This window comes from Bolinopsis microptera, chromosome 8 (assembly GCF_026151205.1).
Source record: "Bolinopsis microptera isolate Bmic1 chromosome 8, MBARI_Bmic_1.0, whole genome shotgun sequence".
In the NCBI taxonomy this organism is placed as follows: Eukaryota; Metazoa; Ctenophora; class Tentaculata; order Lobata; family Bolinopsidae; genus Bolinopsis; species Bolinopsis microptera.
In genome coordinates, this window is record NC_087079.1 from 6,769,153 (window position 1) to 6,840,963 (window position 71,811).

At 37.9% G+C, this 71,811-nt stretch overlaps 5 protein-coding genes, 1 long non-coding RNA gene and 1 other non-coding gene across 10 annotated transcripts; 2 read left to right on the forward strand and 5 right to left on the reverse strand.

The window, feature by feature from the left end:
- Positions 1-5,708: 5,708 nt before the first annotated feature.
- Positions 5,709-27,833, reverse strand: LOC134819935 (protein phosphatase inhibitor 2-like). Of its 4 annotated transcripts, XR_010160819.1 has the most exons (10): positions 27,736-27,833; positions 25,545-25,663; positions 10,209-10,299; positions 9,583-9,668; positions 9,015-9,118; positions 8,532-8,584; positions 8,252-8,340; positions 8,023-8,100; positions 6,053-6,700; positions 5,709-5,976 (listed from the first exon to the last, which is right to left on the reverse strand). XR_010160819.1 is itself a non-coding variant. In XM_063830091.1 (9 exons), exons 1-9 carry the CDS (start codon positions 27,792-27,794, stop codon positions 6,555-6,557), a joined length of 825 nt encoding a protein of 274 aa, XP_063686161.1. In that variant the 5' UTR covers positions 27,795-27,833; the 3' UTR covers positions 5,709-6,554. The 4 variants fall into 4 exon arrangements, 3 of the variants coding, with proteins under 3 accessions (XP_063686161.1, XP_063686162.1, XP_063686163.1); XM_063830091.1 differs by having other exon boundaries at positions 5,709-6,700; XM_063830092.1 differs by lacking the exon at positions 5,709-5,976 and having other exon boundaries at positions 6,551-6,689.
- Positions 27,834-28,085: 252 nt separating this feature from the next.
- On the reverse strand, positions 28,086-46,474 carry LOC134819110 (2-oxoisovalerate dehydrogenase subunit alpha, mitochondrial-like). Its single transcript, XM_063828882.1, has 8 exons — positions 46,315-46,474; positions 46,008-46,167; positions 45,193-45,378; positions 44,881-44,954; positions 43,534-43,744; positions 42,709-42,898; positions 41,490-41,673; positions 28,086-29,354 (listed from the first exon to the last, which is right to left on the reverse strand). The coding sequence occupies exons 1-8, from the start codon at positions 46,465-46,467 to the stop codon at positions 29,232-29,234; spliced, it is 1,281 nt and encodes a 426-aa protein (XP_063684952.1). The 5' UTR covers positions 46,468-46,474; the 3' UTR covers positions 28,086-29,231.
- Trnay-gua (transfer RNA tyrosine (anticodon GUA)) lies at positions 29,947-30,036 on the forward strand. The gene is given in 2 exon segments: positions 29,947-29,983; positions 30,001-30,036. It is a non-coding gene; the product is annotated as a tRNA-Tyr (tRNA).
- A 4,036-nt stretch (positions 46,475-50,510) lies between the features above and the next one.
- Positions 50,511-54,626, forward strand: LOC134819756 (uncharacterized). Its single transcript, XR_010160797.1, has 4 exons — positions 50,511-50,668; positions 51,445-51,572; positions 53,378-53,529; positions 54,097-54,626. It is a non-coding gene; the product is annotated as an uncharacterized LOC134819756 (long non-coding RNA).
- A 3,741-nt stretch (positions 54,627-58,367) lies between these two features.
- On the reverse strand, positions 58,368-60,510 carry LOC134819988 (uncharacterized). Its single transcript, XM_063830148.1, has 3 exons — positions 60,258-60,510; positions 58,970-59,179; positions 58,368-58,775 (listed from the first exon to the last, which is right to left on the reverse strand). Exons 1-3 carry the CDS (start codon positions 60,486-60,488, stop codon positions 58,539-58,541), a joined length of 678 nt encoding a protein of 225 aa, XP_063686218.1. The 5' UTR covers positions 60,489-60,510; the 3' UTR covers positions 58,368-58,538.
- Positions 60,511-63,967: 3,457 nt separating this feature from the next.
- LOC134820120 (protrudin-like) lies at positions 63,968-64,939 on the reverse strand. Its single transcript, XM_063830341.1, has one exon. The coding sequence runs from the start codon at positions 64,937-64,939 to the stop codon at positions 63,968-63,970; it is 972 nt and encodes a 323-aa protein (XP_063686411.1).
- An 863-nt stretch (positions 64,940-65,802) lies between these two features.
- Positions 65,803-69,117, reverse strand: LOC134819202 (protein FAM72B-like). The gene is made up of 4 exons (XM_063829008.1): positions 68,962-69,117; positions 68,646-68,723; positions 68,286-68,410; positions 65,803-68,003 (listed from the first exon to the last, which is right to left on the reverse strand). The coding sequence occupies exons 1-4, from the start codon at positions 69,114-69,116 to the stop codon at positions 67,885-67,887; spliced, it is 477 nt and encodes a 158-aa protein (XP_063685078.1). The 5' UTR covers position 69,117; the 3' UTR covers positions 65,803-67,884.
- Between the last annotated feature and the right edge of the window lie 2,694 nt (positions 69,118-71,811).

Consider the following 71,811-nt stretch of genomic DNA (forward strand, 5'->3'; position numbering starts at 1 on the left):
CTATTCCCCGATGTCTGCCCACACTGCGCCATGTTTTGACGGGCCACATGGCGTGGGTCAAAAAAACCGGATTCACCCCATGAGGCACGTAGTGTTGGCAGAGCTCCCGCCAGTTGGCGTGGAAACTCTCGGGGAATTCTGGCACGGAGTTAAAGACTGCTATTTGGTAACATCCACGATTTTGATCATAAATGATACTACTTAAAATGTGCACGTTCGAGAACTTATAATTCAAACATATTATGGCTAGCAAGAACTACTGTCTTGAACAGGGGTGTAGGAAGCGGGGGGGCAGGGGGCCATCCCCCCCCCCCCCCCCCCATGAAATCTGGTCAAAGGGCCAAAAAGGGCCAACTTTTAAATTTAGGTTTCTAAAAAATTTTTTCCCCGAAAATTTTAAGTTAAAGTTAAGTTTAAGTCAAAAATGTTCAAAGTTCTCTTAGGAACTACTTTTGTTCATGTTTCATGCTACCCTGATCATTATGAGCCAAAAATATTTTTCGGTTTTCGAAGGTCGATAAACGATTTTGGACTCGAGTGTTCCCTTTTCATTTTTTCACAATACCAAATTTGTTATACCTTTTTGGAAAGATCAGTGAGTTTCGCCTAGGTGCCATATTTGATACTGCGCGGCTTTTGAAGCAAAAATAGCAGTAAAAGTCGCGTATCTTGACCAAATTCGTTGATTTTTGTCGTATTATTCTGATATATCTTCGGTTCCTTGAATGAAATCATTCTGAAAATTGGTGACGACCTTCCAATAGGGTTTTCACAACTGTCCGAAAAATTTGGTGGATATCGGAGTTGATATATAGCTCCCGCTTCCGAGATCGTAAATTTTGTTTTGACCATTGTTAATGGTTTGGCCCGGCGCGCGCTACTTCGTAGCACTTGCCATCGAGGATCGAGAAAAAAGCGGCACCACAGGACGACTATTATAGTGCAAAGAAACTGCTGCTCGAACTGCTAACTGCTGCTCACTGTTGCTGTCGCGCGCGCCCATAGCAGCAGTGAGCAGTTGTAGCGCCCGCCGATTTCTTCTCGAAATGGCAAGTGCTACGATGACTTTGTGGATGGCCGCTCATTTTCCTGTTCCGTGATGGCGTATTGTATCAATATCATATTCCATACAACCTTCGAAAAAACTCATAGTTTGGTTCCGACCGGGATTCCAAAAATAACAGATTCTGACCAAGGCCTGGATTCTGTCCGAACCTACTAGTTGAATTGCTCAATCTTTATTGTTAAGATTATGTACTGGATCTGAATGAGTCATTCTTACCTGGGGACCCCATGCTATTATGTTCATTAACATAGAGATTAGGCGGAATAACAGGCTGAGCGCGGCCCAGTAAGAGTCATTCTAGGGCCTACGAATTATAATTTCCATAGTAGTGTAGTCAGTGTAGCTTACGTTGCAATTATCGAGCTCTCTTTATATCTTTTGTAAATTGCGATAAGTTCAGTTTGCTGCTACCGCGTAGTTAGCCTTTGCGTGTGTACTTGTACATTCCTATACAAGTACACTATGGAGGATGATCGTAAGGTGACCCAATCTCTGGACCAAATTCAAGGATTCAAGTATGATGAACAGACAAAATTGAAGGACAGTGTTACTAAGTGATTCATTGCGCTGGGAAAAGAACTGAAAATCGACGACAGAGACATTTGTGGAGATATGGACAGAGAAATATTTATGGCTCCAACTGTCTATAAAAAGCATCTGGCACTTCGGCTTGTGGAAGCAATAGACCTCGTTCAACGGCATGAATGCCAGATGGCTGAAATGGAGGAGATCATATATTTCTTGAAGACGGAAGCGTTAGAAGACAAGGATAAGTTGATCAGGCTGCAGGGCCAGCTGCTTGTGCAGAAGGACAAAGAACTACAGTTGTTTAAGACGTCGGTTAAGGAGACAGTGCAAACAACGGTGGAGTCAGGGGTTAAGAGCTACAGTGCAGCTGTACAACAGAACAGTGCAAGTGGTACGGTCTGCACCAGTAACATCCTGAAGAAGGTGATGAAGAGTGTGGCTGAAGAGGAGGACAGGAGCAAGAACCTGATTGTGTTTGGGTTGAAAGAAGAAGAGGGAGAACAGCTTCCAGCGCTAGTAACCGCAGTTCTGGAGGATATTGGGGAGAAACCTCACTTCGAAGCGACTAGAGTCGGCAGGAAGAGGCCAGGTAGTACGACTATCCGACCAGTAAAGATCACTGTCCCAAGCTCAACAGCGGTTCAACAGATTCTGATGAAAACAGGAAGACTGAGGCTAGTTGAGACCCACAAAAATGTATGGATCTGTCCAGATAGATCTAGCGAAGAACGAGCAACGAAGAAACATCTGGTTACCGACCTGAAGAAGAAGAGGGCTGAACAGACTCATCTCGACCACTATATCCGGTACGGGAAAGTCTGTAGCCGTGATAAGAAACCACCATGAAGCAATTCATGTCTCTCGGACACTGATCAGTATTTGAATGAGTATTGTGTATCTTAATAGTTTTCGGACGTTATCTGTATTTGAGAGACAATTTTATAATTTATATACGAGCTATTTCTTGATTGTTTCACACTTCATATTTCATAATTTGTTTCACACTTCATATTTCATAATTTTATTACTAGGTGGAGGTGACGTTATTGAGACTTTGGGCGGCCATAAACCTCGTGTTTTAAAAGTTGTCCTCTGTACTTGTTTCACTGACCCACGCTTTATAGCATTTATACATTTCGGCCCATTTTATATGTTTGTTCGATTTACTGTACATTTGTATATTTGCTATTTTGTAAAAGTTCCAAATCAAATCATTGGTGTTTTGTAGCGCTGAACCTCCTGCACAAAATACCAATGTGCAATGGAAATTATTTCGTAGGCCCTGAAATTACTCCTTCGAATCAAGTCTTAAAGTTAAAGTGTTAACCTTAAATTTGAGTTATATCAAATTTAAGGTTAGGACAACAGGGGAACAGATTGTTACATCTTAAAACCAGTTACTCGGGGAACAGATTGTTACATCTTAAAACCAGTTACTCGGGGAACAGGTTGTTACATCTTAAAACCAGTTACAGATTGACTTATAACTGCAATACCCTAAGTTGTATTGACATGAAAGTTTTTGTGCGTGATGCTGGGTTGATTATCTTTATGTTTCGAAAGAAAGACATCTCCAGGACATTGAAAGAAATGTCAACCTCCCATCTACCAGACCCCGCTACTTCTGCCTACTGTCACCTGGCTTTGCACTTGAGTTCAATAAAATTCGTGAGTAGCGAGTTCACAGATTTGCGAGAATATCATCATATGGTCAGACAGTCTCTCCTCTATTCAAGCTATACCCTCACCCTCAACGAGGAGTAGAACTACTAGAGACTGTTACGACACCCTCAATACACTCGGATCCACTAACACCTTAGACATCAGATGGATAGCAGCACACATCGGATTGTGGGGTAATGAAAAAGCAGACGAGCTGGCCAAAAATGGCACAACCAGTGAATCCACTTTGAATTGCCCAATTCCACAATCTTACATCAAACGCCTGATCAACGACAAAGTCACCAAACTTAATCAAGAATCATGAATTACTGATGGTCCCAGACACACTAAACTGACACTTGGACACAAAAACATCATCAAAAATCTCAACACTACACTCAGTAACAACAGACAAAATTACAGAACTGCAGTGCACCTCATCACGGGACATTGTGGTCTCAACAAACACCTACACACCATTCGCAAATCAGACACTAGTGCTTGTCCTAAATGCGGCGACGAAGAGGAGACTGTCTCACACTTTCTCGGTCAGTGCCCGGCTATTGCCCAAATAAGAGTCGATATTTCCGGGACTACTACCTCTCTGTCAATGACATATTCGACAACCAACACATCTCCACTATTGTCAACTTTGCAAACCACAATAAACGCTTAAGCTTAGTGGTGCCAGAGGAGTTGGACCAGACAGGTGTAACATAGCGACTACTTTAACGCCGTCTTATTTCGCCTCTCTCTTCCACACTCAACCACCACTTAGTCTTAAGCGTTCATCTATGACACACCCCACAACACTTACCATCATCCTTGATTACACATCTTGATTCCACTGGCATCCTCCCACAGGACTGCCATACCCCAGAGGTAGGCAAAGCATTCATATGCTTTCCTCTCGTGGGCCTACCGGGCCCAGCCTCTCTAAAAATAATTATACGCCTTTTATGAGATGATCATACCACGCGCTATAGGCAACCACAAACCAATACATCGCGGTGAATCGCTATCTCGTGACCGATCAAAGAAAATTCTCTGTAAATGGCGCGCCCCTGGTAAAATAGGAAAATGCCGTGTTAAGGAACAAATAGGCAAGCGACCACTCATTCTGTAGTCTAATTATATTTAGACCTTCACCAAATTACTTGAAGATCAACCTGTATGTGCTTTCTCCTACGAGAAGAGCACACCCCACGTGCTTTCTCCTACGAGAAGAGCACACCCCCATGCTTTCTCCTACGAGAAGAGCACACCCCACATGCTTTCTCCTACGAGAAGAGCACACCCCACATGATGCTTTCTCCTACGAGAAGAGCACACCCCACATGATGCTTTCTCCTACGAGAAGAGCACACCCCACATGTTCTCTCCTACGAGAAGAGCACACCCACATGCTTTCTCCTACGAGAAGAGCACACCCACATGCTTTCTCCTACGAGAAGAGCACACCCACATGCTTTCTCCTACGAGAAGAGCACACCCCACATGCTTTCTCCTACGAGAAGAGCACACCCCACATGCTTTCTCCTACGAGAAGAGCACACCCCACATGATGCTTTCCCCTACGAGAAGAGCACACCCCACATGATGCTTTCTCCTACGAGAAGAGCACACCCCACATGATGCTTTCTCCTACGAAAAGAGCACACCCCACATGCTTTCTCCTACGAGAAGAGCACACCCACATGCTTTCTCCTACGAGAAGAGCACACCCACATGTTCTGGCAAGCATTCCTTTATAGGAGGATTCTAATGAAAGACTCTTATATTAGACTTATTCTTCTCAAAATAGCTCAAAATAGCTGTCCGCTATTCTGTACTTCGGTTGACTCTCAATTTCGTCACAAAACAAATTATAACTCTATTTGCTCCTTGTTGGCAAAACAACTAGTTTATTGACATAGGTATGATGATAAGGTAACATTATCAATTATATTCTAATCGAGGTATGATTCTGCAATGAATGTGTCTGTCCAAATATTATGCTTTATATCTAGGTCATCTGAGAAGCTAGAACTCTTATCCGATTCAATTCAAACTATCATAAAAATGCGGAAATAAACCTTCATTCGAAAAACATTAACTTTCATATTCTTTAATTTGATATACTCCTCGAATGAGAGGTGATAGTAAGTCATACCAGAAAGAATTACCTCAATCAGGCACTCAGTGTCTGAGCTATAAAGGCTAATGTATGTTACATCTATTCCGGACGAACCTCCTGTTACTGGATATTGTTGCCAGAACGGGAATTCGTCATTGAACTGGAGCGCAGAAAAGACAGCAACTTCGCTGCACGGGTGGTCAGCCGTTCTGATGACCCGATAGAGGATCTATGAAGCAACCCCAAGTAACCCCATGTAAGTAAACTTACTTTTGGCCTCCGCCCCCTCTCCCCTGTATAATGTATACCTAGTGTATACATCAGTCATGATTTGACAGTGACTTAATAATAAATAAAGACACGAAATATACCAGAGGTCAAAAGTTAATCGATTTTAAAAACATAAAGGACAAATATAATAACATTTAGAAAGAATTTATTTTTCTAGAAAAATAATATTATAAGTTCAGTCATTTTAATTAGGTAAGACTGCCCTTCAATTTTTATGTTATCGTATATTATGAACATTTAACTTTATCATATTGACAACGTTTAAAGCGCCAATATCAGCTACAAAAGTATCTTAACACTTAATACGTGACATCTAGGGAGCTACTGAGCTAGGGCTAGTATATAATATAATCTGAGCGGAAGTATCTTAACACTTAATACGTGACAACTAGGGAGCTACTGAGCTAGGGCTAGTATATAATATAATCTGAGCGGAAGTCCACACTTTAAAGGGACTTATAAGAGTAAAATGCACAAATTTCTGAATCTCCAAATCACACATTTTGTAGTTGATCAAGATAAAGTATTGGGGCTAATCTCCAGAGAATTACTGATGAGGGCAATAAAGATCACCTAGTTCCAAATTCAGATCTTAATTAATTAATTAATTAATTAATAAATACAATAGACTGAGTCCTAGTATGTAAGTAACAACACACACCTGCAAAACATAGTCTACTTTCCAGTAAAACATTAAACAATACACCATGATTACAAATAACTTTAAAAGAGTTACAATATTATAAAGTTTGGAGAGGAGAGAACCATTTGTTTGTTTGATAAAGCCCACGCAATAAAATAAATTCAAGTAGTGGGCGAACAATGAACACACTTGTCTCCTCTGCTGCTACATTATCCAAATACCTCACCTTACCTTTAAGGTTATATATATTAAATAAAGCAAATATTGCTCGCTGGAGACCGCGGTCCTGGCAAGGGGAAAGCTGTGCGCTGCTGGCTGATTTGCGTTTTAGTTTCGGTTGTTTCGGTTCCGTCTGTTTCTCCGGCCTCTCTTCCTGTGGTAGTCTGTAAACCCGCTAGTTTTTGGAAATTTGACAAATAAAAGTTTTTTTTTCTTTATAGTTTATAATAATCAAATGGATATGATAGATGATAAACTATAATCGTCATGTACTAAGAACTGAGCGATCAGTTCTTTACTCTGTAACAGAGAAATCAGCGGTTAAGGTGTAGTCACAGTAACGGTAAAAGTTGTAGTCACAGTCACGGTAAAAGTTATAGTCACAGTCACGGCAAAAGTTGTAGTCACAGTCACGGTTAAGGTGTAATCACAGTAACGGTAAAAGTTATAATCACAGTCAAAGTCACAATTTCAAAGCACACATAGGTCAAAGTGTCGCAAGATAGTCTTAGGACACGTTGACAGCAATACCTAAAGTAAGACCTCCAAAATGATAGTCAGTCAGAAATAAGTCATAGAGTTTTGTCATTGTGAGTTACTTTTACAGAGGTTGTCTCGTCATCTTCCTTCACTAGGAGTAGGGGTCGTTAGAACAAGAAGGTTAGACTGTCCGACTTTAAACCTACACAAACTAAAAACAATACCATAGTAACACTACTAGTTACCATAGTTAGTATGTACAAACAATCAAACACAGGTCCAGGAATATCCACTGTAGCTTAGGAGGACATTGCAAGGTATACATCAACATGTAAGTCCCTATCAATTTTTGATTTCTCACAATTGCTTAAGCTTGCTGTAATTAAGGGCCCTGAAGAGAAAAATTTCGAAATCAATATTTTAGTTGTTTTTGATAGAAAAGAGTAATTTCTATTAGTTACTTTTGGTCCTATCAATTTTTTTTGTTCCTAGCCGAATTTATCGTCGATCAAAGGTCAGCCCTTTTTTATAAGATTTTGAAAATCTTGGACCTCAGCCGTAAATAATGTCAATTTCAGACTACAATATATTTAATGTTTGGAAAGGGTGGCATTTTTTGAGAAGATGCTTAACTATTAACCATATTTATTAAAAAAATCAATTCAACTATATTTCTGACAAAATGTAGTTAAAAATAACCGTGAAGTTTAATTTGGTCAAAAACTATTGAAGCGTAAGATAGTCACAGTCACACTTTATGCGGTACAGCCTTTAACACATGATAGCATTTAAACAGGACTGAATATTTATCATCGACAGCTCACAAATCTGATAAAACCCCCTTTGCTTGAACAAAGAAGATTCCATGTGACCATTCAGGCAACTCCCCAAGTACTATGACCGCCTAACTAGGGCCCAACCAACTTCAAGAAGGAAAGAAATAATTGATAAATTGCGCGGCGTGCCCAGATTTGGCGACGTGCCCAGATTTGAATCACAGATCATGTGACCACTAACATTTCTCAGAGGGAGCAGCTTTGTTGAATTCGCCCGAATAATGTGCTCTCCGTTTCTTCTCAAACGCTGATAACTTCTCTGAAATAGTGTGCGGTAACACCAAACCAACGAGAGGTTTTAAGTATGTATACTGGGGAGTGTGGGGACACAAACCATTTAACATTTCCTAACTATTCCTAGTTATCGTACTCTCGTAAAGTAAGTACGATAAAACACGGGATTCTCTCACCTGGGTCTTTATCGACTGTTACTTCAGATGATATGCTGACCCTTCTTCTTTGTTTTGGTTCTTTTATTTCCAATCTACTGCTACCACCACTGTGGAATAGCATTTTGTGATGGGGTATTCATAGAGATTCCGCCACAGTGACCGGTTCCCATAGAGATGTACAGAATGGTCAAGTATACAAGTTTTCCATTGGAGGAAACGTCGATATGATTTTAAGAATTTCTTAAATGAAAGGGTTACTGTTAGTTCTGATCAAATGGAAGCAGCAACAGTACACTACCTCAAATCAACGGGATTTTCTTCTGTTTCCATCTTTTCAACTTCTTCAACGCCCTATAGTAACGTTATCTATCCGTTATTTAACAAATGAAAGTTACAAAATAACGTTCATTAACAGAATAATTCAAAATTAAAAACTTCAAGACTATTGCGCAGCTGTATTCGTCTAAAGAATTAAACACTACAGAGTGCTTGAATCGAAGTACAATTAAGGACTAACGATTCAAGTAACCAAATTTAAATTTTCTAGTCTTCGCGTTTCATTTGTCAACATTTTTATACAATTTTTCACAGGGAAACCTGGCAAGTGGTTAATTTCAAGTAAAGTAAGGTTGAATTTAAATCACTCTCACGATACTATTTCTTACTATCGGAATTAGTTATGAAACACGAATAACTAATAAATCAAAGAAAAAAGAAAACTGAGAAGAAAAAATAAAGGGGAAACTGAAAGGGCACACGAAAGGGGGTGGGGGGTACATACGTTTTCCTCGTCGTCATCGGAGTCGTCTAGAAGTCCCGCTGCGCGCGCCTCCTTCATTGCTTGGAACTCGTTGTAGTGAACTGAGCGCTTGTCCTTGAAATCCTCTGAAGCGGGAGACAGGATTTTTATATGGTTTAAATCATGTATATTGTTATGAATTTATTTATTTATTAAGAGAAAGAAGGATTTAATATATTGTAATCTGGAGAATTTAATTTAGAGTAGAACTAGAGTTGCACATCAACCGCATTGTCGCAAGATAGATGCTTCTAGTTTGAAGTCTCATTGAAGTTGATAAGGTCTCATGCATCTCTGCACTCAACATGTGTAGTCTACATTACACGTTAGTAGAAATGAGTTAAGTTGTTCTGTAGAATCGATTTTACACGGATAAAACGGATAAACTATGGTTACTGGTACTGGTACTGGTACTGGTACTGGTACTGGCACTGGTACTGGTACTGACACTGGTACTGGCACTGGCACTGGTACTTGTACTGGTACTGGTACTGGTACTGGTACTGGTACTGGTACTGGTACTGGTACTGGTACTGGTACTGGCACTTACTGTTGGCTTTGCTTTCTTCTAAAGACATTTTTTCCGCTTGTTCTTCAAACTTGAGTTGCCGTGAGGACCAGTCTATATTATTCAACCTGGAAGCAAGAGTTATTTATAGACACTACTAACAAGAGTAGTGTACCATTATAGACACTACTAACAAGAGTAGTGTACCATTATAGACACTACTAACAAGAGTAGTGTACCATTATAGACACTACTAACAAGAGTAGTGTACCATTATAGACACTACTAACAAGAGTAGTGTACCATTATAGACACTACTAACAAGAGTAGTGTACCATTATTATAGACACTACTAACAAGAGTAGTGTACCATTATAGACACTACTAACAAGAGTAGTGTACCATTTCGCTTGACGGTGTTAACATGACGCGGACGGTAGCTTAAAACTGTAAACTGCACAACTAAAGGTTGTCAACTCACATTACCATAGTTACACTACTAGTTACCATAGTTACACTACTAGTTACCATAGTTACACTACTAGTTACCATAGTTACACTACTAGTTACCATAGTTAAACTACTAGTTACCATAGTTACACTACTAGTTACCATAGTTACACTACTAGTTACCATAGTTACACTACTAGTTACCATAGTAAACTTACGTTGATTGCAGCTGGTCAGTGTCTAGTTTAGCTTGTTTGGGTGGACTCCAAGGTTCGTCAGCTAGATTGTCAGGTAGCTCATCGTCACTACCTATGTAAGGGAAGTAAGTAAGTAAGTAAGTAAGTAAGTAAGTAAGTAAGTAAGTAAGTAAGTAAGTAAGTAAGTAAGTAAGTAAGTAAGTAAGTAAGTAAGTAAGTAAGTAAGTAAGTAAGTAAGTAAGTAAGTAAGTAAGTAAATAAGTAAGTAAGTAAGTAAGTAAGATGTTCAGATATCTGCGACAGAATCAACATCATAGCTAATAAGCCGAACTAAAAAATTTCTAGTCAGAGGCAAACATTAAATCGAACAGCATTATAGATAGATCGCATTAATGAAGGTGACATTTATCTATAATGAAATTTGGTCGCATTAAATCACAATTAAAATCTTATACCGTTAACTAACTCCCCCTCTCACTCTCTCTCTCTCTTTCTAATTTATATCGGTACGTTTAATTATAAATTACTTCGACGAACGAGCTGTAATATTTAAAACTTCCATTCAACAAAGGAACCGTACTTTACTGTATCTGCCATTTCTCATTTTATATAATTCTATGCAACTATCCAATGATAATGATATATTATGTATAAAGGTATAAGGGATTATATCGTGGAATACAGATTTCAGGATGGTTTATAGAATGAATAAGGAAATTACGAACAGCAACAAGAATAATCTAATAACCTTTATCTCCACTACCACTACACAGTTCACGGTGATCAAATTGCATCGAGAATCGAGATACATCAAAATGCAGTCAAGAAAAAAGCGATGGTGGAAAGTTAAGCACGATTCCAGGCTAGTAAATGAAAGTTAAGCACGATTCCAGGCTAGTAAATGACAGTTGAATTTCACTGCAATGTGATTCGGTGGAATGTCACAGCGGAGTAACGGGGCTGTGTTGGGTTTTCTGTCGAAAGTAAAACAATCGTTATTCATTTCTGAAATTTCTCTCTCTCTGAAAATTTCTTTCTCTCTCTCTCTCTCTCTCTCTCTCTCTCTTTCTCTCTCTCTCTCTCTCCCTCTCTCTCTCTCCCGGAAAACAGAAACTGAGAAACAACTCCACAGAAAATGGTTACTGAAACACAGAGAAGTAACCAAACAAGTGTAACACAACACGAGCAAAACCCATCACTGTGTGTACGATTTGTAAGAAGTGACGTGGTACTGATGTCCACGTGACATGGCAACCACCTGAATATACCACGTGGTCAGACAATGGCGTCTTGAACCAATGGGATCATCCAGACGAAGCAGATTTAAAAACGGAGCTCGATCTTCAATTAGAGATAATAAAGTGGAGGATATGACTGGACCGGTGGCTGAGCCATCATAATTACTCATAATCATGAGACATATGACACACGTGACAGCCATTAACCAATCAGCTTTCAGCATTGACCAATTAAAACCTAAAGTCACTGTCACGTGTCAAAACAAATATGGTTCACCTCCCCACCAGTGGCCCGCTCTATAACTGGCTGTGTATATAACATTAACTGGCAATATAATACTGAGCATACAAGCTGGAACAGCCGGTCAGATGTAACAACTTAACAAGCCTTTGTACTATCGTGTGTCACGTGATCAGAGAATCTGGATATAATTGTGTAAAACTATGCTATTATATTCAAATACCATGTTAGACATATGGGGAATATGTTACAATATTAAAATCTGTGACTTACACTGTACATTACAGTACATCACAGTACACTACAGTACATGACAGTACATGACAGTATGCAGGGCAATTCCACGGTAAGGTTCCACTTGGTGAAAATGAAAAATGTTAAGATAGGCACCTAATTTTGGTTAAAATATGTTCATTAGACTCTTAACCTTACAGGTCAACAAAAGTTTTTTGTTTCATATTGCATTAACTTTTGATTTTTCTCATTCAAAGGAACACCACTCGGAAATGAAAAAAATCATTCAAATTTTCAAAGGGCCATAGTTTGGGTATGCAGCAATATTTCTCTATGAAATTCCATACACTTAAGCATAGGCATAAGAATGAGAGCCATGCAAAGTTTCAAAACCGTTACTCAAATACTTTTTCTAAAAAATTTCCACAAAGATGGTGTCGCGTCTGTCACAAAATTAAGCAAAAAAGTTTTTTCAGAGCCACATAGTGCTATTTATATTCAAAAAACCACTGTAACCTATCTCTTCTGAAGGTAAGGGAGTACCGTAGAAATTATCAGGTTTGTGTCTTTTAAGAAAAAAATTTTGGAAGGGGGGTCCCAACTTGTCGCGTCCGTCACATTTTTTTGAAAATGCTCCAAAAAATCTTTTAACAGACTTTAAATGCATTTTTGTTAAAGCTGAGACCGTTCTTAACAAAACGATGTTGTCAAATCGAAAATTGGACAGAAAATGACTGAGTTATGTATAATTTTGTATATGCCCATATATGGGCGTACGGCTCACTTTTAGCCATTTTTATCCATATTTCCATTATTTTGACTAAAACCAAGACAAATTGAAGTCAAATAAGGTTTGGCTATGTTGACTAGACTATCAAATAACATCATATACAATTCAATAATTAAATTTACTGAGTTTTGCCATTTTATTTGCCTTAACCTTTTTCAGGGGTAAAAAGCACAAAAAATGGACTTAACCCTATTTTCGCATATTTTTGAAGTAAAAATTCAGTATCTTCCACATTTTAAACACTAAAGTAATGAAACTTTTGGGAGATGGTCTCAACAGTGTGATGTGTTGAACAGAGATAAATGTTTTACCAGAGTTATAAATTTGTTCAAGTAGAGAAATAATTGCTGCCCCTAGATTGATACCCTAGCGTATGCCCAAAATGGACGATTTTGGCTATTGCAGACCTCGTGGAAGTACTAGCGGCCTAAAAATTGGCATAAATATAGAATGAAGGTCACTGAACAAGATAAAAGTGTCAAATAGAAGATTTGGAGAAATTGAAAAAAAACGTGTGTCCGTCACAGTCACGTCTGTCACAATTTGAAAATGGCGCCACGCAAACAAAAACTGAGCATTCTCCAAAAAAATGGTATCTCAGAAATCCCTAAACCTTTTTCTATCACTGCATGTCCAAATTAGAGATAATAGATAACGTTTTGAGATAGATTTGGGTACCTTCTGAGTAGACACCCAAAAAAAGTGTCATATTTAAGTCGCGTCCGTCACAGGGGTGCTATCTCAGAAAGTAATAATGGTAGGGGTCTGAAATTTTCACACAACCTATAGAAAGGTTAAATGTGGACTAATAAATAGTTTAAGCTGATATAGAAGCAACATCCTGAGCACAACATTCGTTTGAACTTTAAAAAATGGCATAATCGTGGTGTCCGTCACGGTGGAATTGCCCTACAGTACAGTTCATAACAGTACATTACAGTACACCACAGTACGCTACAGTACATCACAGTACATTACAGTACATCACAGTACACTACAGTACACAACAGTACATTACAGTACACACTAGTACATTACAGTACATCACAGTAAATTACAGTACATCACAGTACAGTACATCACAGTACATTACAGTACATTACAGTACATCACAGTACAGTACATCACAGTACATTACAGTACATTACAGTACATTACAGTACATCACAGTACACCACAGTACGCTACAGTACATCACAGTACATTACAGTACATAACAGTACATTACAGTACATTACAGTACACAATAGTACATTACAGTACATCATAGTGCATCACAGTACACTACAGTACATTACAGTACATTACAGTACATCACAGTACACAACAGTACATCACAGTACATTACAGTACATTACAGTACATTACAGTACATTACAGTACATTACAGTACATTACAGTACATCACAGTACATTACAGTACATCACAGTACATTACAGTACATTACAGTACATCACAGTACATTACAGTACATTACAGTACATTACAGTACATTACAGTACATTACAGTACATTACAGTACATTACAGTACATTACAGTACATTACAGTACATTACAGTACATTACAGTACATTACAGTACATTACAGTACAACAGCACTATTACACGACGTAATACTCATTAACCTTCATTATATCACTCTATATCACTATAATATTATGTCGTAATTGGTTTCCTCCTCCTCCTGAAGCTTGAGGACGAATAGCCGCTGGGTTACACACACACACACACAAAGCGATTATTAGTTGAATAATGTATGTAGCATTGTTAGATAAGTTATATATACCTCCTATAGCTACGTAGGGTTGTTATTTAGGCTGCTGTCTCTGAGTCTCTGCAGTATTGTTAAGTTGTTATTTAGGCTGATGTCTCTGAGTCTCTGCAGTATTGTTATTTTGTTCGCTCTCACATCACACTTAACACACAGTTTTCTTTTAAATCCGTCTAATACTTCAGAAAAAACGTGATATTAACTAATAACATAGTGGATCACTTACAGGGGGGGGGGGGCTTGATATTAACTAATAACATAGTGGATCACTAACAGGGGGCATGATCCCCCACTCTAACAGTCCCCTCATTATATTATGCATTATATTATTATACATAATTATTGTGCGGTTTCTTAGCTTTAAACATAGCACTGTAGAAAGAAAATACTACAATATAATCAAGGTACGATGTTGGATACCTGAGTTCTATATCTTTCGATAGCAACTCCATCTATGTATCTGCTTAGCTTCCATCACTGATCCTGGTACTTGAGATTCCAGGTGTGGCTTTAAACAATGTTTTAAGGGCCCAACACTCAGCTCACTCAGTTGATGGTAGAACAGTGGGTCGAGGTCTTTGTGCGATGTTGTAGCAGGGACTCCACTTCTTGTTTTCTCTTGCTAACCAGATTGCATAGGAACATCTGAGAGCAACCAAAGCCGCTTCTTGGAACACTGCTTTCTTTACTCTCTTTGTAACACCAAAGTAGTTTAGTAGGGCTGGTAAGGTATGATGCCAGAAGCCTCTACACCCAACCTCTACCGTAAAAAGCTGAGCTTTCCACCCACTGCCATGCAGCCCAGGAATAAGCTCTCTGTTGTAACGTGCTTGTTTACGTTCTACTTGGTCACTAAAGTTACTCTCGTCACCAACTGTCAACTCTACTAATATGACCACCTTTCCTTTATCAGACCAGACTACAATATCGGGACGTTCTGCAGTTCCGTAGATGTGCTGGGGGAACTGTGCTGGGAGGTCATCTTCGTCCCAGATAATCTGCCAATCTTGGTCTTTCTCAAAAGGGCTCTCTCTTTTCATCTTCGTCTTCGGTTTTTGGTAACAGCTGCTAGATGACTTGAAGCCTGTCCAGTCCTGAACTTCAAGTTTAAAATCTTTGTTGTTGAACTTCTCGATTTGATCCAGTAGGGATTTCGCAATGACCCGCAGCACGTTGTCATGCCTCCAATTGTATCGTTTGTTGTTCAGCGAGAAGTTGCAAGCTACCAAAATGTGCTTAATGTTGCAGTGTCTCCATCCGCAAAGTGGACAGTGTCCTGTGTCAGCATAGTTCCACAGGCTCATGTTTGCTGGAGTATTTGCAACGTCATGGGTTGCATTGAGGTGGAACTTAAGAAGAGCAGGACTCATCTTGTAGTTGTAAATAAGGTTGTTCCAACCTAGGTCTAGCTGCATGGTGTTTTCCCATGTTAAGAATTGTCCTTGAACTCCCTTGTCTACCAGTGTCAACAGGATATCCTGCTCTGAGATGTGGGATACCAGTTCTTTCAGTTTTTCCTTTTCACTGGCTACACTCCTCTTGGATCCCAAGCCCATCCTGCCTTGCACTGTTACCCCTACTAACTCTCTGAAGTAGAGATCTCTTTCTCTAGCACTCAGCTCATTAGTGTAACCCCACCGACTGCTCCCTTCTTGTTTCTTGGCCCTGTGCTCGTAGACCTCCTTAACTTTAGGATCCTTGCTGTTCTTTAGAGAGTAACCTTTGGACACCTGAAGGAACTTGTATAAGTCCGATAGTCTTTTAAGATTCAATCCAAAGCAATCCTTATTTCTGTAAAGCACACTGACAGTAATTGTCTTTGTTACACCTAGCCATTTCTTCAGATACTTCGTACATATTGCTTCAAGATCTTTGACAAAACTAACCGGGAGATTGTAGATCATCAGGTCCCAGGAGAGCTTGCTGGTTAGGAGGTTGTTGTAAATCCAGCATTTCATCACTCCATTAAGGCCTGATCCGTCCACTGCCTGAAACAGTGTAATCAGTTTGTCTTCTATCAGCTTCTTGGTATCTTTGAGGCCCAGATCCACATATATCCAATGGCCAAGAAACTTCATCGGTGTATTTCCAATAAACTGGATTTGAGCTCCATCTATGAAAATTTCAGGGTCATAGGACACATACCTTCCATCTATAACCTTCATCCCCAGGGATACGCATTTACTCGGCTTGGCTTTCATTTTCCTTGACCAAGTAAGAAATCTTTCCATCACATCTATTAGCTTCTTCATCTTTTCCAGCCTGGGAGACATCAGAGTTAGGTCGTCAGCAAAAGCACGACTTGACGTGCTGCTAGAACTAAAAGACGGCTTGTAACCCAAGTCGCTTTGATTTTTCAGGAGATCCAATAGTAGGTTGAAAACTATTAAGAACAGTACAACCGATAGAGGGTCGCCCTGAAAAAGACCTAACATATAAAAGAACCAGTTTGTTTTCCAGTCCTTTGTCACCACTCTCACAATCAGCTCATCATAGTACTTAAACATATATTCTATGAGCCAGTTTGGGAACTTATAATGTCTTAGAGCATATATTATCAAGTTGTGGGGAACCCGGCCGTAGGCGTTCATTAGGTCCACCCAAACTGCAAAGATCTGTCGTCTATTAGATTTGGCATCCTTCAACTCTTCCATCAGAGCCTGAGTATGCTCGAGGCAACCTGGTGTCTTACGCAGGAATCCTTTCTGGATAGACGAGTCTATGTAGCTATTACTGACCATATACTCTAGCATTCTGTCCGCTAGTAATCCCATCTGCAACTTCCCACTAGTGTTTGTTTTAGTGATGTTTCTGAACTTACTAGGGTCATCTAAATCCTCAGTTTTTGCTATCAGAATGGCTTCACCTACTCGCCATTGCAGCGGGACTCTCTGGCTTTCCCATAGAGAATCCAGCAGTTTGAATACTGCTTTCGCCATTCTGGGACATCTCTTATATACCAGATATGGGACTCCATTCGGACCAGGTGATGATTTATTTCTACGGCTTTTCAGCTTCGTTTGAAACTCATCCCAGTCCAATCTCTCCATCTCAAATGCAGTCTTTGGTACTGGGGCATCGGGCAGTCCTTTAAGCTTTACATATAAAGCACTTCTCTCCTTATCACAGTACTCATTCTTAAAGAATCTGTCAGCCACTTCCTTGGAGAAATTAGGGGGTTTGTTCTTCTTATCCCCGTCCAGCAGTTTCCTTCCAAATTGAAATGGGTTTTGTTTAAACTGTGACTGTTCCTTTTTGCTCTCCTTATTCTTCTTCTTAATACACGATTAAGCGTGTAAAGTATAACTCAGAAATATGTTCTGTAACAATCCCATGAGTATAACTATTCCCTGTATTATGAATGACTAACCAGATTTAATGGTTAAAAATGAGTGATTTAGTTTTACATAATAATAAACAAATATTTATGACTTGTAAGTCCAGTGTGGTTCATAGAAAGATAGAATATTGGGAGGAGGGACTGGGGGAGGACTGAGGAGGAGGATGGAGGACTGAGGAGAAGGATGAGGAGGAGGACTGAGGAGGACTGAGGACCCAGGAGGAAGAGGAGGAGGATGAAGAGGAGGAGGAGGACCCAGGAGGAGGACCCAGGAGGAGGACTCAGGAGGAGGAGGAGGACTGGGGAGGAGGAGGACTGTTGAGGACTTCAATGAGGAGGACTGAGGACGAGGAGGAGGAGTAGGAGTAGGACTGAGGAGGGGAGGAGGAAGAGGACTGAGGAAGATCAGGAAGACCCAGGGGGAGGAGGAGGAAGAGTAGGAGGAGGAAGCATCTGAATGTTATTTCCATTTTTGTCCGTTTTTGTCCATTTTTGTCCGCTCTATTTTTTGTCCGTTTTGAAAATATAGGGTACCGAACGGACAAAAAACATGATCCCCCTATAACAGCAAAAATTGAACATTTTATTTAGCAATTTAGGTGTCCATTAATGTCCGCCTATGTCCGTCTATGTCCGCCTATGTCCGCCTATGTCCGTCTATGTCCGCCTATGTCCGCCTATGTCCGTCTATGTCCGCCTATGTCCGCCTATGTCCTGTCCTTTTTGGATTCTATGAGACAAGCGGACATAGACGGACGTGACACCCCCCCCAATATTGCACAAATATAAAAATAATTGGATTATTTATAAAATCTTTCGAGTGATACACAAGCTTAGACAACTAGGAAATGAGCCCCGACTGATATCTGAGCCCCGACTGATATCTGACCGATTCCAGTCTTGCAGCCAAATCCCTAGACAAGTACTCGGTTCCTGAGTTCCTAGTTGTATGTGATTATATCAAATGTGATCAATATACAGTTAAGCGTATGCTATAATATAGATCTATAAAACGGAGTACAGGTTACTGGGGCACCATGAAAGCCCGGCCCTCGTTTCTCCGCAAAGTCTCTTTTATTGTGCTAACTGTGTACAAGATAGAGTGACTCGATTTCAATCTGCATGTATTTACTCCAGTAGCAGGGTGTAGTTGAGTGTGCACTACGATGTACATAGTTGGGTGTACAGAATTGGGTTAAATAGATCATTGTAATGGTAACTCAAATACAGTGACTTTTACTTAATGCTGCACTATATATTTGTCTGACGTAAAAATTGTCTTCACAAAAGTTTTTCCTCCTGATAAGATGAACACCCTCGATTAATCCGCAAGCTTTTATGATGTTCAAAACTAAACCCCAAAGAAAACATCTAAAAAAACCCATTACCACAATGGAAATTGGAGGTAAAATGGGTTTTTTGGGGGTTGGACACCCCTCTTAAGTCTTAGTAGTTAGTACCAGGCCATGTACTAACTGTTTTTCTGGGAAATGAGCAGCAGACCCACCACTTGCACTTAGTACAAAAGTACTAACTTTGTTTTGGAAGAAAATATGACCCACCACCCCAACCGCCCAACATCACGTACAGCACTAAGCGTGCGATCCCCCTCCCCCTGGTTGTTATTGTATGTGTCACGTACAGCACTAAGCGTGCGATCCCCCTCCCCCTGGTTGTTATTGTATGTGACACGTACAGCACTAAGCGTGCGATCCCCCTCCCCCTGGTTGTTATTGTATGTGACACGTACAGCACTAAGCGTGCGATCCCCCCTCCCCCTGGTTGTTATTGTATGTGTCACGTACAGCACTAAGCGTGCGATCCCCCCTCCCCCTGGTTGTTATTGTATGTGACACGTACAGCACTAAGCGTGCGATCCCCCTCCCCCTGGTTGTTATTGTATGTGACACGTACAGTACTAAGCGTGCAATATCCCCTCCCCCTGGTTGTTATTGTATGTGTCACGTACAGCACTAAGCGTGCGATCCCCCCGCCCCTGGTTGTTATTGTATGTGACACGTATAGCACTAAGCGTGCGATCCCCCTCCCCCTGGTTGTTATTGTATGTGACACGTACAGCACTAAGCGTGCGATCCCCCTCCCCCTGGTTGTTATTGTATGTGTCACGTACAGCACTAAGCGTGCGATCCCCCTCCCCCTGGTTGTTATTGTATGGGACACGTACAGCACTAAGCGTACGATCCCCCTCCCCCTGGTTGTTATTGTATGTGACACGTACAGCACTAAGCGTGCAAATCCCCCTCCCCCTGGTTGTTATTGTATGTGACACGTACAGCACTAAGCGTGCGATACCCCTCCCCCTGGTTGTTATTGTATGTGACACGTACAGTACTAAGCGTGCAATATCCCCTCCCCCTGGTTGTTATTGTATGTGACACGTACAGCACTAAGCGTGCGATCCCCCTCCCCCTGGTTGTTATTGTATGTGACACGTACAGCACTAAGCGTGCGATCCCCCTCCCCCTGGTTGTTATTGTATGTGTCACGTACAGCACTAAGCGTGCGATCCCCCTCCCCCTGGTTATTATTGTATGTGACACGTACAGCACTAAGCGTACGATCCCCCTCCCCCTGGTTATTATTGTATGTGACACGTACAGTACTAAGCGTGCGATCTCCCTCCCCCTGGTTATTATTGTATGTGACTTGAATGTAACCCAAGCCTCACCTTACATAAGGGCATATGTTATATCTAGATATTTCTAACGTATTTGATTATCGTCGTCCTAATTTCTATGTACACATTATCTGGATAATAAAGTAATAATAACATTAAGGTCATAAAACTCGTACACCTTGTCTTGGACCAAATTTTTTTTGGTAAGCAGCCAAAAATAAATAACCTTTCGGTGCTTCACATACGAGACTATCAGATCAGTGAATATTTCAATAGTTCCAGAAACCGTTCTGCTCAGTTAGTAATATTTCTGTAGAACTCGTTGATTTCCTTAAACCGCCAAGTAAAACAGTTATAATTTGTGAGATAAGATTAAATATTACAGTTTTAAGCAGCAGATTTCCCGGAAGCTGAGCTGATCATTGATAGACTAATTATAGAAGTGTTATTCCGTACAAAAATTTGTATTTCATGATTGATTTAGACTATTTCCGTTACTATGGCCATACTTCATAAAATAATATTTTGATTTTGAAATCTTTTCTGCCCTTTTTTGGTTAATTATTCGTTTGTCAGGCCTAAAAAGATGAATGCCTCATTGCTGTCATTTATGTATTATAAAACAAGATTTGTTATTCATAGTATTTTCTGTCCCTCTTGTTTAATTATTTTTCAACCGTTATGAAACTATAAGTCGTGTTGTGTATTTGGGTCTAGAAAATATTGTCGATCTAGATAAAAGACATCAGCCATGGAGTGGTGGGCCGCGGGAGGGGAGGGGAGGGAAGGGGGGGGGGGGGGAGCATGGAGTCCTCAACAAATTAGTTTACTTACGTAAGCCAGCACCTGTGCATCCTAACGAAATTGTAGTTACGGAAGAATATCGCTATCTTGAAAAAAAAGAAAGAAGAAAGTTGCCAAAAATGAGATCATACATAGGATCAAACTCGAAATGCAGTAATCAGGCAAAAAAATATAGTCATTGTACGTACAAGGACTAAAGATGACGTCACAACCCTGACTTATTAAGCAAATCAGTAAAATGTTACAAGAGGTAATCATAAAATTTTAGAAATCAGCAAAAAGCGAACAAACACAAATTACGTGAGCAACAAAAATTTACTTTCAATACCGCAATGTAGTGACTATAACAGTACTAGAGATAAAGCTTGTCGTGAAAACCCATTTCTTTGCAATTCACAAGCGGAAACTTTGGCTCATTTTAAAAGTTCTCCCGAAAACTTTCCGCTCCTCTGTCTGTCAACAGTGGAGTGGCACGTGAAGTGTGGTTACCATAGTTACACTACTAGTGGAGTGACACGTGAACAACACAGACAATAGCACTGGACAAACAGGAGCATTAACTGTTAAACGCTTCTAAAAATAAAATCTTGTGATTACTGGTGCTGATGAAGAACTCCTGAAACAGTATATAGCAATGAACTCTGTCAATAACACGGCGAAGACAGAGGCAACTGTTATCAGGCGAGGTAACCGCGTGTTACTATGGTATTCAGTAAGGTTGCCATGACAACTCACCGCGTCTACCATTCTTCCAGTTTCACGTTACACTTCCGCGTTTCCATGGCAACGGAAGTGTTCCTCCTTTTCAACACGGAGCGATTGAGTGTAACTAAGGATCTAATACAGCTAGAGAGAGAGAGAGAGAGAGAGAGAGAGAGAGAGAGAGAGAGAGAGAGAGAGAGAGAGGGAGAGAGAGAGAGAGAGAGAGTGTGTTTCTATTGTCACGGAGATGTAAACTATCTACCAGACAAGATGAAGCTTATCAGTGTAATGTAATATGTGGTGTAAGATGTCTCAAATTACTGATTACAGTGAGGAGACTTGTGATTTAAGTTGGATCACCTGGCTTTCATGACAATGTAACACAATGTAACACTCATATTACTAAATCTGTTATTTCCGTTTTCGCTTTGAGTACGCCGTTCTAACTAGTACAGGCTTCTAGAACGCGGTGGTTTAAAAGATTTGTATAGTGAAAATGTTTATTTTTGGACTGGTGATAGACGCCAATACTTTGTATGGATTGCAAATCCATGTCTTTTCGTTTTATTCAGGCTTCAAGACTAATATCAACAGGCTATAATATAGTTTAAACTTAACTGTACAGTGCTGTCAAATGTATTAAGTAAAAACGATACGTTACCATATAGTAACGTGTAGTGTGCCACGGAACTCGGAAGTAACATGTCCAATGTCAGAAATATTACGAAAAACAATCATTAACAGAGGACAGAAAATGAGCACAGAGCGATGTTTAACATTAAACAAACAAATGTTCTTCCTTGTTGTGCATTTTTTGAATTTTTTGAAGCTTCGGTCAGTTTAAATGTCAGTTTTGAGATTTTGACCGGTTACTAATATAAACTTCATCATTAATTTCATGTAATAGGGGGGGGGGGGGGGGGGGGGGGTCATGAGTATTTTAACAACATTTAAAATTAAGAACAGGATATTAGATATCTTTGTAATGGTTTGCTCTTTCCGCCGTTGTAATCCTTCGCCGATTTGACGACTAACTTTGATATCTTTAGATTTTAGTCCCCAGATATCATTTCGAGACAAAAATAATACGCTTCTTAGCTTTTACTTCCTTTGTTAGTTCTGCCGAGCAGTTTAAATGTCGGTTAATAAGCGATTTCAACCAGGCTGTCTCCCTAAATGCATCCTATATTTCAACAAAAAAGACATGCATTTATATAATCTCTCTACATTGTTTTAACACACCGAATTTTAATTCATACACAGTAAACAAACACAATTATTTCAGGATGTAACACTAAGGCACATAACACTGAGGAGTGAAGAACAACACTAAAAACTGGATCCAATCTAAACTAAACAACTCAAGCAGCCCTGCTAAGCAACTATATTAACCACAGATTACCCCTAGTAACCTCTAGTAACCACTAAGCAACTCAAGAAGCCCCTGCTGTGAAATGAGATCTCCAACAATAGAAGCCGCCCAGAACAACAGAAAACCAAGTCCGTCCACACAAATGGGCACCGAGCACGCCAGCATAATGTTTATAGTTGCGATTATATCAGTGCTAACAATAATAACAATAATAGTGCTGTGGATAACGTGTCACTTAGCCAGGAAGAAGTATGAGAAGGGCCATCTTAATGGTGCTATTTGGTGGTTGAAAATAGCGTATTTTGGGAAAATCCCCGTTTTGAAAAAGAACCAAGACTCAGTAAAACTAGTTGCAGACGGACTGATTGGAGATGAAACCCCTTGTTAATGCTACCAACCGGTCCCCTAGCCATCTACTCACAGTCAGAATAGGATCAGTTCGGTTTCTAAATCCTACAACCAAGTGTACACCGTGATAAAGGGGTTAATGTTAGTAACCTAATCTGCATATTTACTGTACAGTACACAGTGTGCCCGCGAGCCCAATTTTCTGCAAAAAGTCAGTTTTTTTCTTCAACCAGCCTATTTTCAATTTAAAACCACCCTATCCACCCTAAAATTGCATGAGAAATCGTTTAAAGGGGTTTTCAAGATGATTAGAAGGATTTTTGACCTCATATATTGATTTAACCTGATTTTTTGTGTAAAATTACATTTTTTTGCCGTTTTTTGCCATATTTTTGAACAAATTACAAAAATAAGTGACAAATTCACTTTGGTGAGCATCCATAATTTACGCTATTATTATATCTGTTAGTATAGGATATTTAGAGTAATCTCAGAAAAATTTACAGTGTGATATTGTGGCATGATTTTTTTATGGGCCATCAAAGGTTTAAGATTATACAGAAATTTTGTGAATTTTAGGACTTTTTGATTCCATTTTTAGACCATTTTATCACTTATATCAATTATAAACTACTTCTTTGTGTTTTAAATGGAAAGAGGTTATCAAGAGCTTTCATTTGATACCTCCATACATAGCTTTTGATCAAAATTCGAATTTTCTGGGACAAAAACAATGTTATTTTGAGCTAAATTGAGTTACGCGCTTACAAAATAAGGTAATTTAGCCCCAAATTGCTGATATTTTATTTTTTGAAGCCTTTAAATCACCTCAACAAGTGTTTCCGGACCTTACAATGACCAAAAACACTTAAAAAGCAATCTTGATGCTCTCAAACAGTTCAGAAATCATTATTTTTGCAATTTAAGGTCTAAAAATGGTACATTTAGCCCTTTTTTAACTTTAAAGGACCCTAATTTCAATAAAATTACCAAAATTTTAGGGCAGTAGCTGAAAATAGTTCCCAAATAGTCATTCTTAGGCATAACCATACCTAAAGGTTACTTTAAAACACATGTGGAGACTCTAAAACTGCCCCCAAGATTAGTTAAGGGTAAAATAGTGATATCCCCATATTTTGGCAGTCAAATTTTTTGAGGGAAGCTGGGGGTACTTATGGCCATGGGAAGGTGTCAGATGACAAATTTGGGTTCCCCATTATGTTTTTTCTGTCAATGTAAGGTATCAGGCATAACAAATAACTTAGTTAATAGTTCCCAAAACTGCGATCTGGAAGTTGATTCTGAACTTTGGTACCATGCGAACGAAATTTTGTCCTTCAAAAATGATGAAAACATCGAATTTTGCCTGCAAAAATCGAAATTTCGTATTTTTAACCCAATTTTTATTGGATCTGGCCCCTAACTCCATATAATAATGATGAAAAACAATGTTTATGGTTTTAGACATGTTTAGAGATTATTATTCTAGTTTATATGCGACCAATTCATCCATTAATTCTTATCCTATTGAATTTTATTCATAAATTTCATACCAATTTGGTGTATATGATTCAAAATATCTCAAAAACTAAAAATGATAGCCCCTTAATTCTTTTTTTGTTAGAAAATTCAGATTATTTCTGATCAGATCAGGCTAAACTTATCTGGAAAGCAAATATCACCCAAAATACTTTTTGCAGCCTCTGGGCACACTGTGCAGTATACACTATACATGTATTATATATGTTTTCATGCAGTCCTCGCATGAAAAACATTTTCTCACCGAATCATATCGTTTTAACAGAAATAGCAAGAAAATATCATGGTAAGTAACCATGGTAACGAGTAACCATGGCCCCCTGCAATTAATTAATTACCATTATAATACTCGTAGGGGGTCGGAGGTTCGTCTATCTTCATGTGACCATAGTCCTTATCGGCCGGGTGGAGCGTCAATGTTATATTTTCTTCATCCCAAGTGACCGGTGGTGGTACTCTGAGGAACATTTTAATAATTGTTTTATATTTATCTGACAGAGATTTATTGTTAAAAGATTTGATTGCAAAAATATTTTTAATTTTCTTGCACCCTTCAATAGGTTCAATAATCAATAGGCAGGTTCCTTCGCGTTGAACAGTAAAAAGTAAAAACCCGACGTAGCTTTGACACACCACCAACATACCAATAGTAATTAGGGTATGTAAATAAGAAAATATAAGACCCTTCCTTCCGGCACACTATCCTATGAGTATTAGTCCGTTATCGATAGTTACATTAGCTGTGGGGAACATCATTGATGTGCGAGTCTGCGACTGAGATGTCTATATTTCTCAAACGCTATCGATTAATGACAAAATGTTCCGTCTTCATGAACAATGAATATCTCAAATAGTGAATAATTTTGCCCTATTCGATCGCTGAAATATAATCTGTTAAATAAACGGCCGATGTCACATCCGATCGAATCTAAGCGCGCGCGCGTTAGCGCGCTAGTTATCTGCGCCATATTGTATACTACTGAATCGTGTGTCGTTCGCGTTCCTGGAACTTTATTTATGATTCGTTGCCAAACGGGCATGTCCCCGATAGGCGATATGTCCTTACAAGGTTAGATAACAAAATTTGAATAGATTTTGATTGACTGCTTAAGAGAGAGATATTAATTTGGAATAACTAACACAAAATACGGATCCATAAAAGGCTCAAAAGCTAGTGACTGTCACAATAAATAACCACAACAAATTAAGTACATTACGTAAATGTACTGAGACCAGAGTCCAGATAGTTCATTATATAGCTCACTTAGACTGCATTAAATATACTGCTTGTTGTTCAGAAGGTGCAGGTTCTGGGAACTAATGAAGCTGGCGATATTATCATGGTATAAACTGGTACAGCTTTGGAATGATCCCCTTTTATATAGCTACAAATCATCGGCCCGACACAGTCTGTATAATTACTGCACTTAGTGCACTAAGTGGTACCTTGGTTAGGGCACCTTGGTTAGGGTACCTTGGTTAGGGTACCTTGGTTAGGGTACCTTGGTTAGGGTACCTTGGTTATGGTACCTTGGTTAGGGTACCTTGGCCTGGTTAGGGTACCTTGGTTAGGGTACCTTGGTTAGGGTACCTTGGTTAGGGTACCTTGGTAAGGGTACCTTGGTTAGGGTACCTTGGTTAGGGTACCTTGGTTAGGGTACCTTGGTTAGGGTACCTTGGTTAGGGTACCTTGGTTAGGGTACCTTGGTTAGGGTACCTTGGTTAGGGTACCTTGGTTAGGGTACCTTGGTTAGGGTACCTTGGTTAGGGTAACTTGGTTAGGGTACCTTGGTTAGGGTACCTTGGTTAGGGTACCTTGGTTAGGGTACCTTGGTTAGGGTACCTTGGTTAGGGTACCTTGGTTAGGGTACCTTGGTTATGGTACCTTGGTTAGGGTACCTTGGCCTGGTTAGGGTACCTTGGTTAGGGTACCTTGGTTAGGGTACCTTGGTTAGGGTACCTTGGCCTTGGTTAGGGTACCTTGGTTAGGGTACCTTGGTTAGGGTACCTGGCCTTGGTTAGGGTACCTTGGTTAGGGTACCTTGGTTAGGGTACCTTGGTTAGGGTAACTTGGTTAGGGTACCTTGGTTAGGGTACCTTGGTTAGGGTACCTTGGTTAGGGTACCTTGGCCTGGTTAGGGTACCTTGGTTACGGTACCTTGGTTACGGTACCTTGGTTACGGTACCTTGGTTACGGTACCTTGGTTACGGTACCTTGGTTACGGTACCTTGGTTACGGTACCTTGGTTACGGTACCTTGGTTACGGTACCTTGGTTACGGTACCTTGGTTACGGTACCTTGGTTACGGTACCTTGGTTACGGTACCTTGGTTACGGTACCTTGAATACGGTACATTGAATACGGTACATTGGTTAAGGTTACAGAATAGGAGAGAAGCGATCCCTCCTGGTTAAACAGACCTTTGTAACTAAATTAGTGCCATCAAATTTATAATTACCTCGCTGAGGCTTAGAACGAGACGAATCAAATACAGACCTTTAACATTGAACAAATAAAAAATAACTTACTTAGGTTGAGTTTCTATCTCCACTACAGATCGCAGTATTCCCTTTGGTGTGTCGCCCATTTATATCTTGTCTCCCTAACACATTTGCTAGATTGAGAGTGAAGGTATAATGAGAAACATCTTTAAATGAGTAAGATAATATTAAATACATATTCTGCCACGATGACGACGATCTATAATTGCTTAAAACAGTGACAATTTCTCGGGAAGTCACTTCAAGTAACGCTGCGAATGAAGAATATTCGGAAGATATTTAACTTTAGTGTCAAATAACGTCAAAGGTTGAACTCATTTGTGCGTTTAAATGTCTACGATAATGCTTCATTGGGTAAAACAGAAATCACAATATCATATATATGGCACCCTATAAGGTCTTCACTCTTCATTTGGCGAGAAGCATTTACCGAGGATTATTTGTTCAATACAATGAAATATAATTATTTATTAGTAGAGGTACTTTTATGCGTGATAATTACAAATTGTGGTTACAGCCGAATATGACAGATTAAAGATGTTAATGAATTAAATGCAATCAATATCTAAATCTATTTATAATAATAATATATATATTTTTATTAATTGTATTAAAACTTAATAACTTTTGTACGTCTATTTTACTTATCCTACGTAATGTGGCACAGTTAGTGATAACTTTTCTGAAGTCTATTTTGTTAAATTAACTACGACTCTCGAGTGAAACTATAAAAATGTTCTTTTTCACAAGCACAGGTAAAAAAACCTTTGAAAACATGCAATATAAATATTTTAAATACCTTCAAAAAAGCTATCTGATAAAAAATCTTAAAATTAACTAGCAAATATTTACGATGACACCAAACTGGATGATTAATATTTAAGGCATACCTTTGATTTAAAACGGGGTAGTAATCGTCAAAAAATAAAGTATAATTTATTAAGCAACCAAAACTAAAGGATGTAATAAAACAACTTCTCAAAAAAGCACATCTACAATAACTTAACTAAATTGAGTAAATAACGATAATAAATCACCTAAGAAAAAACACTACAAACGTCCTTAAACTTCCTTAAATGTCATGCGAAGCTCTCGACAAAGTTCTTTGACAACTATAATATTAAAAATATGAAAATGCGGTCTTTAGATACCAAGTCAGTTAAACATGATCATTAAAGGATATATAAGCTATTTTTAACCCAAACAAAAGACGACAGTAAGTGAGTAAGTGACCATATAGGGAGCGTTTCCCCTAGTCTTCTACAGCCTTTCAAGTTCCAATCTCAAATATTTGGACAATAACTTGGTTTCGGTTTGGTTTCTGCCATTAAAACTATATAAGGAAATTAAGCCGAAGTTGTAACATGCCCGTATTGCGTAGTTATTCATTTAAAGATCCTACTCTAAAATCCTGTTACATGCGGTAAAGCATGCGTAATGCCAGCTAGCTGCGAAGTTCAGCTATGAAGTTCAGTGGTTAAGTTCAACTGTGAAGTTAGGCGATATCCCGTCAAATCAACAAGTTATTTCATATCCTCGAAACTCTCTAGCGGGTAGTTTTCTCCGTACTTAGCGCAGTGTTCGATAAACTCATCTTTCTGCTCCTGAAGCTGAGTTGGAAGCTCGTCCCAGACCTCGTCAAATATCTGCGGTACAATTAATTAAATAACCGACTACGCGACTATCATATTGATTAGCTAATTGACTATTATAAGGCCTATCATGTCACGGTTATTAGTCAAATATTCGATTGGTAGATTCGTAATGCGTAGATATTAGATAAAAGAGAATGGCTGAAATATTCCCCATTTTTACAGCTAATTATTTTTACAGCTAATAGCCAACGTTTACGTGGTATTTGAACATGTTTATCTAGAGATTAGAGATTAGAGATATAATCGTTTATCACACCTAGGATTCTGTAGGCAAGTTTATAATTTATGTAACATAACATGTAACACATTTCTTATCTATTTGTGAGCGAGCACTTATAAATATCAATAACAATCTCGCCATCTAATTAGATGAATTATATAAATATAGAATATCTGATTATAACACTTTTTTGCGATGTCTCACTACAATGTAATTGTCTTGTTGGAATTGCTGGCCCTGTGGTTGCCAGGTGGTGTATAGTAAAGGTCTACACAGAATTTCAAACAACAGGGCTTATCTGTTCGAATCCGACTGAGAGCAACTTACCGCAAATTACCAGAGATATACATCTGGAGATGCATACCCTTGGTAGCTCAGTTGGCAGAGCGGAGGACTGTAATGGTTTCAACCCTAGTAATCCTTAGGTCACCAGTTCAAATCTGGTTCGAGGGAACTTTTTAAGTTTTTATATGCAGTGTATTTTTGCTAAAATTTGAATGCAAGATAATGGTGATAAATTTTACTGTGAACAATCTGTCATGATACTGCCACCATAATCACGAAGATGTCATCATTTAAAGGGAATATTAGGGTTCTACCGTTCTTCTGAAAAGTGAAACGTCAGGCCCCCCCCCCCCCCCCCCCCCCCCAAAACGTCATCTTCAATCTTTCCAGTATAACTAAATAAATTCTCTTCCTGAAGCCTCTCTATTTCTAACACCCCATTAAATTCATTTGGAGCATTTGCCACTCCAAATGATCAGACGAGATGATGACGAGATGTGTCAAAAATGTGGGTGATATTCTTCAACCCATATATTTCAAGATGATGATTCCATTGGACCCAAGATCTGTTTTATTCTCTTATTCATTGATTTGCGATAACGATATAATTTGCATTAATATTGTTTTTAACTCAGCAAAACAATTATATGTTTCTAGAATTATAAAATAATACATAACACCTTTATCTGTTAACATTTGTATTCTGTTAATGAAAACCCCACATTTTTGTTTTCAATTCAATTCAATTTAATATCAAACATTAATTCATACTGCAATAAATAACCCTAGTTAAATCAATAACCTATAATATTAATAAATAGCCTTCTGTGAAAAAATAACCATGTAATTAGAAAACACGAGAACCTGGAGTGTTTAAAGAATTAAAGAAGTAAATGTTACATTTTTTGTTTGGTTATCAAAGAATCCGATTCACTCAAATTAGTCTGAATACTAAAGATAAATAGAATGATAGCGAGTGGTTGACTCGGCTGAGTTGACTAAAATGTTAATTGTTAAATAACACGATACAGCTGATTGATTTATCAATTAAAAAGAACACATTTAAAAAAATTATTCAATCAGTATCTCTAAACATTTTCAAGCAGCTTTGTGTAGTACTACAAAGCTTAAAGTCGAAAGTTAAGCTAAAGTCCGAAACTTTACAAACAAAACCGGACCTGGCTATCAGAAAATGCTGAAATACTATCTCGAAAAATAGTGAAATTCGTAAAATATTTTATTCTCAAATAAGGTCATGCTCATCAGTTTCCTAAGAAGTTTGTTATATAATTAAAAAACAGTTTCCCACAAATACCGTTATCTTCTTCCGCTGCTACTGCTGCTTCCACTGCCGCTACCATTCTTACCCCCGCCTGGATTCTTCTTCTTCTCCATCTGGATTACACATTCCAATAAACTGTTAACAGAAGCATGAGCTCCCATCTTTCTGATGGCCTCCTGAGCAAGCTGTCTGTAGTTAGCGTAGCCTAGCCTCTGCACGTACTGTTCGAACCTGTCTGCTTTGTGACGCCTGAAAACATACACGTTGTTCTTGAGTTCTGAGTATTTTTACATTGCTGAAATATAAGGTTAATCCTTATTTACGATAATTTTTAATATAGTAAATAATAATAAACTAATCCCAGTATCACATAGGAAGTAGTAAGAGAGTCTAAAAACATATTACGTTGTCACATATAAAAACTCAATTATTACAGATTATTATTATTATGCGAAATATTTTAAACCTACTGTATTCCAGATTTAAATGCAGTTCCATAAACGCTGCAACTATATAAACAGCCTTAATATATTATTATAGAATTTGAAAAATATTTGAAAAATATTTGAAAAAAGTTTAAAAACTTACTCTGACTGACATTTTTTATCGTGCTCCTTTTTCTCAGCGTCAGTCCGGAATTGCTTCCTACAGAATCGGCACTCCTGTACCATAGTAGTGTAAAATAGCACGTGCAAATCACAAATGCGCGTCCACGTTCGGTAGGCTCCTGTGTGTACCTTGTTGTGTCCTGAACTTGCGATGCGGCGAATACCGGGAAAAATGTATATATATAAATATACCGGGGAAAATGAGTCCGAGCAAAGATAATACCGAGAAAAATGATTCCTAAATTTAGAGCTCTCAATGGAGTGATTGACCAGGAAATGAAAATTAAGACTGCTGACCCAATTATTTATAACCGAGCTTATCAGGGCAAGCAATTAAGGTTAAAGGGCTGGCGAGTTCGTTAGATCTTGTGCGAATTGGACGGTTATTGGAACTGTGCTAGAACTCAATCATTCATGGAGAATGATTTTAAGAGGGTTAGCGGGAGAAAATTTCGAGATGTAAATGTTTTGAAAGTTTATCGTGTTTGAAAAATAACACTGAAAATTGTACAGAATATTGATTTTTTATATTTTTGATGAATCTAATTTTGATCAACCCTGACACTATGTAGACAGTGTCTAGTATTAAAATTCATAATTGAACCCATAGTTATAGAATTAAAATTTTAATGGGATAAGATTTTAATAGGATCTCTAAGATTAGCTGTGAGTTTCCCATAATAGGATAATCTACAAATCATCTGCCGGTCATTGCATTGGTACGTTTGACGTTATAATCATAATTTTCAATTAGTATTAATGAGAGAGGGCTATTGGGGGGAAGTCAATACAACTTTAACACGGTACCATGGTAACTACGTTAAAAGCATTAAGGCATCTTTTGGCTTGTCTTTGAGCCCGTCAATGGATGCTTAATATAGGGCATTCTTCTGCCTAGATTAATTAGATTTTTAATTTATTAATATGAACAATTCTGGTAGAACAATTATTTTCAAGTATTCTACAGAACTCGTTTGAGTCGTGATTCCAAGAGAAGACTTTTCCTCGAATAATTGGCAATAAGTGGTAATGCTGGAGTGTCTTACGTTTCTTGGAAAGGGGCCCCTGACCCTTTCGAAGAAAAGTAAGACCCTCAAGTGAGACCCTTACTTTAGTCTTTACCCCTAGATCACCGTAAGATAAGCATTTGAGCCATTAATTTATGCACATTTCGTAGTAGAGGGCTCAAAATTTGTGGGGCCTCCCCAAGGTTTTTATACGACCAAAAAATCAGACTAAAAAATTTACCGTCCTGGCCACGCCCATTTGTGAAATAAAATTTCACAAATGGGTGGCTAAAATTAACCGCAATGGCCACATTTATATGCAACAAGAATGACTGATTTAAAAATTTTGGAATTATTGGCCAAATACTGATTTTTGACAACGCAGTCACGCTGACCCACATCCAGAAAGTTAAAAATTTCCTCGAAGATACAAATTTTCTGCTTTTTGTGGCCCGCTCGCTTCGCTCGCGAATTTTCCACTTTCGCAATGTCGGCAAGTAAAGCAGGACAATTCTTAAGCATTTGGAGCTAGGCCCCAGAAAATGTTTTGCGTTTTTGCTTGGCCACATTAAAATCTACAATAAAGCCCTTCAAAATAGTGTGTTACAAAATGGCTTTCTCCTACAACCCAGTTACAAAATGACCCACAAGTAAAACATGGCCAGCTTGCACCATCTGTCTTAGTTATCACAAATTATTATATGTGCCTTGCAGAGTTGAGGCAACCATACCTGAGAAATGTAGAGTGCATACAACTTAAACTTTCGCACAGACAGAAATTGAAGATATGTTTGCCGCAGCCAAAATTCTTGATGATTTTGCCCACACAGAAGGCCTAGAAGCAATTTGGCAATAGAGATCATTTTCAAACACAGTTTCAAAAACGATTCAAAGAACTGTTAGTTTTTTCCTATTTCATCAAGGACAAAAGAAAATCGCGATTATTTAGGCCAAAAATCGCGGCGCCGCGACAATTCAAATTAGGCAAAATCGCGGCGAAAGATAATGTATTTGCAGGGCTTTTAGATGTCAGAAATTCGTTAACTAGCTTGATAGTATAGTTTAAGATTAGGGAGCGACAGGCTCGTCAGACAAAACAATAGCATCTATTATATTAATAATCTTTAGTGTGTTAGCCAAGGAATAGTGCTAAGATCTAAACAGACTCTTCTTCATGATGCCTACGATCGATACATTGTTAAGTTACTTTTGCATTTCAACTCCGATAGTGAAGTCCCGGACGTAGGCCTTGGTTACACTAGTATAACATAATCTCGAATATGTTATCGCTATCAAACAGCATACTGGAAGCTATATTGGTCAATTATGTGTTGTACAATTTGTATAGCAACTTAGACAAATAAACACCAGCGATTCAAGCTGTAACTTACTCGTTGTTACACGAATTATGAATTAGGGATACACTGGTTCATAGGATTAGATAATTAATGACAATTGCTAGTTGGTTTGTGTGTAGATAGAAGGTCTGTGCGGCTTCTAGTGATAATAGAAAATCAATAATAATAATAACAAATAATTTATATCCCGCTCATATTAGCAACTAGTAACCAAGAATGGCACTAGCTACTTATGTCAGAGCGGCTCTCCTAACAAAGAGAAAACTATAATAATTTAGAAATCTCCAACAAAAAATTCTCATTATTATATTATAATTATTACGTACAAATTATTGTAAAAGTTATGTTTATATAGAAACAAGGAGAGTAACTTACATATCGAGGCACTCTCCTTATACCTAGCTATCGAGAATGACTCGGACCGAAAATTTTCTAAATCGAAATTATTTTCAAAGTTTTTCTGGAAACTACTTTTGTTCATGTTTCATGCTACCCTGATCATTATGAGCAGAAAATACTTTTTCGGTCCGTACCTACATTAGGAAGGCTGTGGATGTGATTAGTTCCATATAATTATAAAGAACGTGATATTTGGCCCTCAGATTTAAAGGAGAATGCGCAAATTTGGTCCTCAGAAATTCTGCACGTGCCGCGATTTCCTTTTGACCTTGTCTTTCATTTGTCAACAATTTTGGATTGTTTTTAGAAAATTCCCTCTTTACCCCAGAAAATTCATGGTAAAATGTTTCAAAATTCAGATCGTAGACTTTATAAAGTCTACGATCTGAATTTTGAAACATTTTACCATGAATTTTCTCTATAAATAAATTTCCTCTTAGGCACCAAAAATTTTCTCCGAAATCGAAAATTTCCTTGCAGATTATCTGCTAGTCTGCTATGGTTTCTGGCAGTGGGGTCACGCAATTTGGCCCAATTTCGTCATTTTGATAGAAACATGTTAGAGACTTCTTGTAAACTAGCCTAAGAGCCGGGGATAAGTGGTTAAGCCTTACCGAAGCTCAATTAAAAGCAGGGACCGATCAGAATATCAGTTTGTAAATTCCTACTCTTTTCAAAAAATTATCCGGATAATTTCAACAGAGAAGGCAGAAGCTGGAATGTCATCTTATTGTAATAATAAGTTCTAACCATGAATCTAAATTGCGATGACTGATGTCTCTCGATCAGTGACAATTTTATTTATCATGTGAACAATTACGTGAACGGAAAATTCATTAAAGCAAATAAAACAAGCGAATAGAAAACGAATAGAACGGACCAATCACTATTAACAACATTTACACTGATAATCAATTATGATCAGCTGAACAGGGTAGTTTGTAAAAGGACGAATTCTCAGAATTAGCAACTTTCCAGCAATTGGACCACGAAAGCTTTTGTTAACTGAAGTATCAGTATATATGTGTATAACTGAATAACTTGATGTGGTATGCCCCGCCCCGTCTAGTATTTCACTCCCGTCAATGGATGCATATTATTTCTAAATAGACGGTTCACAAAAAATAAGCATTTTTGACATATTACGTTGCTTCATAAATTGTAAAGGCGGTTCTCCCATTCTGAATTTTTGGTCTTGAAAAAATTGTTCAGCCCTCTACTCTTCTACTATGATGCAGGTAAACACATCTCCTTCATACCTGACCAGACTACAATCGTGCTTACCAAGAATTAGAGCGGTGCTTTTGTTGTTCATTTTGTATAGCTATCTTTCCGTTGTTTTGTGGCATTTGTGAGGTCAATAATTTCTCAGAAGTGAAGATGTGTCCACAGCAGAGGAAGACTGGAGGTTCACAGTGTTTTCATCAACCTCAGCTAGAAACATAAACTGGCTTAAATTTCGGTCATGTAGGCATCACGCTATCAAAGCAAGTGTTCAACTACAAAGAAAGACTTGAACAAATGGTTGTAGACGATCGTGACTGCTTTGCTAGACACGCTTTCGAAGAGCAGGCGACCCTAAACCTGAGCTGGTTCTCCACTCTCGAGCAGATGCAAGAAACCATCGAGGCATCAGAGAGAAACCAAGGATTAAGACCAAGCCAGATTAGAAAGAGTTTGCAAAAGTGGTTTATAAACTCATGGGAAACAGAAAGGACATCTAACAGAAAACTATCATTCTACAACTTAGTGAAGAGAAAGTTTGCTCAAGAGATGTACCTAGCCCTTGATCTTAAACCTAACTGCTCAAAGAAAATCGCGCAATTCAGAAGCAGCTCCCACCGCTTTAACGTTGAAACTGGTCGCTACGGCAAAAAGCGGTTTAACATAAAACATCGGGCCTGCAGACATTGCTGCTCAAGCGACGATGACTTGTTAGATCTTCTCTATGAGCTACCAGGGGCATATCCAGTGATAGAAGATGAGCAACACATCCTCTACGAATGCCCCCTATACGAAGACCTACACAAAAACCTGCATCAACGAACGAGGGACCTGTTAGTAATGAGAGAAGAACCGGGAGAAATCTTCGACGACTCAACATCAATTAGAGACATTGGACGTTTTTAAATAAGGTCGATGAACGGAGGTTCCCGAAGAAAAATACTGAATGAATGTCGTGTTTTGTATTTGATAAGTGAGTGGACATTGTATATGATACTTTCTTTGTCATTGTTGAGTGCTCTTGGCTGAGATTTTTCTGCATACGTCTGTGCCATCTGTGCTAATTCTTTTGCATGGCTATCTACTTTTACCACCTTGTTTGGTTATTCTTTACATAGGAGTAGTTTTGAAAATTAAACCTTCTATTCCTGTAAATTTGGTCGGACACGGCATCTGCCGTTTGACCCAATTTTGTTTAATTCCTGTTTAATTCCTGTTTAATTCCTGTGGTGGTGTCACGTGGTTCTAAGCTGTACGTGACAAGACGAGAATACCTGTTTTCATGACAGCTGCTTTCTTTTCTTTGCAGGACAGATAGTACAAACTAAAAATGTGATCACTTAACAGCTGACACCTTTCCCACAGATATTCGAACAATTTCCAAGGCCAAGGTTTTATAAACAGTTTTGGAAAGATAGGCGGCAGGAAAGTGTCTTTATGAAGGCTCTAGAAATATTACGGTATCGATACGGTAATATTTTGCTTTAAAAGCTTTTAAGATTTATTAAATTTATTATTCGCTAACAATTTGCATACTGGTAATAACTTACATTAGTAACTTAAGTAAGTGTACGTGAAGTTCGGCATAAAAAGCATAAAGCTAATTTTTTAATGGGTTTTTGTAGTTATACAGTTACTGTATATTAGGCAAATTATAGATTTCTTCAAAAATATTTATTTATGATGACGTACTGATGAAGTTTGCGTTATTATTACTTGATTGGATTTGGGCTCTCATCGATCTTAGTGTCAGTGATGGGTGACAGCTTTCTAAAACCTGACATCACGTGATATCACGTGAGGTCCCAGACGTCAAGAAGGAAGTGACAGAAATTGGCGGGAAACAAAACCATCTCTCACCCCAGGGATGGCAAAACACTCCTTATACGGGCATCACGTGACTCCGAACCAAAGAGACCCTTACGTGTGGTATGCCTGGGACCACGGCGTTTCAGGAATGATCTTCTAATATGGATCGGGAAAATAAATTGTTCTTAAAATCACGGCGAGACTTATTTAATGGAAGATATTTAAACGCAGAATAAAATTAAAGCATCTGGCAATTAAAGGTCGATTTAATCCTTTCACCTTTTTAATTTTTAGTCATCTTACTTTCAATTCAAACTTTCTGGTTAAACAAAAAAGATATAAGAAAAAGAAAGATAAGAATTTCGGATACTACAAAGAATCAGAAATTACAAGCACAATTAATTTGTATCAAATCAATCAGCGAAATAAAGCTACGTAACTAGGTGCATTACTTCCCGGTATGAAATATTCCCAACTCCCAGCTTGAGCAACAAAAGTAAACGGCAACGTTTTAAGCTGACTGACTGAGTCATTCCAGAAATATTTCCAGATAGTATTTAATTTATAAAGGCTGCATGAAGCGAACACGAATTACTAATAATGAAACATTGTATTTCAGAAAACCGTACTTCAACATTGATCCAACAATTTGACGTAAAACATTAATAGAAATATTAGAAATTATCGTACTTCAAACTTAAGAAAGTGTTAATAACAAAACTCAAATTCCATCAGTTATACGACGTGCAAGTACGTGATGAACGCCAGCTTTTCCAACTACATCGAGTACTTCACAACATATCATACAATACATGACATATTCTACATACTTCACAACATATTCTACATACTTTATCACATATTCCACTGCCATGACCACGTCAAACAGCTAACAGGCTGACTGGAGCCAGTATTTTAATCAGAAGGACTGGTACCCCCCCCCCCCCCCCCCCCCCGGAAATATCCGTACTATTCTAAAAAGTTGCATGCAACTCCCCGGACAGTGCCAAGTATGTCCACCTTATACACATTATGTGTATACACATTACACATGTGTTATTATATACATTTCACAGGTAATCTATGCTTCACATTAAACTGTGAGCACTTCCAGCATATTACGTAGTTTTAAGGGAATAGAAATTGCGTTTATGAAGGAGTATGAACTATAAATGTAGTATGATGAAGAGCTGGCTAAGAAAAGGGAGATTGAACGGCTGAAACTAATCAGCTTTTTTTTTTCTTTCCGTTTTTATCAGTCATCCTCAGACACTTTTACCATTACATTTGGCGACACTCAAATAACTCAATGACTATTAAGACTAATAAGCGATAATTTTGTACAGTCAGAATAAGTCATTGTGTCCCCCTTTTAAACAAATTCTCATCTCATATATGGTATTTATAGTTTAAACTCATTCATAAACCCTTTTTTTTCTATTCAAGTTGCGTTCCCGTCTTTTACAATTTGAGCCAGAGATGAAGCTTCCATTATACCAAAAGAAATGGTCTGTGTTACAATAAAAGAGTAAATAAAAAGCGGAACTTCCAGTAAACAACTTACAACAGTTCTTATAGCCGAGACTCGAGATCCAGCGTAATCATGCCAAAGTAGATTAATTGTGCGATGTACACAAAGTTACGATTCAGCGACCATCAACGGATTACCATGTTGCCGCAGTTACCGCGCTAATGCGCTATATATTATGATATTATATCATTATCTTATGCCGACCGTCTATTAACCGGCTATTAACCCGGCTATTAGCCGGCTAAGAGTTTGTCGGCACTGTACCTATAAATACCCACGGCTTACCTTTTAACACCACAATTCTAGTCACAAACCTGCTGGACGATTATAAACTGCTAGTAGAGACCATTATAACCAGAACTTCTATAACCAATATATAATTATATATTATATATATATATATGACGCAGTGATTCTAGACACAACTTTATAATACGAGCAGCAAAACTGTCAAAAGTCTAGAGTTATTTAAATACAACTTTACAATACTAGCAAGCTAACACTGTCACAACATTCAAGTCATAAAGAGCTAATCTAAATTTAATAACGTGTTAATACACGAATAATCTGCCCCTATTATATATTACGCCCCTGCTTATATACAGCTCTACCAACAGACTGCTGACAATTTCACTGCTATCCAATTATCATTAAACGAGTCAAGGACAAGAGTTAGCGAACGAGGTTTTTTGTTGTATATGGTAGCTTTGCGACCGTCGTACGAGCGAACGTGCCCAATAAGCTACCAATGAGTTGTTGCTTGGTTTCCCAAACAGTTCTAACTAACAAGCAGGCCTATTTTATTATATCAAACATGTGAAACACTTGAAATAGGCGAACAAACGAACCATTTCATGGTATAGTCAAAGATAAAAGTAGAACAATTCTAATCATCGGTGTGGATGATTGGTTTTGCTATATCTTTAACTAAAACATGAAACGACTAGTTTGTCCGCGTATCGGCACCAATATCATTATGGTTTGACCGCCGTGTTTTGATTTAGCCGAAATAGATTTTACTAATGTTTTACATACATTTTCCTCACTCTTGCTGAAGTCTAGTAGTGTTGAGGTTAATTAATATTTTTCTAACCCTCATGAATCATGTTGTTGCCTCATTGTAGATATTTTGGTCATTGATGTAAAATTTATTTGAATTTTTAAATTAATTAAATTGTTTGACAAAATGAATAAGTAAATTTGTTACTTCTACTATCATAAGTATTGTAAAAATCGGTAACACCACACAGTTAACTGGCACACATCTATTTATGCTATTTATCGCGATACTAATATGTAAAATTTATTTAATAATATAACATTTTATACAAAAATGGGGTATTATATATATAGTTTTAATCATGATTAAATTTTGCTGTTTACTTAAGTCTTGTGATCAATCTAAATGTTATGAAACTCTTTTGCCCTCAGCAATGAGATTAATTCAACTAGATCTAAGAGTTTAGCTTCAGCTCATGTCTAGACTATAAAACTAATAACGCTATTCTGGAAACCAAGAGAACATGCTGGAATAAGTTGCATATTTAATAACATCATGTGCAGCCAACTTTGATACATAACACTCAATTTCATATTAAACTTACGAGGCCGAGGATGGTTGAAGCTTATAACATTAGTAAACTAATCTAATTATATAACCCGAGCCTTGGATTGTAAACTCAAACCTAACACATAATATTTACAATGTAGAACCACCATCCACAGTGTGTAAATAATAAAATATATTTATGCGGCTCAACTGTGCAGTACTGTTCATTGTGGACGGCGGTCGAGCGGTTGCTACTTTCTAACTTATGTATTTCTTAATAAACTTATCAAAACTCATTTAAAGCCGACACTATATAACATATATAATTGATTTCAACAACGTTACAAAAGAACTGAGATTTATAAAACTTATAGCCGGTTGGAACAAACTAAACTTAATGTTCAGCCCAACTAGAAGTTTCATGTATGATAGGCAATATAGTTTAAAGAGGTAGTACTATAGATCCAACTGTAGGTACTATATTATATCCAACGTTACGAAAGCATCATTACTATGCAGCGAATTAAATGAGCAATATCACAGCTGTAACTGAGTATTAAGTAGTTATAGCGTTTTTCTTGCGATATTTCACTGCTCACGCTTACCGTATATTATGATATAGAATATTTCCCCAACAGAGCAACGAATTTATTTTTAGTGTGACCAATCTATTATAGCTATGTTAATGACATTTTTTTCAGTGTCTCCCCCTGGTACTACCCCTGGTACTACCCCTGGTACTGCCCCTGCCCCTGCCCCTGCCCCTGCCCCTGCCCCTGCCCCTGCCCCTGCCCCTGCCCCTGCCCCTGCCCCTGCCCCTGCCCCTGCCCCCTAAAAGTTAAACACACACTAACCTGTAGAGGGTTAGGTAGCTTAGTGTTCTCCGCCTCCCTGAACCCCTTCAGTATCTCCCCCCTGGTACTAGTCCGGAACTCCTTCTCCAGCACCTCGTCCCACCACCCCTTCTCTGCCAGGTAGTTTCTGATACGGTTTATGGGCGTGTCCACTGTGTCCCAGTGCTTCACCTCGTCTACTGACCTGCAGGGGTAGTTTATTTTAACAAATAAGGTGGTAACAACGACCTGGAAACATTACATATTGTTTACATATTGTTAGTTTACAGCCACCTGGAGGGGTTCTGAAAACTTATTATTGATAAGAAGTAGTACTAGTAGTAGTGATAAGAAGGGGTTTCGTAAATATATCGAGTTGTTAGCTGAGGATACAGAAACTGGTAGTAGTATAAGATATAGAAATGGTTTATCAGTAATCGATAAACAATGACGTAAAGATAAATGTTTTGAATAGTTAAATCGACAATTTACGCTTGAATGCACGGTAAACTAAGCAGAAGGATTATAATTTCTGAGAAGATTGGCGAGACAGAATTGTGTTTTGAGGTAATGAACGAATGGTTAGCTCTGTACTAGCATTTTGAATTAACTATACGACGTGTATGTATTTAAATTAAGTAAGCATCTAAAGTTTGAGCTCCTAGTTCACCTAATGAGAGTCTGTATGAGAGCTGCCTTTTGTAAACATACAGTGGGTCGAATATTATGCTCTATAAAATATACCGAGTTAAGGATCTAGGAGTTACAGTGTCTTCAGATATTATATCGTGGTCACATCATGTCAGTTCTATGGCATCCCGAGCTAGGAACGTTCCAGCCTCGGTGCTCAGATCTTCACCCCATTATAGACCCACAGCTGTTTAAAGCTATCAGCATTTGTTAAATCCTTTCCAGATTATAACCCATCTGTCTGCCCTAATTGAAATTTTTTGCTGGACTGTAGTATGGACAAGGCAGCAGCGATGCTACAAGGGCGGTCAAACTATTTGATGACCCACTAAAGGAATCTACGAATATTTCCTAAGTACATAAAGTAATTAAGTAAAGTAACTTTGCATCGACAGTAGACAAGGATTTAAAGAAAATCTGTATTCAAAGAAGATACGAATCTAATTCTGAGATAAGTCTTAGTAACTCTGTATCTAAATAATATCATGTATGAGTATTTGCAGACATCTGTATTTAAAGTAAGTATTTGTTGAGATTTGTATAGACAAACCTGTAGGCAGTAGAATCATCGCTGGTGCTGTGGTGGCCCACTCTATAAGTCATAGCCTCTAACACGACTGGTCTCTGCTGTTCGACACTGAGTTTCCGCGCGGCTTTCGTCGCGTTGTACACCGCAAACAAATCGTTACCGTCAAACCTTATTGCGGGTATTCCATACCCTATCCCACGGGATGCGATACCTGCATATAAAAATATCATTAGAGAAGCTGGAGATTTACATTCATTGTATTGAAAAGTTAGCTTGAGGTTATAAGTTATAATACCGGATACTTTCTTGGAAACACGTCAGCAAACGAAAATCAATAAAAAGGAAGTTACTGCCGCCTTCCCCTGTCTACTGAACAAAATAATCTACAAATTAAAAACTCGGGACATGACAGGCTTAACCATCTCTGACCGGAATTAAAAATACCGGAGGATGTCCAAAAACTCAAACGTAATCGTGCTGGATCCGACTAATTTTGTTGATTTGAAGATTCGCCGAGATTCGAAGACTTTACCACGATACCCAATTTGACTATAACGTACCACGGGGAAAAGCTTCAAATCTTCAAATTAACAAAATACAACCACTTAACCTCTCCCGAATTTGTCTCAATTTGGCAAAAAAGCAGAGTTGTCAAGTCTGGTGCTTAATGATAATCACGTACCCACGTGGTAATCACGTGGGCACGTGGTAATCACGTGGTAATCACGTGCCCATGTGGTAATCACGTACCCACGTGGTATGTACCACGCTGGCTGCTGGCTGCTGCATTATAATATAACCACTTAACTTAATGTGAGTAAACGCTACAACTCCTGGATTACCTACCATCTCCTCTGTATTGGTCCTTGGTGGCGGTTGAAATAGCATAACCATTGTTCCGGCAGAAGAAGAGAATAGGACAGTCCAGTGTGGCGGCCATGTTCATGGCAGAGTGGCAGTCCCCCTCGGAGGCGGCTCCCTCCCCAAAGTAGCACACTGCACAGGAGTCTTTGTCGCGCTGCTTCATTGCGTAGGCGTACCCGGCTGCTTGAGGGATCTGAGGGTTGTAATGCAGCTCAGGTTAGCAGGGTGTTTACTGTTTACGTATAGTACTAGTAATATAGTAGTAGTACTGTTAACTGTTTACTGTTTATGTTTACGTAGATCTGGTTACAGAAATGGGATTTGAACTGCAAGGGCACGACTTTGATAATTTCAGGCTAGCAGTGGTAATTTCAGCGACGCGTTTCAAAGTTTCGTTATTCAGCATGACAATTAAAGGGATTAGGAGTTGAAATTATTTTATAAACTCAGATACTTTAACCTTATCATTTTATAAAGAAATTGTCATATTTACGTCATTGAGGGTGAGTAAAACTTTTTAAAAATTATCAGTCGAAATTCATTAAAATATAAAATTAGGATATTTTGACAAAAAATCGACGTTATTATTTGACAACCATACGTCATTAAGGTTGTATAAAACTTAACGGGGATTAAGCATTCAAATTTGTTTATAAAGCACAGATATTATGACTTAAGGGGGCAGGGTCTTAATGGAAATTGTCTCAAAATCGACTTTTTAGTTTTTTCTGATAGAGGGAGTTCCATAAAGACCCCCGCCCCTCTTACAAGAAATCGCCAACCTCATGAGGCCATAACCGTGACCACGGGCATGACACATACCAAAACTAATCAAAAGATAAATGACATAATAACATATTCTGTACATCTCCTCATGGGATGTGCCTATTTATAGAACAGTATGCAGAGTATCCAGAATTAATTATAGATGTACAATAAAATAATAGACAGATTTTGGGAGTTCCAAATAGTTTCTGATTATTCTGATTTCTTGCGACAAATGATACTGCACTGTTAGGATAATAAAATTAATATAATACACAAATAAAACTTCCTTTCCTGATAAGAGCATTTTTCCTTGTCGCATCAAACGGGATCAATACAAATTTACACAAGAATACGTTGCAACCATGCGCCTCATAAACAATACTCCAATCCGGATTTTACACAAATAAAAGAACAATAATTACTGAACAATACCTGAGTACCGAGTGGTGATGACACAGTTACCTGGTTACCTGGTTACCTGGTTACCTGGTTACCTGGTTACTTGGTTACATGGTTACCTGGTTACCTGGTTACCTGGTTACCTGGTTACCTGAACAATACCTGTGTACCGAGTGGTGATGACACAGCCTGGATGTTAACTTTCGCTCCAGTGTAATGTACTGGCATCTGTTTACCTGGTCACACGGGGACAAATCAGTAAATTATAATACAACTATATTTAAACATTATGACACCATAGGTTATGTGCCCACTCTAGTTCTTATAATGCTGTGTAAAGCTCAGGGACCATCATTGTCCATTTCAAGGTAAGCTCTAAAGCTCTGAATTCAGATTTTGATGCTAATTCTGCCTTGAGTATAAGTAGGAGGAGTTGAGATATCTTTAGAAAAGGCAAAAATTTCTAAAAATCACCTTTTCCGAAGTCCTTGTTAGTTCCAAAACACTGATGCATCATTTCGAGCGGAGTATAGCCTCTCCAAATAAACACACCAGCTTCACGGTACTGAGGGAACACGACATCCTTAAACTTGAGAGCTCGAGCACTGCCTATTTGGGTTGCTTCCTCTCCAAAGTTCGTCATGTAAAAGGATATACGCCCTGAAAATTGTGGGTTTATGTCATCTTTATTGGGGAACTGTTTGAGTTAATAAACTTGACATAGTTTCTCGGATATTGGATATACGCCTACTTTTGAAAGGTTATGTTGCTGTTAATAGCTTTGTTAATAGCAATAACTGTAAATTGTTCAGAACACAAGTTACAGAACACAAGTTACAAACACAGTAAGAATTGGGGCCACAATTCTTGATATGTAAACGGCCCTAAACAAAACACGAAAGCGTGTATCAAAATTGAGTTATTAATGCAGTTCTTGACGCTATAAGCTACTCTAAAAAAAAAAAAGGAGAAAAAAAGCTATTCTGTACGTGAAACATTAGAATCATTCCTAAGGTCACACGCTGAATTTTTGGAAGCCAATTTTAAGTTTCCGGCTTGAATTGTTACAATGAATTGCATTGAATCAATAAATATAATGATGAGTCAGTCATGTTTTGATTTGAACATAATGCATCCTCAGTCATACTTTTAGCCTGTATTGTTTGATAGAACAAAGCGTAATTTTTACTTCATGCATGCACACTTATATTACTACCCGGGTATATTATAATTTGTTGACAAAAAGCCAAGGGACAGAAAAGAACATTATTCAAGTACATAAAATGTACCTTGTCTTTGAGACTGATACAATATTCTATCCATGATACTGGTTTTAACCATTGCTTTGTACATATCAAGAAGGTCTTCCTTGTCAAATTCGGGATCATCTTTGGGATTTATGACTTTTCCCTGACTGTTCAGAACTCTGTAAATCGGGATTGTTGGTACCTGTATTATTCTTGTTATAGACATTATATACCACGCAGAGTGAGAACATTAATGTCAAATCGGCAATAATATCACTGAATCATCAGTGATCAAACCTGATTAAAAATTTGATTACTGGTAAATTGATTATAAATATCTGAAAATTACCTCTTCAGGAAGAATGAACCGCATCTCTTTAGTAAATTCTGTTTTAACTCCAGGATAAGGAGCAGGCTCGTCTCTTACACTATCATGATGGAAACCAGCTACCCTCTGAGTGACAGCTCCCAGAGTCCCAACTTTACGAGCTATTTTTATCATGGCTGCTTAACAATATACAGAAAAGTTAAGAAACAGTGTATAATTAGTTGTACTAAAATCTGGCATTGTGATATTTTGCTATAATGGTCTATTTCATAGTCTGAGCATCTGAAATTGCTTACGATTTTAAAACTGACTTAACCGACAAAACAGTTTGGCAGATAAAATATGGGATAGTGGATTTTCCCAGCCCAACCTGGGTTATGCTGTTGAATAAACTTGAAGAATGTCATAGAATTGGGCTGACTCAGTGAGCCAGTAAAGTTGTTAGACAGTTAGACTTGTCAAGTCACTGGCGCAGTGAGTTAGCCAGTTGCATACTGATCAACTTACAACATTTAGAATGCATATGGCTCTCTTTTTCCCCTGGCAAGGAATCTGCAAATGACACTTCTAAATTGAGAACTTTATTCAAATTTCAGTGTTTCTTGGTTTTTGTCCTGTGCTTTTGTAATATTGATCATATATATTCAAGGATACAAGGATACAAGGATACAAGGATACAAAAGTGATAATTATTTTATTGAATTCACAATAGTTATAATTCTGAAATAATTTAAGGTTACACAATTCTAGTTATTTACAAATGTGTAGGGATAAAATAGAAATGTTTTATAATACTATTTTTGAGGTCCTATAGCATTATGCATTGGCCAGTATTTGAGTGGAAATCTGGGCTCTTATAGTAGGCTGTAAAATTTTCGTTCACAGAGAGAATTGAATGGATTGCTCTTGCTGTGGCAGTAAATTTTGTAGGGTCTAGTGTTTTATCGGATAGCAAACCGGCTAGGTCAGTAATATTTTTGGGATGGAAGTTAAATTTTTCTCTAACTGAGGAGTAGAGTAAACAGTCAGTTAGAACATGAATTTCGTCCTCAATAGGCTTAAGCCCCTTGCTGAAAAAGCAAAAAGTGCACCATCGATGTTCTCTTGGTACTAGGGGGGTTTCGTAACGGCCCCTCTCAATGTAAAGATTGTGGCAGCTAATACGAAACCTTGTTAAGCTTTTCCGAGCATCGGGGATCTTAACAACTCCTAAGTATGTTTCTGGTTCAAAATCATGTTTAATTTGATTGTAGAATTCTAATTTAGGTGAGGATGCCTTCATAAGAACATCTTAATAATTTAATAAATGATTTGATATTGTGCTTAATATTGCAACCTGCAGTTTGGACCTTTACCCAACAAACATACCTTGAGTATTCATGATCTAAGAAGTGTTTATCCGGTGTATCGCCTTATTGAAATAATGCAACCAAACCGTAATCTGTGTTTGATAAAAGTCATTTCATCACAGTATCTCTGACCTTCCCAAAGGCTGATCTTTCCTGCAAGGTGCTTTAAGAACTCAGATGTCTCTGGTGCCATTCCTCCAGCCTCCTGAACTTGTATTTAAAACTAGTGGGTATATTATACTCATTGGAGTTCCAAGAGCCTTTTTGCTTCAGCATGATATATTCTTACAGTTAACAAGAAATGCGGCCGCTTTTTTTTGTGCATGGCCGCTCAATTTCCCGATCCGTGATGGCGTATTTTATCATTTTCTATACAACCTGAGGACCCCAGTTTTTACTGTTTATAAGTATGCAGATATATGGCGAAGTGACAGGCCGAGCGCCACCAAGTTAATATAATTCCATATTGAATTTGAAAATCGTGTATATTTTTAAAAACCATATGCTTATTGTTTATGCAACCTGACACCCGACACGGATGTGTGCAAAATAGTATAAGTAACTCAAAATAATAATAGTATGCTATCAATTAGTGCCTAGTGGGATATGTACATGGTGAAATTAACAATGTACTTGGTCAGTTCAGCGCCGCGCGCCAACAATTAGCTGATTCGGATTATTCAGCAAAATAACTTTGCGCAGGTAGTCACGTGGGCGATTACAGTGTACGTGTGCAGGCAGGTACGGTCGCTCGCACGCTCGCACGCTCGCAGGTACGGTCGCAAAGCTACCATATACAAAAAAAACCTCGTTCGCTAACCCTTGTCCTTGACTCTTTTGTGCCTTCGGCACTTTGAGTCATGGATCGGGAAAAAATGCCCTTTCCAATAGGTTCCAAATACTCCTAGCACTGACATCTAACCAGAACAAACTGCTTTGTTAGTCCCTGCAGGAAATTCTGTCCCGTTGACAGGAAGAAGGAAAACCCCCCGGTTCAGGGGTTACACCTTTACAGCCAGCAGTTTGCAAAATCTCAGCTATCAGTCAATCTCTGCAATCTGTCAATGAATTGTGGCGAATAGATACATATCAACCACATTGGCATATAAATGGGCGTTTATTGAGTTGTTACCAGCTGAATCAAAGTTGTACTTAGGTACTAGGACATTATTGAAATTATTGCTCGTGGAGACAGAATCCTTGTATGTTGTAAATTTCACATAACTATTGTAATCAGGATTTATTATATACATTGATTATTGTTATGATGTTAACTTACTAACTTCATTCCCCTGTAAGGGTTCCAATCTAGGTTAATGGTATTTTCATTGTGAACACTACACACCGCGCGCAACACAATCTACGAACTCGAAACTTTCGAGGTCTGTAACACTGGAAGGAAGCAATATCTAGACGATCTGGCACTTTCTGAGGCTTAAGCAACCTAAGAGAAATTAGGGGAACAACTCAGAACAAATTTTAAGTGGATATTTTGGTGTTTGTCGATGTCCGAAATTTCGGCAGTATAGTGATCACAACACAGCTTCTGAAGGTTCTAGAAAGTTCCCAATACCGTCAGAGTGTTCAGGACACTCCATTCTATCATATAAGAACCCCAAAAGATGTCCCAGGGCTCGAGCAGAAAAGTGTGATATTTGCCCATAACAGCTATTTAACTGCGTACCCGGCCAGAATACATTAATAACCATGAATCTTTGCCTACTACGTAAAGCGCTTGTTTCACTACTGCAAGCGCAAGAGCTCTGGTTAGAGCAAGTTGTAACTTAAGAGAAAGTGATGGAAGCTAAGAACGTACCCCTTTCTCTGATGTAAAATCTAACTACAGTTTTTGTGCTTCATTCAGCTCAGTTGTAACTTCTTCTTTTTTACTTTGAAAAACTCTATTCTCGATATTCAGATTTCAGTATTGATCCGAATAAGATTCTTCAAAAAGTCTCCTGGTTTTTTAATATTATAAAATTATTCAAACAATATACACATAATATAGCAATGACCCTATATAAAATCTACCCTTTTAAGAATTAAAAAAAGTTTCCTAAACAATCAAAAATTACCCTTGGCCTTGTGGCTCCAAGTTAAGATCTAGACTGTTTATATCAACAATGTTTTTTCTCGCACCTCTGTCTCCACGGAGAGAAATCACTGTTGTTCTTAGGATTTCAAAGCAAAGGCGCTTTCTAATGTATCTTACAGCAACCGAGTACCTCTGGCCAGTGTGGTACTCCATCTTACTGGCCAGCTTCTTAACCAGTCTTTCAGCTTCACCACCCATTCCACCAGAAGTCGAGAAAACTAAAGGTGTGAAGCTTCCTTTCTCCACTTCAAGAACCCTTGCGTTGTAACATCGCTTTTTCTCCTGGTTGATTATATGTTGCTTTTATTGGATTTGCATTTGACACCGCTGCGCGCAGTGTTGTGACCGCTCTTCGTCTTATTTTACACATATTTGGACGTTGCCAATTCATTCCATTGATAATTTTGAAGTTTTAACATTTTTATACTAAATTCTTTTTTAATTTGGTTCTAAAACGATTAGGCTTGCTTTCTATGAAACTTTAATGTACTTTCGTAAAATAATTTTGATGTGGCAGCGATTTGAAAAAGAAATTATTTAAAAATGATACAAAAAAATCGGACATTTTTTGATATTAAAACATATATAACTTGGGCTGTGTTGACAGTAGAAAAATTAATTAACCTCTATCCGACAGCTTTAAAAATTTTCTAGGCGCCGCGCAAATCCACGCGCGCATTTTAGCGTGTCAAAATCGTTTAAAACTAGAATTAGTTGATGAAGGAGCATAATGCAGATCATACGTTGTACGTGTATGTGGTGTGATCATTATAATTTCGCGCTATTTCTTGTTTCTGCACTCGCTTTGAACTTTGGCTTTAACAGCAGTTATCGACTTAGCTGTATTACATAGTGTACTTGGTACATAATTGATCAAAAGGGCTCGTGTTACTTTAACATCACTTTTGAATTTCACGAAAGCAGATAAAAGGTAGGTTTTCGTTGAATCAAAGTAAGCTAATATCAATTAGAACGAGTATAATTGTTTTACTTTAAAACATCGCTTGGTACTGTCAGCCTATTTTATAGTTAACTAACGACATTCTGGATGATGATTAATCACTCTACACTCGACTGTCACGTGACTTTTTAAACACGTTCTCTTGGTGGCCCTGAATGACTATTCGAAATCATAGCCCTCTAATCTGATGCCAACCTTAACCCTAACCCAATCCCTAACAAAAGCATATGCTGAAACCCTAACCCTACAAGTTTTGTTTTTCGCAAATATCTCGGCAGGGGAGCATTTTAACATGTCATGGGGGTGATTCGGAATCAGCGGCGGAAAATACATCGATTTAAGCTGGTTTCAACTGTCGGGGGCCCTTTTAGAACAATCTCGAAGATCGACTGTAGAGTGATTTAGCACGCTCGACATTCTCGCTTTAGGTTATTTTATATAAAACAGTTTTACCACTGTGAGTTGTTCAAGCATTGCACTAGTTTATTACAAAGATTATTAAAACCTTGCGGTAAAATTATTATTATACAAGCACCCATAAATGACAAAAGTCACTTAATTTCAACATTGCTTTTGTAATTTCCTACAGCTCTTACTTGCAGGTCGCCCCGTGGTGGTTCATGGAATTGGAGGCGTCTAAAAAAACTGACTGAACTATACACTATAATCTAATTTATATGATTAGTGCTTATTAACCTCTTCGAGCCTTTTATTAAATCTACAAATGAACTTGCAATGTTTTGCAGTTTTAGTGACGCTGCAGAAAATAGATTGAAGAAACTCCGGAATACTCAATACTGTGGATTGGGAGGAGGAGAAAGTGATAATCCTGTTATATGGACTGTTTCTAGGACACGATAAACTTCCTAATAAGGTATGTGTTTAGGATACGATAAACTTCTTGAGAGAATCGTGTTAAGAGTTCAATTTTGAGATATATCCTCCTGAGGATGAAAGTTTGGTTACCAAGTGAGATGACACAGTCAGTTACTTAGATACCGTGGTTACTAAATGACGGCAAATCAGTGACTCTAGGGACGGAATTGTATGATAATTGCCAGAATTATGTTAAATATGAAATGAGTGCCAGGAGTCAGTTTTGTGGGTTATATTACTGGCTTTAAAGGGGTTTTAAAAAGGTGTAAATAGTTGGATAAGTGTAAAACACATTGTCTGGCCGTTTAAGATCCTGAAATGAGTGCCAGGAGTCAGTTTTGTGGGTTATATTGCTGACTTTAAAGGGGTTTTAAAAAGGTGTAAATAGTTGGATAAGTGTAAAACACATTGTCTGGCCGTTTAAGATCCTGAAATGAGTGCCAGGAGTCAGTTTTGTGGATTATATTGCTGACTTTAAAGGGGTTTTAAAAAGGTGTAATTAGTTGAATGAGTGTAAAACACGTTATTTGGCCGTTTAAGATCCTGAAATGAGTGCCAGGAGTCAGTTTTGTGGATTATATTGCTGACTTTAAAGGGGTTTTAAAAAGGTGTAAATAGTTGAATAAGTGTAAAACACGTTATTTGGCCGTTTAAGATCCTGAAATGAGTGCCAGGAGTCAGTTTTGTGGGTTATATTACTGGCTTTAAAGGGGTTTTAAAAAGGTGTAAATAGTTGGATAAGTGTAAAACACATTGTCTGGCCGTTTAAGATCCTGAAATGAGTGCCAGGAGTCAGTTTTGTGGATTATATTGCTGACTTTAAAGGGGTTTTAAAAAGGTGTAAATAGTTGGATAAGTGTAAAACACGTTATTTGGCCGTTTAAGATCCTGAAATGAGTGCCAGGATTCAGTTTTGTGGATTATATTGCTGACTTTAAAGGGGTTTTAAAAAGGTGTAAATAGTTGGATAAGTGTAAAACACATTGTCTGGCCGTTTAAGATCCTGAAATGAGTGCCAGGATTCAGTTTTGTGGATTATATTGCTGACTTTAAAGGGGTTTTAAAAAGGTGTAAATAGTTGGATAAGTGTAAAACACATTGTCTGGCCGTTTAAGATCCTGAAATGAGTGCCAGGAGTCAGTTTTGTGGATTATATTGCTGACTTTAAAGGGGTTTTAAAAAGGTGTAAATAGTTGAATAAGTGTAAAACACGTTATTTGGCCGTTTAAGATCCTGAAATGAGTGCCAGGAGTCAGTTTTGTGGGTTATATTACTGGCTTTAAAGGGGGTTTAAAAAGGTGTAAATAGTTGGATAAGTGTAAAACACATTGTCTGGCCGTTTAAGATCCTGAAATGAGTGCCAGGAGTCAGTTTTGTGGATTATATTGCTGACTTTAAAGGGGTTTTAAAAAGGTGTAAATAGTTGGATAAGTGTAAAACACATTGTCTGGCCGTTTAAGATCCTGAAATGAGTGCCAGGATTCAGTTTTGTGGATTATATTGCTGACTTTAAAGGGGTTTAAAAAGGTGTAAATAGTTGGATAAGTGTAAAACACATTGTTTGGCCGTTTAAGATCCTGAAATGAGTGCCAGGAGTCAGTTTTGTGGATTATATTACTGGCTTTAAAGGGGTTTTAAAAAGGTGTAAATAGTTGGATTAGTGTAAAACACATTGTCTGGCCGTTTAAGAACCTGAAATGAGTGCCAGGAGTCAGTTTTGTGGGTTATATTACTGGCTTTAAACTTTCAGAAATACTAAGTTTGACCCAGATTTAAAGGTCGCTACTGAATGTAATATTTCAGTTAACAACTCTACCTCGATTCGATGCAGTGGGAGAGGTTGAAGTTGACGTTTAAGCAGTCACCCTGCCGAACAAAAAATCTTTCAGGCCAAGAGGCTAGGTGACTAGAAACTCAATCACTATATCCGTGAAACTTGTCTGGAGCACTGTTATGTGAGTTATTTTACCTTCTAATTTCCAATGAGCATGAAAATTACCCAGGTTCATGGAATGCACAAAAATGAACAAAAATTGATATTCTCCTAAAAGTGGTGAGAACGGTTCAAAACTGGCCGGAAAGCGTTTAGATTGGTCCTAGGACCACTCAAACCAAGTTTGGGAATCACTACATGTCTACAACCTATGTAACCAATGTTCCAAAATGTTCCAATTTTGTCCCAATAATTCGTTCACCAGCCTACCTCGCGTTCACCAGCATGCGCTGTGACCATCATGGTCACAGCGCAAGATGCGCGCATTTTAAAATTGCGGGAACACATTTTAATTGCCATTGTACATTGTACTTGTAGTGCATAGTGGAGTGTGTGGTCTGATAGTAGACAGAGGATTTATTTGAAACATTCCCGTTGCCTTCAACTCTTCTTTGCACTGACTATTTGATTGCTTAAACGAATAGGCGAGCCTTCAATTTAAACATTAGTTTCAATGTTTTCATAGTTTTATGATGCAAATATGATTTTTCCATTTACATAACTGATAATACCCCCAATATCTTTTCAGGTGTGGAGGTCGGACCGAAACTAATCAGACACTAAACATTAACGAGGACCAATTATTTTACTCCTTTAATGATGAATAATTATAAAGATCGCTGATTGCTTTTACTAATATATAGTGTTAAAATGAAAGAGAAACTGTTGAGACAAAAGAGAAAAACGCACTCATTTATTTATAGTTTTATGTCTTAACAATGTTATTCGAAAGCTAATTTTAAAAGCTGGCTCTAATTCCTTGCTAAATGATTTGGGAAGGTGTAAGGGCTAAACATGCCTGTAGACATCATTTTCAGTGGGTTTTATGAAGTTTATGATTAGGGTATATTTTGGGACTGAAATAAGCGCAAGACCTTCGACGTTTCTATTCCTACTGTTTTTTTAATTTAGCAAATATACCAAAAAAAATTATACTGTCGTAAAGATAAAATGTTTAGTTATCGGATAGATACTTTAAAATTAAGTATTAAAATAACCGAGCTAAGATATTCAATGTTAAACTCAAAAATGTTCACGCGTTTATGAAGAAATATTTAATTCTGCGCGTAGTTTTTTGGGTCACAACTATGGCAAATTTTTAACAATTTTGTTCATAATTTCAAAATGTTATTTAGTAGACAAATTACTTTCGGACTAAATCCATATTGTTTATTCAAATCTAAAAGAAACAACATTTATTTGACTTCAAAATTGTTCAATCTGAATACGAGCTAATTACGACGAAGGGAGGTCACAACACTGCGCGCAGGAGTGTTTGATGTTGTTTTGCAGAACATATAAGTATGTTTGCTTTTCAACTGTCGATCTTTTTTATAATGAGTCGGCGCGGCCCGCGTCCTTAACGGGTGATACTCGTAAAATAATGAATATCTGTTCCATATACCAGGACCGTCGACGAGTCCAACCCGGCGCGCGTCCTGGTAGGTTGTAAACCTACAACCCGTGTCCCCGCAATTGTGCTGATCTAGCAAATTCATGGTTAGTTGTTAACAAATTGCCTAACGTTGTATAGTAGACCCACCGCGCAACTTTCGACACAATATTTAAAATTGGTTGTAGCGCACTATTGGGCCTCGCATCTGGCATCAAATAATGTTTTTTGCTAGATCGCATCGGCAATCAAATGACCCATAAAAACGAGCTATAAAATATTGACATTGTGAATCAACGATATTGGCGATACACTAAGTGAAACGACAATGGGTGTCACGACGTGATACAAAATAAACTTTATTTGGTGCGCGGCACGAGCCAGTCAGTGTATTGTGTGCATTGTGCCACAAATGTACCGTCAATCAAAGTGGTTTATTGTAGCGTGATGTACTACTGTGTCACACATCAAATAATTATCATTCTTGCTTCACAAGGTTGTAGCACTTTCTATTCGGCCGCTACGAGGGATCGGCATCGTCAATGGTCAATCAAACTGATTTATCATATTCCCGTAGGGCCAGAAAAAGATAAAATGTACGTACGTGCGCGCGCGTTCCGCAGAGTTTGGCGCGCCAAGAGGATCAAGTATAAAGACAATGTCAGCTAGTTGTATAGCTGTTCGATGATAGCATTCGATTGCCTTCCATCTCCAGCAGTGCCGCATCACCAAAACAAACATTAACTCTATTTATAACCAGTGGCGTAACGAAGGGCCCTGCTGACCCCGCTGTGCAGGGGGGCGCCGTCTTAGGGGGGCGCCAAATCGTCGTTTGAATGTGGGACAATTTCGAAAACTTAACTAAAGTACTAGCAAAACTGCGCGTTTTGATCTAGATACACACTTTTTTAGAGATTTTACCGGCGTATCCTCTAAAATCACCTAATTTGTTCAATTTTAGGGAGGGGCACCAAAAGGGGAGGGGGCGCCAACAGGGGGGCGCCTTTTCGGCAGGGGGGCGCCAACAGGCAACGTTACGCCACTGTTTATAACATTAGCACTGCGAACGCGACCAGTCGGCCGCTTTGATTTATTCCCACCAGATTCCACGGGTGGCGTGAATTTATAAGGGCTTGTTTACATACTTCTTCGGCACCTTCAGGAGAGGAGTTTGAAATTGCTGACGGAGGGGGGAGGGTAGGGGTTAATTATGGCTTGTTGACGTCATCAAAAATCATGATTTTGACAAAATTCATGATTTTATGCAAGAATAAAACGATAAAACTCTGCTGATTCTCTGGTCATTTTGTACTCCTAACGGTACCTATCAAGTTATTTGATAGATAGGGAGAATGATCAACATTGTAGGTCGATTGTAAATAAACCTAAATAAAATTGTTGCTATCTAAAAGATATTGTAAACCTGAAGTTTTTGTTCAGAAAAGGCGGGAGGGGGTTCAGCATATCCTGACGTCATTAGGGGTGGGGGTTTTATTGTTTGGTACTCACTGTCCCAAACGAGGGATCTAAAAAGAACAACAGATTGTTGTGGTAATATGTATAGACAATCCCTTGTGAGCAGCGAACTGTAGCCTAGTGTGTTACAGATAGTGTAACTGGTGAGAAAGGCAACTCAGAATCAATCTATTGGCAACTCGGTACTGGGCCAGAATCAATCTATTGATGATATATACAGCACAAAACGAAGTGGCAAATACTTCAGAATGTAGGATTTTCATTTGACAGGTCCAACGTTGTTGAAAGGACATAATATTATAAGCTAATTGTTTATTTACAGCCCTTAATTCTTTAAATCTCTTACATCGTAGATTACTCTGAAAATTCCAGCCTTCATATAATTTAAAACTTAATTAGTGTATTTTACATAGTAACAATAAGATGGATATGCAGTACGTATAATACACTCACAAGCAGCTCTCCTGTTTGTCGAGAGCATCCTCTCATAATGTAGATTCGAAAAAGTTCCAAAAATTAGAAAATTTTTCAAATTAACCAATGGTCGCTTTAGCTTTATCATAAAGTCTCAGAATGTGGTGAGGCCTCTAGTAGTCTAGGCCACCCGTGTGCTCATCGGTAAAACGATAGTTGTCAAAAGATTGGTCTTGCCTTTAAAACTGGATTGGCTATCAATGTTCAGTGTTCACAAGCAATCCCTTCTTTAAAATTTGAATTGAATCTAGTCGTCATTGAATATTAAAGCCACGGAGATTTAAAGCATGGATTTTCAAACTTTTGACCAGTCGTTCTATCTCTGAGAACACATACGAGTAATTTGTAATTAAATCACTTTGGCACATTTTCGAAATCGAGTTAGGATCCGGTCACCGGTGATTGTCTTTGTACGAGATTTTTCGAAACGTGTAGACGGAATGTTTCTAACACGAACTGTTTTGGAACATTTTTGAAACACCTCTTTATTCCTCAAGGGAAACATCTGCTGAATAATTTATCTTAGAAACAAGATCAGCAAATTCGAGCTGTTGAAAATGTTGTTTGCAGCCAGTCCAAATTCTAACGTGCTGTGACAGCTCAGAACCGAAGTATACGCTTTTTTGTAGTTTCCATTATAAAATATTTGTCCAAACTCTGCCTCAAAAGGTATGACATGAGGGCAGTTTATTCTAACAACAAATATCTGAACTTAAGTGAGATCAGAGATGATGCGCTGAGACGATCATCCTATAAACCACGTGTCACTTGTTTACAAAACACCAAAATAACACAATTTCACCACAACCACTCAATACTCCCCCTGAACTTGTGGCTTATTTCTAATAATAGCACCAGTGTGAGTGCTACCAGCACTAAGCTTTGCACACAGTACACATCACACAGTACTCAACCAGGAAAAGATTAAAAGTGTGCTGATGTCATAGCTCATGTGTACTACAAGTGTACTGCGCGGCATTCGGTCAATCGGTATTTGAGGAATGTGTAGGCTATTTCTGTTGCTTTTTCTATAATTACACAAACAGAAATACAAATATGCAAGCAGGCTGGAAGCGAGAGGTGGTTGTTGTATTTGGTGGAGCGGAGTTTTGCCACATTATCTGTGTTCCAGAGCGGAAATAGCTGGAATATGTACCGTGTCTAAAGATGGCTTGGTGAGAAACACATATTTAGCTCACACATTGTAATTACTGACTACAGTTTGGTATTTGTGGAACGTTGGGTTACGTGGAGAATCAAGTACAAACACTTTAATTGTTAAAAAGTTACACATTAAGTCAACGATATCAATAAAAGTGTTTAAAAACTTCTTTAAAATATTATAGGATAATAGGATATGAGATGGAACTAGACACAGTACTCAAGTACATACTGCACTGCAGTCTGCAGTATGTACTCGAGTACTGTAGTCTACAAGTCAACAAGTACATACTGCAGTCTGCAACAAGGAAGTTAACAAATCCCTCTTAACTTGTGGTAAGCACTAGATAAATCCTGTAAAGAGGATGACAAGCTAACATCAGTAACACTAGTAGTAGTACTCCTCTTCTCCCTCACTCCTCTCAACTTAACAACAGTCTCATACAACTGCTCAGCACTGAGTCCGCTCATCTCCCCCTCACCAGCTGCTTGTTTAACATGTCCCTGTAAACCAGCAGGGGTCTGAGAGCAGTGAACTGATATGGAGTACAAGTCACGTGGTTTAGAGTCTGAGTCACGTGGTCCAATGTCACGTGGTCTAGTAGAGTTGATGTACTGTTGGAGGAGTGTTGGTAGAGGGCGGGTGGTGTAGTGAGGATGGGTATTGTTTGCGGAGGAGTACAGGGTTCTGGTGTACACTTTATCTGAACAATTAGAAGAGTTTTAATTTAGAGTCGGTTTATTATTGTGTTATTCTAGGGCGCTAAATCAAATCAATCATTAAATTTTAGACCTGTAAATTCAATGGACTCAATTTATTGTCGACAACTCATCGTATTAATTTGATAATCAGACCAAATTATTAGAAACAAAACCCACAAGTTGCACAGTAACTCACACTGAAACAGATGTCTGTCCTGAGGAAGCAGAGCCCGATAACCTCAGGACACTTGTAGATAAGTGTGACAGTGACACTCACTGTCACAAGCTCAGAGATTGAGGGTAACTGGACGGTTACCAGAGCCTCCTGGTTACTAGGCAACAGGGTCATCACGTGACAGTCACCTATGTGGTGGAGAAGGGTGGGCAGGGAGGGTTTTAGTTCCACCTGGGGAGGGAGGGTTTTAGTTCCACCTGGGGAGGGAGGGTTTTAGTTCCACCTGGGGAGGGAGAGTTTTAGTTCCACCTGGGGAGAAAGGGTTTTAGTTCCACCTGGGGAGGGAGAGTTTTAGTTCCACCTGGGGAGAAAGGGTTTTAGTTCCACCTGGGGAGGGAGGGTTTTAGTTCCACCTGGGGAGAAAGGGTTTTAGTTCCACCTGGGGAGGGAGGGTTTTAGTTCCACCTGGGGAGGGAGGGTTTTAGTTCCACCTGGGGGGGAGAAAGGGTTTTAGTTCCACCTGGGGAGGGAGGGTTTTAGTTCCACCTGGGGAGGGAGGGTTTTAGTTCCACCTGGGGAGAAAGGGTTGGAAGGAAAAACATTGTATATCGAACAAACTTAATTCTTAAGAAACATGCAGGGAATGTGTGATTAGATTCCTTCCTAAACGTGATTCTTATTGAAAGTATTGCTAGAAAATTTCTTGCAAAAGATGTCCTAGAATATCAGGGCCAGGGGCCCTATGTCGGATGTCAAAAATAAAAATAAAGCTATCTTAGAACCAGGTGGATCATGGATGATGTATAAAGTATAGACGTCGCATGATGACGTCACATGATGACGTCACATGATGACGTCACATGATGACGTCACATGACCAATATATTGTAATATGGAGATCAGGACAGGGTGTGGTAGAATTAACACAATGGAGAGTTATGTGAGAGGAGCAGAATAGTTTCATGTGAAATTGTTGTTCCCATCCACATTGCGTTGAGTAGAATCACAGTCATTGGTGTGCAAGCTAACATAATATATAATACATATATATACAGTATACTACACAGCTACAGTCGTAAGTTATAATGAATAATGTGAATAATGAATCATAAAGTAGTCTTGTTTCGTTAGTCGTATATTCCTGGTGAGGTGCACGAGACATTACACAAACCACTGATTTTGTGACTGTCATGACATAGCCGCAGTAAATATTAAATAACCGCATCTTAATTTAAGGGCGCATATTAACGCGTACGGTCAAATAATATTTCAGATTAAAAAGTAGAGAAAACATGTTGGTATTTCCTACCTTTACAAATCTGGAAATATTAGAGGAGGTTTGAGGAAGCTCTCTCAGTCTGATATCCAGGTACCCATGTGACACCTCGCTAGACACCCTCACTGAGTCGTTATGTAAAGTTGAGTACAAACTAGATATATCCCCGATGTATCTGGATAGTTGATCCTGTGTTGATAGTATCTCGCTCCGACGTTCTGATATCCCGTCAAGCTGCAGGAGCTGACAGCTTACCCCTGACATCCACCACTAGGTTTAGGTTTCAGCTGCTTTAAGGTAGGAGTAAATGGAGAGTTTTAGAAGAGGATTCAGCATATCGTTTAACGTATTTAGCATTATTTAGCATATCGTTTAACGTATTTAGCATTATTTAATTTGAAAATGGAATTCCGTCCCAACTATTCTGTTTACATTATTATAAACGAGGCGGAGGTGTAGTGGGTGTAGTGTGGGTAGAGGTGTAGAAGTGTAGCAAATCATCTTTACAATTGCTAAGTCTTAAAGAGCAGCTCAAGCGGGACCGATTCAAACATCCTACCACGTGATCATGATATACTACCACGTGATCATAATATACTATCACGTGCCAGCAAATTACCATAATTACCCACCCTTACCTATTATAAAATTAGTTATCTCGACCTTATCTAGGGAATAATTAGTACAATATCTTATATTACAATGCAATACTAGGATCAGATGTATAGGTGATGTATAGGATCAAGTTTAAAGGTGCATGGGTGGGGGAGAGGAAGTACACTGCGTTATAATACAAACAGTTGCAGTGTACATTGTAACTTCTTACCAACAAGTACACTGTAACAGAGCACACTTTTATACATAGTGGTACTAGTGGTGTGTGGTGTGTGGTTCATTGTTGATTACTGGTTTACTTTTATACATAGTGGTAGTAGTGGTGTGTGGTGTGTGGTTCATTGTTGATTACTGATTTACTTTTATACATAGTGGTAGTAGTGGTGTGTGGTGTGTGGTTCATTGTTGATTACTGATTTACTTTTATACATAGTGGTAGTAGTGGTGTGTGGTGTGTGGTTCATTGTTCATTACTGATTTACTTTTATACATAGTGGTAGTAGTGGTGTGTGGTGTGTGGTTCATTGTTCATTACTGATTTACTTTTATACATAGTGGTAGTAGTGGTGTGTGGTGTGTGGTTCATTGTTCATTACTGATTTACTTTTATACATAGTGGTAGTAGTGGTGTGTGGTGTGTGGTTCATTGTTGATTACTGATTTACTTTTATACATAGTGGTAGTAGTGGTGTGTGGTGTGTGGTTCATTGTTGATTACTGATTTACTTTTATACATAGTGGTAGTGGTGGTGTGTGGTGTGTGGTTCATTGTTGATTACTGGTTTACTTTTATACATAGTGGTAGTAGTGGTGTGTGGTGTGTGGTTCATTGTTGATTACTGATTTACTTTTATACATAGTGGTAGTAGTGGTGTGTGGTGTGTGGTTCATTGTTGATTACTGGTTTACTTTTATACATAGTGGTAGTAGTGGTGTGTGGTGTGTGGTTCATTGTTGATTACTGGTTTACTTTTATACATAGTGGTAGTAGTGGTGTGTGGTGTGTGGTTCATTGTTCATTACTGATTTACTTTTATACATAGTGGTAGTAGTGGTGTGTGGTGTGTGGTTCATTGTTCATTACTGATTTACTTTTATACATAGTGGTAGTAGTGGTGTGTGGTGTGTGGTTCATTGTTGATTACTGATTTACTTTTATACATAGTGGTAGTAGTGGTGTGTGGTGTGTGGTTCATTGTTCATTACTGATTTACTTTTATACATAGTGGTAGTAGTGGTGTGTGGTTCATTGTTCATTACTGATTTACTTTTATACATAGTGGTAGTAGTGGTGTGTGGTGTGTGGTTCATTGTTCATTACTGATTTACTTTTATACATAGTGGTAGTAGTGGTGTGTGGTGTGTGGTTCATTGTTCATTACTGATTTACTTTTATACATAGTGGTAGTAGTGGTGTGTGGTGTGTGGTTCATTGTTGATTACTGGTTTACTTTTATACATAGTGGTAGTAGTGGTGTGTGGTGTGTGGTTCATTGTTGATTACTGGTTTACTTTTATACATAGTGGTACTAGTGGTGTGTGGTGTGTGGTTCATTGTTCATTACTGATTTACTTTTATACATAGTGGTAGTGGTGGTGTGTGGTGTGTGGTTCATTGTTGATTACTGGTTTACTTTTATACATAGTGGTACTAGTGGTGTGTGGTGTGTGGTTCATTGTTGATTACTGGTTTACTTTTATACATAGTGGTAGTGGTGGTGTGTGGTGTGCATGTGGTTCATTGTTGATTACTGATTTACTTTTATACATAGTGGTAGTAGTGGTGTGTGGTGTGTGGTTCATTGTTCATTACTGATTTACTTTTATACATAGTGGTAGTAGTGGTGTGTGGTGTGTGGTTCATTGTTCATTACTGATTTACTTTTATACATAGTGGTAGTAGTGGTGTGTGGCGTGGTTCATTGTTGATTACTGGTTTACTTTTATACATAGTGGTAGTGGTGGTGTGTGGTGTGTGGTTCATTGTTGATTACTGATTTACTTTTATACATAGTGGTAGTGGTGGTGTGTGGCGTGGTTCATTGTTGATTACTGATTTACTTTTATACATAGTGGTAGTGGTGGTGTGTGGCGTGGTTCATTGTTGATTACTGATTTACTTTTATACATAGTGGTAGTGGTGGTGTGTGGCGTGGTTCATTGTTGATTACTGATTTACTTTTATACATAGTGGTAGTAGTGGTGTGTGGTGTGTGGTTCATTGTTCATTACTGATTTACTTTTATACATAGTGGTAGTGGTGGTGTGTGGTGTGTGGTTCATTGTTGATTACTGATTTACTTTTATACATAGTGGTAGTAGTGGTGTGTGGTGTGTGGTTCATTGTTGATTACTGGTTTACTTTTATACATAGTGGTAGTGGTGGTGTGTGGTGTGTGGTTCATTGTTGATTACTGATTTTACTATCGTGTACTGTGAACTGTGTTATAATGCTACTTCACCTGGAGCTGTGTTAATCTAATTTTCATTTCTTGCATGTTCACTGGTGTGTGACAAAAGGTGGCTGTTTGGGATAAATACTAATTTTTAAAATAGTAATGAAATTCTGGGATTATAAATACAAAGAAATCGTGTTTTATGTACAATGGGAACATTTTAAAACAAAAAGCGATCAACACCGTCAAAAATTTAAAATCACCAATATAATCAATAACAAAACTAATCTTTAAAATAAATCACACTAAATACTTAAATATTTGGTAGTAGAAAATTCGTTCTACGGAAGTCTTTACACATTGTTTACACTGTATTGACTCATAAATTCGGAATAAAACCCGGTTTTCTGAATAAAACTCAAACAATGCTAGGAATGTAGGAGCACACGAAGGATGTGTTATATATTATAACGTTAATTACATAACATTACGTCAGTAACATTAAAGAGAGAGGGTTTGCAAAAGCTGCCGGAGCTGGCTGCCGGAGCTGGCTGCCGGAGCTGGCTGCCGGAGAGGAGTCTTGCTGAAGTCATCATCCTGAGGGCTGAGTGTGACTGTAATGTAATTTACTACTTGACTGGAAGGGTTATTTATATTGAGTTCAATAAAAAATGCTTATACTATTTCTGAGTGAGCGAGGGATAGAAGATAGCTGACGTAATAATGTGATCCCTAACCAGTGCCGGGCAAGTAAAGAGCGCACTCAGCACATACTTTCACCAAATCATGTTTAGTATCAGGGTTAGTAACCCCCAGCGAGGCCTTAACAACAGTGTTACAACAGCATTTAGCACAGTAACTCCTACCACAAAACCCACACATCACCTCCCCACAGCCAGTACTAGAGCAGTTTGTGCAGGGTCGAGAACAAGAGAGAGCACTCGGGGACATTCCGTCCTCTTCAATATCATCCTGTGATTCCTGAACTGGATCCAGTGGAACATGGAGAGAAGGCTGATTTGAAAGCTCGGCTGAATCCTCAAACTCACCATCACTCTCTGCCCTCTCGTAGTCCTGTTCCAACGCAACTTTACATTTAAAATCTATCTCAGTGAGAAGCCCCCTGAGAGCATTATAACATGTCTTATTACAACAGAAGAGATACAGAACAACACCTAGTAGGAGGATATTGAGGGGGATGACAGAGGGGGCGAGGATCAGGAACCCTGCAATCACTAAACAGTTTCTAGTCTCGTTAAAGTCCTTCCAACACACCACTTCAATTAGCTTATCACCAATCTGGAGGACATTCTTCAGTAACACGTCCAGTTCCTGCAACATGCACTTGTAGTCCTCTATCGTCTGTTCTCGGGACTTCTTCGAACTTTCCGGCTCCAGTGAATAATAAATAGGGTTTATAAAGTTGACAGGATTCAGAGGATTAGTTCTAGAATGTTGGTTCTGAGAGAAGTTGCCCATGTAACTGACACTGAACACGCCAGTTAAAGCAGCCAGCAGAGCAAACTGAAGATAGGCAGGGTAGATGAGGAGTGTAGTGGTTACCACGAGGGAGCATATTGTAAACTGGGTGTTTCTCCAGGATAACGCGTGAGAGATGCGTGAGTAGAGGGGGTGGAGGGGTCGGCACACTGATTTGAGCTTGTTATAGTTGGTTACTAGGTCCCTCAGTTCCACTTCAGTCATAGTTCCTGTTTAACAAGAGTTAGTTGAATTTTAATATTTTTAACCGTTATAAATTCTTAGAATATATTATGTTGTTTTTTCTATTTCATTTTGTTCTTGCTAACAATGCCAAATATTTAATACTCTTTAACATTGAAACCCGTGATAATGTTGTCTGTGATAAGCAGGATTAAACAGAGATATCGTCTTCAAAGCACGTGTTCATATTGGAGTTGATTGAACACAACGAACTTACCAAACACTGCCAAAATAATTGTATCTGTTCATTGAATTATTATTTTATTATAACGGTTAACACTTATTAACTGTCTATGTGTTGAGATCACGATATATAATGTGATAAAGCACTGTCATGAAAATCAAAACAGCTCAGTTTATTTGTGTACATTTACCACGTGACTTGTTATTATTATAGTTATTATTAGAGTCACGTGATTATTAGAGTCACGAGACAAACCAATATATAACATAGTTAGCTCATTTGTTTAATTGTACATCAACCGAGTATTTCACAGATAAACATTGCTAATTAACTGATTAATTCTGTCAATGATGCAATGTGGAGGATATTGTTCCGTTACTGAATGGTATTCCAGCAATGCTATATTCGGATTGACTGTTTAGTCAAAGCTATTTCTGAGTATTTGGCATACCTGAAAATCGAATCGTGAAAAAGCTAATTATAGGTTATAATCTAGATGTTCAGATGTAATTGGTGAGGTCACGGTTGCCTTGGCAATAGATTTTTTCCAATAAAATTATTCACACAGAATAGTTTGTGACACAGAATGTGAAATAATTCCATCATTTTAGATACTATATACGATATTTCGGAAGAAATTTACAAAAAATAAAACAAACAGTTACCATGGTTACAGTAATCATTGAAAATTAATTGATATAAATGTTTACAGTTTCATAAATATACAGTTACTTTAATGCTCAAAACAGTGCTACGCTGACAGATAATATGTGAACAAACTCGGATCAGATAGATATTATCGCACAACGCTGACGAAATCAGTACAGTAATAATACATGTAATATAATGCGGCTAGAGTGCGGTTCAACACTCTGATGCGGTTCAAACACCGTGATGCGGTTCAGATAACTTGGTTACAATAATACAATAATGGGTCATCACAAAACGTTGCGTTACAGGTACTGTAAATATAACTGTTATATAATCTGCTTATCTTACAAACTGTCAAATTGCCAAGATAACGTTTGGACTGTATTATCTTTATAATATGTTTATTTACAACAAATGAGAGACTACATTTTCTAATTTTGGAACACACACGAAAATCTTTTACCCATGAGGCCGTGAGGCGGTCACTACTTTTCAAAACGGAAATATTGATTATTGTTAATTACATATTATATTAAGTAATGCCAGAATTACACAACATCTTATTAGGTATCTATTTCAAACCCAGAGTTTGCATTACTCAAAATTGAACATTATAATATATAATATTATTGACTCACGTATATTAACTTCTGTACAAATAAAACTGAGAGAACACAGAATATTGTTAGTATAAACAAGAGAAGCCAAAAAAAAAACAATGCAGTTAACTTAAATTATACAATCACATAAGCAGACTAAAGTTCTAAACACTTATCCCATTTAAAATCCAAAATATCTAACAAAAGGTCCCATAGTTAAGAGAAGAAGAGTAATCCTCCCATCAGGTGTACTATCACTGCAAATTAAAATGTCCTAAAATCCCTTTACATTATTGTTAAAACATTTCAGGCATAAATTTGAATATTAGAAGAAAATTGCTTAAAAGTGAGGCCCTCAATCTTATTCTATTTTTTACTGCTTTAATCAAAAATCTGCAGATTTTACAAGGCAAGCAGATAAAATCAGATCACTTAAATTTCAACAAATAACTCCCAAAATTATATAGCAACTGCAAACTAGGGTCAAACTTAGCTTAGGAAGATTTGAAAAAGGAAAACAGTTCGGTAAATAATATTGTTTTGACGGTAGCTTGCAATTTCGCTAGTATTCGTTATTAATTTAATTTTCACGATTACTGACAAGTGTAGTGCACAGAAAATTATAAATAATATATCTGCACACCGCTGTATAGTGAATGTTACAGTAATCTTATAGTCCCACAAACTTCCAATAGTTACCCTGGTAGTGGGACACAATTTTGAAGAGCAAATTATGAGAAAAAGTTAAATAATTCGAGATCTATCAGCCCGAAAGCAGCAATCGTAGCTCTGAAATTGTCTCCCACTTCAGTTATAGAAAATGTTATGATATTTACAGTAGATATGGCTTATGGCATGGTTGCTTTGGGTCTTCATAATAAACATTTTATAGGTATTATCTGCAATTTAAGAGTAAGATTAATGTGATCATGTGTCAAATTCACATTCCTAAATGCCATAAACCAGTAAAATATATTCAGATTTAACTACAAACATAAGACGGTAACGGTAATCAAATGCCTCTTTTATCTAGAAAACAGCTCAAGTTTTGATAACCGTTATTATCATTCGAAATGAAAGCATCAGAGGGACTAAAGGACAAATCTTTTCCAACAAGGTACTAACTTACTTAGAAAGCCCTAAAAAGTATGGTCGTGAAAATACTTTGTAATTCCTAATATGAAGCTATGAAAATGTTCGGCAAACATGTACATGTACCTACTTAATACGTATACTACTTAGTACTTATACCTAATAACAAGACACACAATCCATATCATAAAAAGCACAAAATAATGTGAATAAGAATGGATAATACCGAAAATCTAAATAATGTACAATGATTTCAACAACATGTTCCTATACCATAATACAAGTTTAACCCGTGTGAAATATGTCTCCACCGTGGATGAGATTGCATCATTTACAACAAAATATTAAAAATAATTATCATTATCTTTAGTTCGAACATACCGTGACTCCAGAATCCGTGATCACCTAATACATTCTATCGGATATAGAGGGAATATAGATCGATTTTTAGATGTTTTATCTTTTAGCTTCTGCAAGTCTTCATGGGTTGGAGGCAATTTTCCCCATATTAAATGCTTCCCTGAAAAGTAGAGACGTGAGCTAACTGCAACTTAAATTTTACTGTTGTATTAAAGTATTAAGTAATGCATTATGTGTTATATGTTTGATAGCTTAAATCACGGGATGAAAGAATATGATCGAGTTATCAGTAGCATAATTACATTACAAGATATTATAACAGATATGATATTTGACAGATTGACAGATAATACAGATCGTACGCGTAGTACAATTACTATTCATTCAAATAGGATACAGTTACTTAAATAATACCTTTACAGAACAAGAACTTGTAAAATACCTGAATCGTCCATACGTTCAACTTCTTTACATTCTAGAGCATGAAACATCCAGAAGTGGCCATTGTTACACGAGTCCATACAGTTCCTACATGGCAACGTCACGTGATACCCCACTTGATTACCACTGAGAATTTAGCAAGATTATGAAGTTATCGTGTTGAGTGTGAATTGATTATCATTGAAATGTAGAAAGCTATCTAAGCTATTATGTTTGACATATTCTATTGTTTCAATTGTTGTTAACCAAAATGCTACTGCATGTCATTTGAGCGCTCTCATGGAAAGTAGAACAACTCATTGGAAAGCTATTTATAAATTGTGGTGATCAAGATAACAGCATATGATTAAGTAAAACTTACCACCCAGCGCAAACCAGGTCACGGATGTGACAGGCACAATTACTTGTGCAATAATCATCTCCACTCATCTCAACAGCACTGAAAATGAAACTTATTAATCCTACGTGAATTATTCAAACTTATGTAATGTCATGTTTAGTTCTATGTGCATGTTAGTTGCAACTTCTACTACTACTACACTTGATTGCAATACTGCATAAATAGCACGATAACATGATGAAGCATGTTACTATTTATAATAGTAATACTTTAGTACACAGTCCACAGAACATGAGAAGTACACGATATATTGTTACAACAAGTGGGCAGTAATTACTTGGGTGGAGGTAGATCAGTGGAGTAGAGTTCAATACTAGTATCAGCTAGAAGGATAGCCCGCATGCCTCGCCAACACAGAATGTTCATGCAGTGGCGACACTCCAGCTTCACCACTCGCTTGTGGAAAAAGGTCTGTGTTTGGTTGTAAGGCATATTCCCTAGTGACCATATAGTTTAAGTTAGAAGGATGTATGAAATGAATAGCCTAGATACTGCAGGTAACAATGTCTAGAACATGTTAGGATTAGGAGTGAAACCCTAAAATTTCCTCTTATTACAATATTGTAACCAGTATATTATTTTCATAGTAATAAAACAATTGAATATAAGAAAAAAAAGTATAAAAGATTTTATCGCACAATCAAAAAAAAGCAAAATAACATGCAATAAATTGATAAAATAACATGCAATAACAAGTATTTTTTATCATCAATTTGACCAAAACCCATAATCATGGGTAGAGTGTACCGCTGCCAGTGTCTCTCTTTTCCAAACAAAAGGAAATGATATTGATTTGAGGAACCGTCCGCTAATGCAAATTGATACCGAGAATGAAATCGGTCGCTCGCTTTTTCAAATCAATAAGCTTTATTACAATTCGTAAGCCGTGATCGAATGGAAAAAGCGAGCGACCGATTTCATTCTCGGTATCAATTTGCATTAGCGGACGGTTCCTCAAATCAATATCATTTCCTTTTGTTTGGAAAAGAGAGACACTGGCAGCGGTACACTCTACCCATGATTATGGGTTTTGGTCAAATATCATCTCTTTTTGATTATAATGACAGGATAATTTACACAGTCGAAACTTCATTAACAAGGAGGTAATTTCGACGATTTCGAAATTCTGCCTTTGAAAACGTTTCCTTGTGTTTAGTTAGGTATATCTGTCGATAACCGACTGAATATGGCACTTTTTACTCATTCAAGTTTGCATTAAATTCATATATAATGCCATTTAAATATCGTGGAAAGCAGAATATATTCGAAATCACGAATGAGCAAAATTCTCACCTTTCGCACGTGCAAACTTTGAGCGGACGTTGCGTGCGCATACAATATTGAATCACCGTAAATTTTTGCATAGTGGTATTTAATATATGGTTTGATAAGCATGCAAAGTTTCAGAAGATTTCAAAAAGAACTTGGATCACAACGAGACTCCAATGTTGATAAAAATCGTGAAAATCAAAATTTTTAGTGATTTTAGCTATTTTAAATCAATTTGGGCGTGTCCCCACGTGTGCAACTTTTCGATTTTTAACTTTAAAACTAGCCTATAACACAATTTACACCTTTTAAAAGCAAAATTGAGCTCTACAACCCAAGGGATGGCCCAACACCAGAGAATACTAATTCACAACTTTTGTGTTTTTATAAAATTATTCTTCAAAAAAGCACTAACTTCAATAGCAAATATCTTTATGAAGGAGCAAGGTAGGAAACTATTCCGGTAGATTTTCGGAATGCTTGAACAATTATCTAAGATGAAAATGTCCTCAGATTTTGAATAAAATTACTCCTTAATAGTGTAAAATCGATTTAAAAAGTTGTTACTTTGTCAAAAGTCAAGTTTTAAAAACACTTAACTTGATGACGTCATCAAGTGATGATGATGACGTTAAATTATTTTTCAATACAATGTAAACTAAAGCTTAAACAATTATCTTTAAAACCTGTGGTTCGAAATGACTGTATCGTTTATACTTTTGAATCTACGGACACTTAAATGTAGGCTACAATTGACTGCAAAAAGCGTCTATACATACATATATATCTTCACGACAATCTGTTGTAAAACAGGGGTTCCAGAAAACCCACTTCCCGATACTCCTGAAACATGACATTTTTTTTACAGTCGATTTGGACAAGGTCTAGACGCCCTGCAAAGTTTCAGATCTCTAACTCAATTTTAACATGGTTTTTAAGGCACCTGAATATGGCGATTTTGGGTTTTTTACCTAATTTCGTATAACATGCTGGCGCGTATTTTGCGCAAATTTCTTAAAAACCTCCATACAACTATTTCTTATTCCTGTCATCTTCAACATTGAATTAGAATGTTTTGAACTTAAATGTACCTGCTGAACTACTTTCGATGAGTCTTAATGCCTGGAAAACAATAAAGGGGATATAATCGTATAGGGGGTAAATAGTGTTGTGAATATAAGGGCGACGGTAATGCTTGCCAGCATTGTGATGAAAAACATGCCTAAAAACATCTGTAATTTAAGCTGCTTAAAAAGGTCTGTACAAAGACAGTCTTTTTAATGATATCTGACTTAGAATATTCATTATACATTAGATTGGTTAAAGAAGTCTCAAAGCATGATCCAAAGATTTCTGAAACAAAAGCCATGATAAGATTTCTTTATTTCTGAATAGTATAGGGTTTGTCTCGGAAAAAGGCTTAAAAGAAGGAGCCTCAATCTTTTCATGAGTGGATTTCAAAATGGCACTCATAAATCTAAATAATCAGTCTGTAAGCAGATCAACACTTCTTTGTGTACCCATCTTAAATAAAACTTGAAAATCCTCTAAAATACGTTCTTTGCTTGGTCGTGAAGAACCTTTAACTCCTCATCAGTATCCATTATCGTGGTCCGATATACTGTCCAATCAGTCGTTTTTATTGCATTCTCTAACTTTTCCTTGTCAGAAGTTGCTATGCCTTCTCTTAAAAGCTGTTTACAATAAGCTGATCTCTCAGCTTGATCCTTCTCAAATCTTCTCTGTCGCTCTTCCTCCTCTCTTACTTTTCTAGCATCCTCTATTGCTTCTGCAATCAACTCCCCTTCTATCCCATTCAGAGCTCTAAGTATTCGTAACCTGGGGCACTGACTCACCA

What these genes read in the sequence shown, in the direction of transcription:
- LOC134819988 (XM_063830148.1), bottom strand. Translation starts at nt 60,488, where the DNA reads ATGTCAGGGGTAAGCTGTCAGCTCCTGCAGCTTGACGGGATATCAGAA. An exon ending in ATATTTCCAGATTTGTAAAG is followed by an intron (nt 59,180 to 60,257) that starts GTAGGAAATACC and finishes CTCCCTCCCCAG; the next exon opens with GTGGAACTAAAACCCTCCCT. An exon ending in GGACAGACATCTGTTTCAGT is followed by an intron (nt 58,776 to 58,969) that starts GTGAGTTACTGT and finishes CTAATTGTTCAG; the next exon opens with ATAAAGTGTACACCAGAACC.
- LOC134819110 (XM_063828882.1), bottom strand. Translation starts at nt 46,467, where the DNA reads ATGATAAAAATAGCTCGTAAAGTTGGGACTCTGGGAGCTGTCACTCAG. An exon ending in GGACCAATACAGAGGAGATG is followed by an intron (nt 42,899 to 43,533) that starts GTAGGTAATCCA and finishes TTTTATATGCAG; the next exon opens with GTATCGCATCCCGTGGGATA. An exon ending in GATGATTCTACTGCCTACAG is followed by an intron (nt 41,674 to 42,708) that starts GTTTGTCTATAC and finishes CTACCCCTGCAG; the next exon opens with GTCAGTAGACGAGGTGAAGC.
- LOC134819202 (XM_063829008.1), bottom strand. Translation starts at nt 69,116, where the DNA reads ATGCCTTACAACCAAACACAGACCTTTTTCCACAAGCGAGTGGTGAAG. An exon ending in ACTGATCTACCTCCACCCAA is followed by an intron (nt 68,724 to 68,961) that starts GTAATTACTGCC and finishes TTTCATTTTCAG; the next exon opens with TGCTGTTGAGATGAGTGGAG. An exon ending in TGAACGTATGGACGATTCAG is followed by an intron (nt 68,004 to 68,285) that starts GTATTTTACAAG and finishes TCTACTTTTCAG; the next exon opens with GGAAGCATTTAATATGGGGA.
- LOC134820120 (XM_063830341.1), bottom strand. Translation starts at nt 64,939, where the DNA reads ATGACTGAAGTGGAACTGAGGGACCTAGTAACCAACTATAACAAGCTC.
- LOC134819935 (XM_063830091.1), bottom strand. Translation starts at nt 27,794, where the DNA reads ATGGGCGACACACCAAAGGGAATACTGCGATCTGTAGTGGAGATAGAA. An exon ending in CCCCTACGAGTATTATAATG is followed by an intron (nt 10,300 to 25,544) that starts GTAATTAATTAA and finishes TCCCTTACATAG; the next exon opens with GTAGTGACGATGAGCTACCT. An exon ending in AGAAGAAAGCAAAGCCAACA is followed by an intron (nt 9,119 to 9,582) that starts GTAAGTGCCAGT and finishes CTCCCGCTTCAG; the next exon opens with AGGATTTCAAGGACAAGCGC.